Source organism: Fundulus heteroclitus, unplaced genomic scaffold (genome assembly GCF_011125445.2).
Source record: "Fundulus heteroclitus isolate FHET01 unplaced genomic scaffold, MU-UCD_Fhet_4.1 scaffold_294, whole genome shotgun sequence".
NCBI lineage: Eukaryota > Metazoa > Chordata > Actinopteri > Cyprinodontiformes > Fundulidae > Fundulus > Fundulus heteroclitus.
In genome coordinates, this window is record NW_023396704.1 from 92,555 (window position 1) to 164,643 (window position 72,089).

Consider the following 72,089-nt stretch of genomic DNA (forward strand, 5'->3'; position numbering starts at 1 on the left):
GTCATTGTTCTACTTAAATAGCGGCGGAGGGGAGTGGCGATCGCTACACGGGCCGGAGGAGCGGCTGCTGCTCCAGACAGCGGCTCCATTACGCCCCCATTCACGGGCGCTAGTACGTCTGTGTTTACGCTGCAATATCACCGACACCTCCACCCATTTTAACAAGACAAAAACACCAAAATAATCCGTAGTAAACAATGTTTTTTTAACCTACCGGGCGGGTCTTCCTCTCTGCTGAGACGCGGTCTGTGTCCGACGCCGTTTTCTGCTGTTAAACAAACATGTCTGAACATCCATCCATCCATTTTCTGACCGCTTAATCCCTCATGGCGTCGCGGGGGTTGCCGAAGCCTTTTTCCCGATATAAAATAATTGTAGCCGTCCAGTGGTTTCATGGCTTTCATGCTCTTTCGTCAGTACTGGCCTGGCGTGTTTATAAGGCAGCTGTATATGTCGCGGTACGGAACCCTTGGCCAGCATTTCACAGACTCGCTCCGTCCCTTCAGGCTTTTGCTGTGGGATCTGGCAATCTGATACCATCAACCATCAACTTACTCTTAAAACGATCTTGTGATACGTTATCTAAAGAAGAAAAATACGTGGAGAACTCGTCAGTTTCTCTGTTTGCGTCCGCCATTGTGTTCGTCTTTTGCCTACCAGTCGGAAAAACCCGGATGAAAACAATAGCAGTGAACTACCCTATACATTTTTAGATGGGATGATTTATCGCTTTCTCATTGGAGAATGATGCTGCTGCCATAGACTACTGTGCATTTGAAAAAATAGCTATTGAATAATTTAATTTTATTTATATATATTATTTTACATGTTTGATCATCAAAAGTAGGTAGGGCCACGGCCCTACCGGTTCCGCGGTCCTTGGTGCCGGGTCAGAGTCCATCTGGTTCTAACAACCAATCAGTTTGCTGCTGACTCGACAGATTACAGCTCCTTAGATCACTCAGGAGGTCCAACAGTCAAAGGTCCGGTTTATTAATAGTCACAATAAAACCAGTAAAAGTGGGTCAGAGTCCTCTAGAGTTTAACCAAGCAAGGAAACCAATTATTCCACGTAATAAATTAAAATAAATAAGAATAAATCAATAAATAAAAACGTATGAATATGTCAGATGTGTCAACATAATCTGATTAAGAAAAAACGTAAATGTTTATCATTGATCTGAATGTTTCTACGTCTGAGTGGAGCAAATATTGAGATCTAAGCTTTTCTAGAGATTTGGAGCAGGAATCAAACTCTGGTCTCCCATTAAAGTCAGACACAATAGCTTCCTGCTGCTTCCTGGGTGTGCTTTCAAAATAAAATGACATCAATGTTAAAATGTGTTTGATTCAGTCAGATTATTAAATAGTTCAGCTTTGATGCAGCAGATAATCCACTTGTAGAGTTTGATGATTGTGAAATAAAATAGTTGCTGATGTTCAGTCAGAGAGAATCAGTGTCAGTGGATGAAATGTTGCTCTATGGCTCCATCTAGTGGACTGATAGTAGAAGTACAGCAGCTGATGGCAGCTTCCTCTGCCTCTCACTGCTGTCTGACTGCATTCAACTGACACTGATATGAAGCAGAGAAGAAGAGCCAATCAGAGGAGGAGCAGCTGATCTTTTTCCAGCACTAATGATGTAAAGGATGATCAGAGTTGATGTGCAGATGAATGATTTGTGTTTCCTCTGCAGGTGAAGGTAGAAAGTGTGTGTGAGCTGATGTGGATGTGAATTCAGCAGCATGGATCAGTGTGAGGACAGAGAGGAGGGAGTCCCTCCCTCTAAAACCACTCTGTGTGGGGAAGCTGAGAGCCAGAGCCACGCTCAGAGGTGAGATCAGCATCTCTAAGTGTCCAGAGCCCTTTTCACACAGCGTTCTCACTATATCAGGCCAGAAGAGACCAAGTGGTCCTGAAGCTGCTGCTGTTCCTCTTTGCTGCTTCATCCAGACTGAACAGAGCAGCTCAGCATGGTACCAGTGGGTTCTGACAAACAGCAAGTCAGTGTTGCAGAACCAGCTGAGTGACACCAGCCTGTTGCTTAGAGCTCTGGGTTCCAGCAGGACACATCTGGAAAAACTCACCAACTTCCAGAACATTTCCTGGATCTTGATGACCAACATGTGTTCAACATTATTCATCCTAGAAAGAAGGACGGCTGATCAGACATTTATGGAAGAACCTTTACATTTAGTTTCTGTCTAAATACGACTCAGATCAACAGAACCAGCTGGTCCCTCTATGAAGGTATTAAAATACATTTTCTTTTGATAAGGGTTACTAATAGACTGAAAGAAACACCAGAACCAGAACCCAGCTGTGTGTCCTTTAAGAGTGATTTGTCAAAGGATCACTACATTGACTTCAAATCTTCAGGACCTGCATCCTCAGAGAGGTGAGCTGTATCTGAGGACTTTTTCTGTAAATCCAGAAAAAGTCCCACCCTCTGCAGGAGTTTGTTTCCAGAACCCAAGCTGTCCATGGAGGTGAGTCCAAACATCTAGCTGGTACCAGTTAACCTCCTACACTAGCTCTGGTTCCTGACCCACCAGTGAGATGAACCTCCTGGTCTCTAGATCCAGAATATGATCCCAGTAATTATACGCCTAGCTCCTCGTACTTACCTGTTACCCAACTCCTATAGAACCTGACCTCGCTGCAGATGGTGACCCACATGGAGGGGGTTCTGTAGCTTTTGGAACGGTGTCTATCCAAGCTCAAGGAGTCAGAGCTAGAACATTAGATGCCCACTCCTGAACCCCTCCTGACCCCCACCCTGCAGGCCTGGATCCAGGGAGGTGTTGGATCTCTCTTTGTCTGATCCTCTCCTGAGGTCAACATGCCATGGAGACCCAACCAGCCCAGAACACCATGGTACCAGGATCTCAGGAACCAACAGAACCCTCCACCACATTGAAGTGGTAATTCTGCTAAAAGTGTCTGGATGTAAGAAACTCACCAACTTCCAACACATTTCCTGCATTTTCCCCCAGCTGACCTCTGGACTCATGGAGGAAACAGCCACCTACCTGCAGTCTGGATCAGTTAGACTGAAGCGGTTCTGGAAACACAGAACACATTTAGAACAGTAGATACTGGGAAGATCAGGAGATGATTAGTGGAAAAACGTCTGCTTCTCATTAGAAATGATAATCCATCCAACATGATGGAGCCAATATGGTTGTAGGTTGTAGCTACTAGAGCAGCTTTGGTTCACATCAGTTTATTTCTAAAGCTCTGATTCACAACAGATGTCGACTAGAGACACTTTACAAATCATCCAGTTTAGACACAGAAATTTACAGTCAGTCCAGTTTCATTATTTAAACTCCATTTAATTTTAATCCAAGTTAGAAAACATGGCAATTAAGACCAGTTTTCATTCAAATTCAGATGAATATCTGTTGTGTGAATATATGAAGCTGACAATTCATCACACCATGATTTTAATCAGTGATTCTGGTTAAAATGGAGAAAACTGTCAGTTCTGACTGGTGGGCATCCAGCTGCTTCACTTCATTATTGATCAGGCGTCTAGAACAACCTCTATTCTGGACTCAGCAGTGGATCAGCTTTGGTTCCACCTCAGTACGTTACAAACACAACACCAAGACTTAATGAAGCTCCATCAGAACCTCCTTGATGGTCCAAGTGAAAAGGACTCAGGATTCTTCTCCATGTCAGAGCTCAACACTAATATCACCAAACTGTCCTCTCAGTCATTTCTAACCAACATGTTTGTATCAGAAACAGCTCTTTCTGCTCTGGAAACAAGGCTGGACTTTATTCATGAGGATCAATGATCAGGAACATGATGGAGGATTGGACCGTTTTTTTTCTCACAGGAATCCTTACACATGGACTCATAGATGTCAACCAGAACCAGAACCCAGCTGTGTGTCCTTCAAGAGCGACTGGTCAAAGGATCCTCCTCTTCACTTCAGATCTTCTGGTCCTCCATCTTCAGAGAGGTGAGCTGTATCTAACTGCTGTAACTGTGGAAACTGAGTCAGTCTGAAATGTTTTTATTCCAACATGTGTTTAACGTGAGCTCAGCTCTTTTCCCCACATTTCTATGTTCATATGTGAAGCGGTGTGTGTTGGATGTTCTCCAGAACCACAGCAGTGAAAGTGGAAAGAATGGATGTTGTTGGAGGCGTCCTGGATGCTGCTACATCATGTTTAACAGCTCTGATCTGTTTGCTTTTGGGCCTCATTGATTAGTCGCCATCATTAAACACTTTTCTCTGCTTAAAGTCAAAGATTTACTTTGGACTGGAGCTCACTCTGATTGTGTTATGGTTGAGTTTTGGTTTGGCTTTGTTTTTCTGTTATTTTCATTTTTTCATCTCTTTTGGGTTAGGTTTGACTTTATTTATTGTTAGTTTTCAGTCATCAGTTATTTTCTGTCAATTTTCACTTCACCTCTTCAGCAGTCAGTCACACCTGAGAATCATTTACCAGTCAATTAGCCAGACCCTTGTTCCACCTGTGAAGTGCTCTATTTAAACCTCCCTCTGCCTTCAGTTCAGGACTGGGCCGTCATCATTCCACACCTCTCCATGCCAGTCCCTGTTTTAGCCTTGGAAGATTTGTTTTTCTTGTTTAAGGTTAGTCCTGCCAGTTTTCTATAGACTCTTACTTTGCTGTTTGTCCCTGGAGAAGTTCTGCTCTGTGCTCTGGTGTCTCCTAAGTTCTGCTAACCTGACTAGCCGCCCTGGAGAAGCTCAGCTCTGTGCCCTGGTGTCTCCAACGAACTGCTAACCTGTTGTGGCTACGGGGCCTGCTAGCCGAGCAGTACTAAGCTTTCGCTGCTGCCTGGATAGTCGTGACTCTCTCTCACTCCAGGCCGTCAGCTCCTGCCATCACATTCATCCCTGACCTTCTGCAGTCCTGAACCTCCGGTCTTCATCACTCACCACCCAGCATACTTCCTTCAATAAAGACTCAAACTTTTAGTCCCGTGTGTGCGTCCTAAATTCATCGGTAAACAAAACCCTGACAGTACGGCCCAGTCAAAAGGTGAACTCAGGCGCCATGCGGGGCTTACCTGCAGGAGTTGACGACCCGGACATCCTCGCATATGTGGAGATGTGCGAACGCCAGATGAGGGAGAGGTACGCCAAGATGGCTTCTGCCTGGGACCCTGCGCCACCGATCCGGGTCGACTCCACTTCCCCTGTGGTTCACGTGGGCGTTGTTACAGCTACCCCGGAGCCCAGGGAGAGAAGCCGCTCAGCCTCTCGTCGTCTCGGTCATCACCTCCATGACTCGCAGCTGGCCCCTCGAGTGAGGCTCATCGTTCCACCTAGCAGAGCCCCACGCATCAAGGAGAGCCAGCTGTGGGAGTTCTACTACGGTGACCGAGACGACCTTCTGCCCTGCTGGCCAGCTGCCACCCCCGAGATTGCCCCAGATTCCTCATCTGTCCCCTCCCGGCGAAGACAGCAGAACCACCGGCGCGGAGGGTCCGTCAAGGCTCAAGAGGAGGATCCGCCTCCAACCTCGGCGTCCGCTGAAGCCTGTAGCCCGGTGCCGCTCTCTGAAGCCTGTAGCCCGGCGCCGCCGCCCTCCGAAGCGTGTTGCCCGTCAATGCCTGAAGTAGCCGAGGAGATGGTTCCGCCTCCACCCGAAAACTCCGCTCTGCCGGCCACCGTAAGCTCCGCTCTGCCGGCCGCTGAAGGATCCGCTCTGCCGGCCGCTGAAGGATCCGCTCTGCCGACCGCTGAAGGCTCCGCTCTGCCGGCCGGCAAGAAAATAGATCCGCCGGCCGACGAGGATGAGCCCGAGGCCTCCGAGGGAGCCGCTTTGCCTCAGCCCGAGGCCTCCGAGGAAGCCGCTTTGCCTCAGCCCCAGGCCTCCGAGGGAGCCGCTTTGCCTCAGCCCGAGGCCTCCGAGGGAGCCGCTTTGCCTCAGCCAACGTCCCACGAGCGGGTCCAGGAGGATCCGTCTCCAATCTCGGTTTCCGCTGAAGCCTGTTTCCCGGCAGCACTCTCTGAAGCCGTCGAAGGATTTATTTCGCCGCCGTCCGAAACTGCCGACGGAGGTGCTCCGCGTCAGCTCGAAGTCGCCGAGGGAGTCGCTTCGCACCAGTCCGGGTCCTCAGGTGATGTAACTCCCGCTCCTTGTCTGTCTGGCCAGGGTCAACCGCCTCTGGCTTTCCTGTTCGGCCGAAGCCGCAGGTTGCGGACTCCGAGCCGCTCGACTTTGCCTCGTTGGGGCCGTCCACCACGGCGCCCGCCTTTGACTTTCCTGTTCGGCCGGAGCCGCAGATTGCGGACTCCAAGCCGCTTGACTTTGCCTCGTCGGGGCCGCCCTCCTCAAGGGTTTAATCGGGCGATGCTGCTCCGCCGCCTGCCTCGTCCAGGACGACCTCCACGAAGACTTTTTCTTTTTTGGCTTAGCAGCCGTCTTGCCTGAGCCCTTAAGGCCAATGCCTTCTGTTATTTTTTTGGGCTCGATTTCAGTTTTGGTTTACTTAGGATTATTGGGGTTTTAGAGTTATTTAGGGGGTTCTTTGTTTTTCTTAGAGTACTTGAGTTTCTATTTTCTTGTGTTTTTCCACCTCTGTTCTGGTGTTCCAGGGTTTGCCTTTAGTCTTCCGGTTTTTGCTTTTGTTATTTCTTTAGAATCCTAGTTTTTTGCCTTGTTCTCTCAGTTTTTGTTCTAGCTTTAGTTATCTAGTGTTACATTAGTTTACCCGTTCCTGCCCTAGTTTCTTTGTTTTGGTTTTTGCATTAGTTTTATAGTTTTTTCTTGAATGTCTTGATCTTTTTTTTTCCCTAGTTTTTTATTTTGATTTTCTAGTTTTTGCTTCGGTTTTTCTTTTGTTATCCCTGCCCTAGTTTTCTTGTTTTGTTCTATAGGTTAGTTTATGCCTGGTTTTCTAGTTTTTGGTTTAGATCTTTAGTTTCCCAGCGCTCCTTAGGTCCTAGCGCTCATTTAGACTTCTGTCCCCTGGTTCTGAGCTGTTTCATGCTCATTAGCTTTGGCTAGTTCGAGCCTCCTTAGTTGTTGTGGCCTCCTAGTTCCTCTGTCTCCTAGTATTTAGGTTTCTCGATTCCCCGGCGTGTTAGGACGCCCTCTGTTCTCGGTTCCCCGGCGTGTTAGGACGCCCTCTGTTCTCGGTTCCCCGGCGTGTTAGGACGCCCTCTGTTCTCAGTTCCCCGGCGTGTTAGGGCGCCCTCTGTTCTCGGTTCCCCGGCATGTAAGTACGCCCTCCGTTCTTGTTCCTAGGCGTTTTAGATGTTCCTGCTTCCCTCACATCCCAACGTTCTCTTCCCCAAGCCCCGGCGTTTTCCTCACGCCCCGGCGGGTTTCCCTTTGGCGCTAAGTACGCCCGTTCCTTCCCTTTGGCGTTAAGTACGCCCGTTCCTTCCCTTTGGCGCTGTGGTGCGCCCGTTCCTTCCCTTTGGCGCTGTGGTGCGCCCGTTCCTCCCTCTGGCGTTGTCGTACGCCCGTTCCTCCCTCTGGCGTTGTCGTACGCCCGTTCTTCCCTCTGGCGTTGTCGTACGCCCGTTCTTCCCTCTGGCGTTGTCGTACGCCCGTTCTTCCCTCTGGCGTTGTCGTACGCCTGTTCTTCCCTCTGGCGTTGTCGTACGCCTGTTCTTCCCTCTGGCGTTGTCGTACGCCTGTTCTTCCCTCTGGCGTTGTCGTACGCCTGTTCTTCCCTCTGGCGTTGTCGTACGCCTGTTCTTCCCTCTGGCGTTGTCGTACGCCTGTTCTGCCTTGTGGCGTTGTCGTACGCCTGTCATGCCCGTTTTTGCCTTGTGGCGATGTTCGCCTGCCAACATCTGTTAGATGCCCTTTGTTTGGTTTACCAGGGGTTGTTAGAAACCCCCTTTTAGTTCGCCCCAGTGGGTAGTTTTGGTTTGATTTTAGCCCACCATCCTACCTTCCCTCCACCCACCCTGGTTCGGTCACTTTGTAGTTTGTTTTGTTTGATTTTAGGCCGTCCGGAGTCCGGCCTTGGGGGGGGGAGGTAATGTTATGGTTGAGTTTTGGTTTGGCTTTGTTTTTTTGTTATTTTCATTTTTTCATCTCTTTTGGGTTAGGTTTGACTTTATTTATTGTTAGTTTTCAGTCATCAGTTATTTTCTGTCAATTTTCACTTCACCTCCTCAGCAGTCAGTCACACCTGATAATCATTTACCAGTCAATTAGCCAGACCCTTGTTCCACCTGTGAAGTGCTCTATTTAAACCTCCCTCTGCCTTCAGTTCGGCACTGGGCCGTCATCATTCCACACCTTTCCATGCCAGTCCCTGTTTTAGCCTTGGAAGATTTGTTTTTCTTGTTTAAGGTTAGTCCTGCCAGTTTTCTATAGACTCTTACTTTGCTGTTTGTCCCTGGAGAAGTTCTGCTCTGTGCTCTGGTGTCTCCTAAGTTCTGCTAACCTGACTAGCCGCCCTGGAGAAGCTCAGCTCTGTGCCCTGGTGTCTCTCAAGTTCTGCTAACCTGACTAGCCGCCCTGGAGAAGCTCAGCTCTGTGCCCTGGTGTCTCCAACGAACTGCTAACCTGTTGTGGCTACGGGGCCTGCTAGCCGAGCAGTACTAAGCTTTCGCTGCTGCCTGGATAGTCGTGACTCTCTCTTACTCCGGGCCGTCAGCTCCTGCCATCACATTCATCCCTGACCTTCTGCAGTCCTGAACCTCCGGTCTTCATCACTCACCACCCAGCATACTTCCTTCAATAAAGACTCAAACTTTTAGTCCTGTGTGTGCGTCCTGAGTTCATCGGTAAACAAAACCCTTACAGATTGGTTGTGTGAAAATTTAGAACCCGGTCATATAGCTGTTCACCAGTAAAAGTCCCAACACCAAAAGCTTCTTCATTATGATAGGAAAATTTAATCAAGATTGTTTTGCTTCATATTAACATAAATTGTATTTAAATAATATTTTATTACTACTAGAGCAGCTTTGGTTCACATCAGTTTATTTCTAAAGCTCTGATTCACAACAGATGTCGACTAGAGACACTTTACAAAGCATCCAGTTTAGACACAGAAATTTACAGTCAGTCCAGTTTCATTATTTAAACTCCATTTAATTTTAATCCCAGTTAGAAAACATGGCAATTAAGACCAGTTTTCATTCAAATTCAGATGAATTTCTGTTGTGTGAATATATGAAGCTGACAATTCATCACACCATGATTTTAATCAGTGATTCTGGTTAAAATGGAGAAAACTGTCAGTTCTGACTAGTGGGCATCCAGCTGCTTCACTTCATTATTGATCAGGCGTCTAGAACAACCTCTATTCTGGACTCAGCAGTGGATCAGCTTTGGTTCCACCTCAGTACGTTACAAACACAACACCAAGACTTAATGAAGCTCCATCAGAACCTCCTTGATGGTCCGAGTGAAAAGGACTCAGGATTCTTCTCCATGTCAGAGCTCAACACTAATATCACCAAACTGTCCTCTCAGTCATTTCTAACCAACGTGTTTGTCTCAGAAACAGCTCTTTCTGCTTTAGAAACAAGGCTGGACTTTATTCAGGAGGATCAATGATCAGGAACATGATGGAGGATTGGACCGTTTTTTTTTTTCTCACAGGAATCCTTACACATGGACTCATAGATATCAACCAGAACCAGAACCCAGCTGTGTGTCCTTCAAGAGCGACTGGTCAAAGGATCCTCCTCTTCACTTCAGATCTTCTGGTCCTCCATCTTCAGAGAGGTGAGCTGTATCTAACTACTGTAACTGTGGAAACTGAGTCAGTCTGAAATGTTTTTATTCCAACATGTGTTTAACGTGAGCTCAGCTCTTTTCCCCACATTTCTATGTTCATATGTGAAGCGGTGTGTGTTGGATGTTCTCCAGAACCACAGCAGTGAAAGTGGAAAGAATGGATGTTGTTGGAGGCGTCCTGGATGCTGCTACATCATGTTTAACAGCTCTGATCTGTTTGCTTTTGGGCCTCATTGATTAGTCGCCATCATTAAACACTTTTCTCTGCTTAAAGTCAAAGATTTACTTTGGACTGGAGCTCACTCTGATTGGTTGTGTGAAAATTTAGAACCCGGTCACATAGCTGTTCACCAGTAAAAGTCCCAACACCAAAAGCTTCTTCATTATGATAGGAACATTTAATCAAGATTGTTTTGCTTCATATTAACATAAATTGTATTTAAATAATATTTTATTGAGTCTGTAAAATAAACCATTTATCACACTTAGAGTTTGGTGAATTGACGTGAAGATGAACCTTTCCCTGAAACCTTTATTGTTGAGCCTTCCGTTAAAGTAACTGACAAAGGTTTTATTCAGATAAAAACAAAGATACACACAAAAAATACATTAATTCTCCTTTAATATTGTGGATAAAAAAATCTCTAAACTGGACATAAAGAAAGGAGGTGTCCCGACCAAAAGACCTCCACAGGGTCCACAGCCTTCAGCATCTCAGGATGAATCTCCTTGACTCCTGTTTCCATGCCAACAGGGAGCTTTTTACCTCCTTCACTGACCTCAGAGAAAGCGATGGACTCACTTTCCTCCTAGGACTCAGACTCTGTCCCCTCCATGGAAGACATGGTACAAGTCTGAGGAGATCCTTGTAACACTTCTTCCACCACACAAACAGAATTCTAAATACAGGCATGCAGTTCCCCAAACCAGAGAAAGCCGGGGATGGACCGTCCTCTTGGACCCAACAGTTTGACAGAACTTTTTCAGGGCAAACTCAAGCCCCCTGAGTTCCCCCATATCTACCAGAATTATCTCTGAGTAAATCCAGAAAAAGTCCCACCCTCTGCAGGAGTTTGTTTCCAGAACCCAAGCTGTCCATGGAGGTGAGTCCAAACATCTAGCTGGTACCAGTTAACCTCCTACACCAGCTCTGGTTCCTGACCCACCAGTGAGATGAACCTCCTGGTCTCTAGATCCAGATTATGATCCCAGCATTTATACACCTAACTCCTCATACTCACCTTTACCAAACTCCTATAGAACCCGACCTACCTGCAGATGGTGGCCCACATGGAGAGGGTTCTGTAGCTTTTGGACCTGGATCCATCCAAGCTCAAGGAGTGAGAGCTAGAACATTAGATGCCCACTCCTGAACCCCTCCTGACCCCCACCCTGCAGGCCTGGCTCCAGGGAGGTGTTGGATCGCTCTTTGTCTGATCCTCTCCTGAGGTCAACATGCCATGAAGACCCAACCAGCCCAGAACACCATGGTACCAGGATCTCAGGAACCAACAGAACCCTCCACCACATTGAAGTGGTAATTCTGCTAAAAGTGTCTGGATGTGAGAAACTCACCAACTTCCAACACATGTCCTGCATTTTCCCCCAGCTGACCTCTGGACTCATGGTAGAAACAGCCACCTACCTGCAGTCTGGATCAGTTAGACTGAGACGGTTCTGGAGACCCAGAACACATTTAGAACAGTAGATACTGGGAAGATCAGGAGATGATTAGTGGAAGAACGTCTGCTTCTCATTAGAAATGATAATCCATCCAACATGATGGAGCCAATATGGTTGTAGGTTGTAGCTACTAGAGCAGCTTTGGTTCACATCAGTTTATTTCTAAAGCTCTGATTCACAACAGATGTCGACTAGAGACACTTTACAAAACATCCAGTTTAGACACAGAAATTTACAGTCAGTCCAGTTTCATTATTTAAACCCCATTTAAGTTTAATCCCAGTTAGAAAACATGGCAATTAAGATCAGTTTTCATTCAAATTCAGATGAATTTCTGTTGTGTAAATATATGAAGCTGACAAGTCATCGCATCATGATTTTAATCAGTGATTTTGGTTAAAATGGAGAAAACTGTCAGTTCTGACTAGTGGGCATCCAGCTGCTTCACTTCATTATTGATCAGGCGTCTAGAACAACCTCTATTCTGGACTCAGCAGTGGATCAGCTTTGGTTCCACCTCAGTACGTTACAAACACAACACCAAGACTTAATGAAGCTCCATCAGAACCTCCTTGACGGTCCGAGTGAAAAGGACTCAGGATTCTTCTCCATGTCAGAGCTCAACACTAATATCACCAAACTGTCCTCTCAGTCATTTCTAACCAACGTGTTTGTCTCAGAAACAGCTCTTTCTGCTTTAGAAACAAGGCTGGACTTTATTCAGGACGATCAATGATCAGGAACATGATGGAGGATTGGACCGGTTCTGATGGGAACCATTTAGAACATCAAGTTTATGATCTGTCTGGTTCTGTTGTGTCTCACAGCTCTGTATTTTAGAATCCGTCAAATAAAAAAAAATCTCTATAAAGGTGTTTAAATAAGTTTTTTTCTCACAGGATTCCTAACATGTGGACACATAGATATCATCCAGAACCAGAACCCAGCTGTGTGTCCTTCAAGAGTGACTGGTCAAAGGATCCTCCTCTTCACTTCAGACCTTCGGGACCTCCATCCTCAGAGAGGTGAGCTGTATCTAACTGCTGTAACTGTGGAAACTGAGTCAGTCTGAAATGTTTTTATTCCAACATGTGTTTAACATGAGCTCAGCTCTTTTTCCCACATTTCTATGTTCATATGTGAAGCGGTGTGTGTTGGATGTTCTCCAGAACCACAGCAGTGAAAGTGGAAAGAATGGATGTTGTTGGAGGCGTCCTGGATGCTGCTACATCATGTTTAACAGCTCTGATCTGTTTGCTTTTGGGCCTCATTGATTAGTCGCCATCATTAAACACTTTTCTCTGCTTAAAGTCAAAGATTTAGTTTGGACTGGAGCTCACTCTGATTGGTTCTGTTCCATGTTAATGAGCTAACTGGACTCTTTAGTCCCTCTCCCATATTCATAGTGATTGAATCAAATCCAACATGGAACCAACTGGACTTTCTTTCTTTGTTCCTGAACCGTTTTGTCATCGTATCTGAAAGTCTTCCTCAGTTTTAGTGACTGAAGAGTTTCAGTTCTTCTCAGCTGGAGCTGGAACAATCACTGGGATCAGAACCAGAGACTTGGTGTTGTTCCCTCACAGGAGTTTAGAGCTGCAGCTGTTCTTCAGCTCTTAAATATCTCAATGGATTTATTACATTTCAGTTGAGCTTCAGACAAGTTAGCAGAACTGCAGCAACTCATTAAAATGTGTCCAGAAATGCTCTGGTCTAAATGCTTCTCTAGATTTTTCTTCAACAGCTTTATTGTTACTTTGGGAAACTAATAAAATCCTGATTTCACTGCAAGGAATCATGTTGTGATATTTTAGCCAATCACCACCCCTAGTATGGACCGGTCTCCTCAGTCGGGGTCTGAGGTTCTGGAAATGACCCGTTACATTTCTTTAAGAGCCAAGAACAGAAACCCAGTTCCTCCCAGTGAGCTCTCAGATGTTCCAGTTCTATTTGCAGACAGAGGTTTGATCCGTTATCTCCAGAAATCAGCTGCCCTGTTCTGATGAAAACACCTTCATGTCTTCATGTCTGGAGTGTTGATGCTGATCAGGAGGTTCTGCTGCTTCCTGGCTCCATGTCAGACTAACAGTGGATCACATTTCCACGACCCGCTGGGAAATAGCTGGTAGAGCCAGTCTGACCCATCAAGACTTGGTTCCTGTGTGCGTTGTGAGAGCAGTTCAGCAGGGAAGGAAAGCTTCATCATGTGGTTGGTGGAACCAAGCTGAGCTGAAGTGGACCATCAGAGGTTCTGCTAGTTCTTAGTGGATCAGCAGGAACATTAAACATCTCCAACTACCTGGATCCTCTGGTTCTCTGCTCACATCCAGATGTCCTTCATGGACCTTTACCTTCTGATTGTCTCTGTGTGGACAGATATAATGTGAGCTCACTGGCTTCCAGGGACCTACAGGATCCATTTTAAAATACTCACCATCACATCCAGGACAGAACCTTACATGGACACACAGCCACATATCTCAGACCTCCTCCAGGTCCACACCACCTCAGATCTAGTCATCAGAACCTGCTGGATGTCCCACACACTGTCCTGAAGACCTGTGTGGACAGAACCTTCACCTCCACTGTCTCCAAGCTCTGGGTCACTGTCCCCACCAGCATCAGATCTGCTGACAGTGTGGACAGTTTGAAGTCCCAGTTCAAGACCCACTTTTTAAAATGTCTACTGGGTGGTTCTGGTCTTCATCCTTTTATTTCATCTTCCTCTTTTTAACTTCATTTGTATCGTGTTCATTTGATGCTCAGTTTTCTGTTTTAAGGACTTTTACTGTGAAGCTCTTGGTGATTTCATCTGTGAAAACTGCTGGATGAATATTTCCTTCCTTCCTAATTGTTCTGGTTCCTCCACAGAGTGGACCAGCAGAACTCAGAGGTTCCCAGAGGTCCGTCTGCCCGGCAGCATCAAACCCAGCTGGACTCCATATTTATGGTCTGTACATGTACAACAACTACTTTTCCAGTCGGTTCTGTTCAGTCGTCTCCATGCTTGACTTTGTGGACCAGTGGACCGTCAATCTGTCCAACATGGTTCTGATGTTTGGATCCATGATCTCAGTCTGATGTGTCCTTCATATATTATTCTGTTCCAGCTGCTGGAGGACAACATTGTCACTTTTGTGAAGAAGGAGCTGAAGAAGATCCAGAAGGTTCTGAGTCCAGATGACCCAGACTGCTCAGAGAGTCAGAGAGATGATGAGGAGGTGTTGGAAGGTGAGGATGAAGAGCTGAGGAGGAACAGCAGAGAGGCACTGATGAAGATCACTCTGAACTTCCTGAGGAGGATGAAGCAGGAGGAGCTGGCTGACCGTCTGCAGAGCAGTAAGAGGATTTCTACAAAGATTTAACCTGATGGATAAATCACACATTTACTGATGTCTGAAGAGATGGAATCACATTTATTCACATCATCTTCAGAAGATCATTTGGTTTCCTTCCTGATTTCACTTTTTCTGTTAATTTAGAACATCCTGCTGCAGTTTGTCAACCTAAACTTAAATCTGGTCTCAAGGAGAAGTTCCAGTGTGTGTTTGAGGGGGTCGCTAAAGCAGGAAGTCCAACCCTTCTGAACCAGATCTACACAGAGCTCTACATCACAGAGGGAGGGACTGGAGAGGTCAATGATGAACATGAGGTCAGACAGATTGAAACAGCATCCAGGAAACCACACAGACCAGAAACAACCATCAGACAAGAAGACATCTTTAAAGTCCCACCTGGAAGAGATCAACCAATCAGAACAGTGATGACAAAGGGAGTGGCTGGCATTGGGAAAACAGTCTTAACCCAGAAGTTCACTCTGGACTGGGCTGAAGACAAAGCCCACCAGAACATCCACTTCATATTTCCATTCACCTTCAGAGAGCTGAATGTGCTGAAAGAGAAAAAGTTCAGCTTGGTGGACCTTGTTCATCACTTCTTTACTGAAACCAAAGAAATCTGCAGCTTTGAACACTTCCAGGTTCTGTTCATCTTTGATGGTCTGGATGAGAGTCGACTTCCTCTGGACTTCCAGAACCAGGAGATCCTGACTGATGCTACAGAGTCCACCTCAGTGGATGTTCTGCTGACAAACCTCATCAGGGGGAAACTGCTTCCCTCTGCTCGCCTCTGGATAACCACACGACCTGCAGCAGCCAATCAGATCCCTCCTGAGTGTGTTGGCATGGTGACAGAGGTCAGAGGGTTCACTGACCCACAGAAGGAGGAGTACTTCAGGAAGAGATTCAGAGATAAGAAGCAGGCCAGGAGGATCATCTCCCACATGAAGACATCAAGAAGCCTCCACATCATGTGCCACATCCCAGTCTTCTGCTGGATCACTGCTACGGTTCTGGAGGACGTGTTGGAGACCAGAGAGGGAGGAAAGCTGCCCAGCACCCTGACTGAGATGTACATCCACTTCCTGGTGGTTCAGACCAAAGTGAAGAAGGTCAAGTATGATGGAGGAGCTGAAACAGATCCACACTGGAGTCCACAGAGCAGGAAGATGATTGAGTCTCTGGGAAAACTGGCTTTTGATCAGCTGCAGAAAGGAAACCTGATCTTCTATGAATCAGACCTGACAGAGTGTGGCATCGATATCAGAGCAGCCTCAGTGTACTCAGGAGTGTTCACTCAGATCTTTAGAGAGGAGAGAGGGCTGTACCAGGACAAGGTGTTCTGCTTCGTCCATCTGAGTGTTCAGGAGTTTCTGGCTGCTCTTCATGTTCATCGGACCTTCATTAACTCTGGTGTCAACCTGATGGAAGAAACACAAACATCTAAGAAGTCTTTATTTTCTAAGAAACCTAAACTAAAGTTTCTTCACCAGAGAGCTGCTGATCAAGCCTTACAGAGTCCAAATGGACACCTGGACTTGTTCCTCCGGTTCCTCCTGGGACTTTCACTGCAGACCAATCAGAGACTCCTAAAAGGTCTGGTGACACAGACAGGAAGTAGCTCACAGACCAATCGGGAAACAGTTCAGTACATCAAGGAGAAGATCAGTGAGAATGTGTCTGCAGAGAAAAGCATCAATCTGTTCCACTGTCTGAATGAACTGAAGGATCGTTCTCTACTGGAGGAGATCCAACAGTCTCTGAGTTCAGGAAGTCTCTCCATAAATAAACTGTCTCCTGCTCAGTGGTCAGCTCTGATCTTCATCTTAGTGTCATCAGCAGAAGATCTGGATGTGTTTGACCTGAAGAAATACTATGCTTCAGAGGAGGTTCTTCTGAGGCTGCTGCCAGTGGTTAAAGCCTCCACCAAAGCTCTGTAAGGACACAGATTGTTGCTGCTTTTATTTCTGATAGTGAGAAATCTGCTAATGAGGAAAATATTGATTCACGTTGCTTCAGTTTATTTATAATGAAGCAGTTCACAACAAAAGGCAACATAAAGACATGTAAAATCAGACAGATCCATCAGTCTTTCCAAGGAGAACATTGGTCACTGTAAAGAAATCAACAATATTTCTGATGAATTGTTTAATAGCAGATTTTTCTCCCTGTCTCCTCAGACTGAGTGGCTGTAAGCTCTCAGAGAGAAGCTGTGAAGCTCTGTCCTCAGTTCTCAGCTACCAGTCATCCAGTCTCAGAGAACTGGACCTGAGTAACAACAACCTGCAGGATTCAGGAGTGAAGCTTCTCTCTGCTGGACTGGAGAGTCCAAACTGCAGACTGGAAACTCTCAGGTACAAAGTTCTCCATCCAGTTGAAACTAGATTTCTGTCCATAACCTGTTAAAACACGATGGAAATGTTAATCCAGTGATAGATTTGTTAACTTTTGTCTGACCTTTAATCTCTATGAATATAAAAAAGGCACATACTTCCTTACTTCCTTATTTAAACAAGAGAGAGGGTGAAGGACACTGCTCCTCTCACTCCGAGTAAGACTCAGACAGGAAAAAAACAAAGCCAGATAAAACAAGCAAATCTCCTGTTTCAAAAAAGGCCATTCTTCAAGCCATTTTAAAGTTTAAAAAGAGAGTGGAGAATCATCTTGTGGATCTGACGGCGCAAATGAGGCAGAGTGGCACAATGCTTGCTAACTTAGCAAAAGCGGTCCAGTTTAACGCAGAAGTAGTTCAGGAGTGTACAAAAATGGTAAAAATACTAGGAACAAAATGTTTCCTCGAAGAAAGAAGTTTCTGAGTTGACAGAGCGAGTTCGAGAGCAAGAAAGATATAGAATGAGGTGGTGTTTCCGAATGAAATGTTTGGAGGAAAGAGAGGGAGAAGACATTCGCACAAGAGTGGTCCACATTCTTCAGAAAATTGTCCCCGACCTAAAGGGGAAAATTGGAAGGAAGACCAATATCAGAACACGACATGTCAACTAAAAATAATTCAACTTGTCTTGAAATGACTGTCCTTGATTTGAGCACGTAAATAAGATGATCTGCCAATGGAAGGAGTATTGTTACGCCTAAAATAAGATAATTAGATATTCTGCCCTCTAAATAAGGAGATGGAGATGAGTTGTTCCTATTTTTAATTGCAAAAATCTCATTCTGTTGGCAAATAATGTTATTTATGTGCTCAAATCAAGGACAAATACACTAATTTCAAGAAAATTTGAAGGACATTGGATAATTGTGGTTTAAAAAGCAGAGAATAGGTTGTTTTTTAATTACAAATGTCTACGGATACAAAAACAAAATGCAAAATAAAAGGATACTGGACAAAATAATCAATGTCATAATGGAGCTTAAAATCCTTTATCCCACGAGCAATTTAGTGTTTAGGGGGGGGGGGGGGGGGGGACTGGAATGCTATACAGCATTCTCACTTATTGTGTTCCTTCAGGTCTTGATTATTATTCTGTACATTTTTCAGCATCTAACTACTCCTTCAACCGATTTAAACAAAACGTTCAACTCGTTCATGACATTACTGCGGTGTCTTTGGGTAATTATAACTTTTTTATTATTTAAAGGCATACTATGCAACATTTTTCAGTTAATTAATGTGTTCCATACCGTTTTGGATGATTAAATGAGTCATTTCAGGTCGAACAAAGGTTTTCTCGGCCGCCCTGGGGGTCTGTGGGGGAAATACCGTACTTGCAATTGCAAGAGCTCTCGGCCCGCACACACAGAAGTCTCGCTTTACGGCGAGAACTCCATGTGTTTTTGCCCTGCCATTCACTATATGCGAAAGCAACAACAAAGAACCGCGTGTTAACGTCAAATTAACATGCAAGCATATCGAGTTTTATTATTATTATTATTTATTTATTTATTTATTTATTTTATGTTGGCGAGACGCTACCGCCGCGGCGGCGGCTGCGGCTTGGCGAGGCGGTGGCGGTAGCATCTCGCCAACATAAAAAATAAAAAATAAAAAAAAAATAATAATAATAATAATAATAAAACTGACGAGGCGGCCGTGCTCGCCAAGATAGCGCTGCGGTAAGCTTGATGTTCATACCTTCACTGTGTTAGTCATTGTTTGTACTGCTGTTTTTTTCCACTTTTCGTTGCGTTCCCCTGTCTGCTAAGCTCAAAACAACCGCGCCTTACGACAGTGCACTTTTACTTTCGCCCTCTGGGGGGAGCCTCGCTGGAAAATCAACCCCGGTTGCATAGTATACCTTTAAAATATTTAACTTTTTGTGAGTTTTTTGCTCTCATTGAAATTGAAAGGAGAATTCTTCAAATATGTCAGCTTTTTGACAGCTTACTGCTGTTCGGGAGTAGCATTTTGGAAAAATGATGAAACAGGATCAAACTTCCATCCCCCCAAATGAGGCACTTTTCTACATCGTCGCTACTCCTAAACCGTTTGATGTACAGGCATGACACTTTCACACAATCATGATCAGACCCTTCTGGCACTCACAAAAAAAGAATTTTCTTGATAACTGATACGGTTTTGCCACAGGAACATTTTGTTCTGGAGTAACAAATGTGCAAAATCCTGAAAACGCTTTGGGCCTGCATCCTTCCACATGATGCACTTTTTTACATCGTCGCCATGCCTACACCAATTTTTGTACAAATATAAAATAAGCACCACAGTCCTCAAAGCCTGCTGATACTCACGGTGAAATAATTGGTTTGATATCTCTTATACTTTTTCAGCTATAGCGATTTGTTCGGGATCCTTTTTAGAGCATTTTTGCATTACCACAAAAAAAACCTTTATATCATAATTCTTTGCGCCTTTATAAAAATATTTCCAGCAAAAACCGATAGCTTGTCTTGTTCCCCTATCCGTTACAAAATAAACGCAGAAAAAAATACGTCTCTAGCCTTTATGGTTTTGCCGCAGGAACAATTTGTTCGGGAGTAGCGAATGTGCAAAATCCTGAAAACGCTTTGGACCTGCATCCTTCCACATGATCCACTTTTTGACATTGTCGCCATGCCTACACCGATTAATGTACAAACATAAAAATAAGCACAGTTGTCCTCCAAAGCCTGCTGATACTCATGGTGAAAGAATTATTTTGATTTCTCATATAGTTTCTCAACTAAACAATTTGTTCGGGACAATGTTTCAAGCATTTTTGCATTTTCGTCAATATTCCCCTTTATTTCATGATTTTTTGCGCCTACATTGAAATATTTCAAGCAAGAACCGATAGTTTATGTTGTTCCCCTATCCGTTCCAAAATAAACGCAGAAAAAGTTACGTCTCTAGCCCTTACGGTTGACGAAAAATCCAGAGTTGTTCGAGGCAAAGTGATGCCATTTTATTCCAACTCTAGCTCTTCTGACCCAAAGGCCGTTTCTCAATTCACTCAAGCCCGGTCTTGGCAAGAACACAGGAAGATCGGACTTGACGAGAACGCGAGCACGCAGCATGTATTGTGCATTGGAACAGAAGTATACTCGTGTACTCGTGACGTCATCACACCCATAGTTCTTGAGCATTTTTTTAACATTCAAAACTACTACACCATCATATCCTTTTTTTTTAATTTCTAAAAAGTCTAAAAAATATCTAAAAATATAATACAGAACTGTGGGTATAAAACCAGCAATAGCGGGAATTTATTTGTTGGGAGTTGTAATTGTTGTAGTTGTAGAGGCGATTGAATCTTTTTAAAAGATCAGCACTTTGTAGAAGCAATACGAGCAATATTGCTGTTGCTTCGGTCGTTGGTGAGCTTTACCAGCAGGCTGACGAAGAGGTGATGCAGTTGAGGAGGCAAATCCGAACCAGGAGAAGATTGATGCAGCAGAGGAGGCTCAGAAGGCAGGCTTTGCTCACCCATCTATTGCCAACTGGTAGGCATTTTAAGATTGACAGCCTATTTCCTACTTTTATCTTTAAAATTACGTCTCTAGTCCTTACGGTTGACGAAAAATCCAGAGTTGTTCGAGGCAAAGTGATGCCATTTTATTCCAGTTAGAGCTCTTCTGACCCACTTCAGATGTATCGCGTCACATTTATCTCATAAGTTACGCAAGCAAAATAAACATATTTGCATGTATGTTAAACTATTTTTGGGCATGGTTTATCTGCCGTCGCGCGAGAAACTGCCGCTTCGAGAGGAGAAAATCGCTCTCCACGCGTGCCAGCACCTCCCACGCACATTCGGGATCTCAACGTGTGCCTGATCAGTCGTCCACCAGCGTGGCCGCTGGATAGATAGACGGCCACGCTGGTGGACGGCTGCGCGCTCTAAAGTGTCTCTGCGCTCGGACTATTTTCTCCTCGCCGTCCGTCCGTCCGTCCGTCTTCTTCCGCTTATCCGGGGTCGGGTCGCGGGGGCAGCAGCTTCAGTAGGGAGGCCCAGACGTCCCTCTCCTCAGCCACTTGGGCCAGCTCCTCAGGAGGAATCCCAAGGCGTTCCCAGGCCAGCCGGGAGACATAGTCCCTCCAGCGTGTCCTGGGTCTTCCCCTGGGCCTCCTCCCGGTGGGACGTGCCCGGAACACCTCACCAGGGAGGCGTCCAGGAGGCATCCTGACCAGATGCCCGAGCCACCTCAACTGGCTCCTCTCGACGTGGAGGAGCAGCGGCTCTACTCTGAGTCCTCCCCGGATGACTGAGCTCCTCACCCTATCTCTAAGGGAGAGCCCAGACACACTACGGAGAAAACTCATTTCAGCCGCTTGTATCCGGGATCTCGTTCTTTCGGTCACGACCCAAAGCTCGTGACCATAGATGAGGGTAGGAACGTAGATCGACCGGTAAATCGAGAGCTTCGCCTTTTGGCTCAGCTCTCTCTTCACCACAACGGATCGGTACAGCGCCCGCTTCACAGCAGACGCTGCACCAATCCGCCTGTCGATCTCCCGCTCCATCTTCCCCTCATTCGTGAACAAGACCCCAAGATACTTGAACTCCTCCACTAGGGGCAGGATAGACCTTACCAGGGAGGCTTAAGAGTGTGATTCCCCTGTAGTTGGAACACACTCTCCGGTCCCCCTTTTTAAATAGGGGGACCACCACCCCAGTCTGCCAATCCAGGGGAACTGCCCCCGATGTCCACGCAATGTTGCAGAGCCGCGTTAACCAACACAGCCCCACAACATCCAGAGCCTTAAGGTACTCAGGGCGAATCTCATCCACCCCCGGGGCCTTGCCACCGAGGAGCTTTTTAACAACCTCGGCAACCTCAGCCCCAGAGATGGGACAACCCGACCCAGAGTCCTCAGGCTCTGCTTCCTCAATGGAAGACGTGTTGGTGGGATTAAGGAGGTCTTCGAAGTATTCCGCCCACCGACGCACGACGTCCCGAGTCGAGGTCAGCAGCACACCACCCCCACTGTAAACAGTGTTGGTACTGCACTGCTTCCCCCTCCTGAGACGCCGGATAGTGGACCAGAATCGCTTCGAAGCCGTACGGAAGTCTTTCTCCATGGCCTCTCCGAACTCTTCCCACGCCCGAGTTTTTGCCTCGGCGACCAGCCGAGCCGCCTGCCGCTTCGACTGCCGGTACACATCAGCTGCTTCCGGAGTCCCACAGGCCAAAAAAGCCCGGTAGGACTCCTTCTTCAGCTTGACGGCTTCCCTCACCGCTGGTGTCCACCAGCGGGTTCGAGGGTTGCCGCCGCGACATGCACCGACAACCTTGCGACCGCAGCTCCGACTAGCCGCCTCAACAATAGAGGCGTGGAACATGGTCCATTCAGACTCAATGTCCCCCGCCTCCCTCGGGACGTGTTTTCTCCTTGCGCAAAGGAAAATGTGTTTTTACAGGTTAAGCGGAGACAAACCTCGTGTGTAAGCCACCTCCTGATTGGGCCTTGCAGAAACGATCACACAGGAAGTAGTGTCAGGAAGCCTTTGACTGACAGCTTGTCATCCATAAATGTTAACACTTTGTTTTTACTTTATATTACATATACAGGAAGATAAAACAGCTAACTAAATAATGGTACATTTGTGATTGCTTGTGATATTTTTTTCTTATTATCAGTGCATATTTAAAAAAACTCAGAGCTGCATGTTAAATATAAAAAAACAAACTTTTACACTCACTAGTACTACATATTATCGACATCCGTTTGTTATATTTTGCAACACTTTCTGTCTACATTTAGAATTAAGCCGGCTGTAAGAATTTGAAACAATGTTTTGGTCTGAAGGAACTTTTAAGTAGTTCACCTAAATTTAATTTAATTCAATAAACTGATCGAACTCTATAACTCTATCTTATTTCTATAATGTGGAGTTAAGGACAAGATTATTTTCTCATCTTGATGCAAACCAGGTGGAAGCTCCCATAGAGGGTTCGGACATAACGCTAGTCCGCTCTGCTTTTCTGTTTTTTACATGTTGTGCTGTCTTCTGGGTCCTGCTGATTTGCAAAGTAAGATGGACTGATCCAATGTAGTGGAAACTCAAGGGTGGATCCCAGGACACATATTTTAATAACCAACTCTTAAGATACTTAGACTTAGACAACTTTATTTGTCATTTTGTATACACAGACTGCGTACAGAATGAAATTTAGTTGCATACAGCTTGTAAAATTGCAGTAAAAATTAAATTGCCGTATCAGGGGCACCAGTGATTTAAAAGTGATCAATTTAAATGTAGACAATGCAGGAGAAGTCACAGTGTACAGGTGAGTATTTTTAAAACCATTTGTATGTGCAGAAGTGATTGTGCAAGGGAATTTGTGCAAGAATACAACTTGTAATTTACCGTAGATTTAAAATACAGTATAAGGTGCAGCACTGATTTAAAAGTAAAACAATTGAAATGTAAACAATGCAGGAGAAAGTCACAGTGTATAGGTGAGTATTTAAAAAAAAATTTGCATGTACAGAATTTGATTGTGCAAAGGGCATTTGTGCAAGAATGCATTTAAAAACTAAGAGTTCGGCAGCCTTTGTAATGCTAGATGGAGATGCAATGATGCAAAATGTGCAAATATGCAAATGTTGTGCATTGAGTTTATGGGTTATAGTTCAGTAGTTCAGCAGCAGTTCAACAGTCTGATGGCAGCAGGGAAAAAGCTTTTGCAAAACCTGGTGGACCTGCAGCGGATGCTGCGGAACCTCTTCCCAGAGGGCAGCAGGGAGAATAGTCCATGGTGGGGGTGTGAGGGGTCCCTGATGATGTTTCGGGCTCAGGACACGCAGCGCTGAGATGAAATGTCTTTTATGGAGGGAAGAGGAGCCCCGATGATCCCTTCTGCTGTCCTCACTACGCTCTTCACGTTCTTCCAGTCGGAGGCACCGCACCCTCCACACCACACAGAGAGACAGCTGGTCAGAATGCTCTCTATGGTGCTTCTGTAGAAGGTTGTGAGGATGGGCGGGGGCAGGTGGGTTCTCCTCATCCTCCTCAGGAAGTACAATTGCATCTGTGCCCTCTTCACCAGTGACGTGGTGTTCACAGACCAGGTGAGGTTGTCCGTGATGTGCACCCCCAGGAACTTGGTGCTGCTGACCACCTCCACAGCTGAGCTGTTGATGAGCAGTGCAGCGTGGTGAGGCCGGTTCTTCCTGAAGTCGACGATGATCTCCTTCGTCTTCTCCACGTTCAGGATCAGGCTGTTTTCTCTGCACCAGCCCACCAGCTGCTCCACCTCCTCTCTGTAGTCCTGGTCATTGTCGTCTCTGATCAGGCCCACCACCGTTGTCGTCAGCGAACTTTACGATGTGATTGGTGGTGAACCTGGGGACGCAGTCGTGTGTCATCAGGGTGAGCAGCAGGGCGCTCAGGACGCAGCCCTGAGGGGAGCCCGTGCTGAGGGTGATGACATCAGAGGTGTTCTGACCGACCCGGACTGACTGTGGTCTGTTGGTGAGGAAGTCTAGTAGCCAGTTGCGAAGGGGTGTGCTGAAGCCCAGATGTTCCAGTTTTCCCACCAGATGCGGTTGGATGATGGTGTTAAACGCCAAACTGAAGTCAAGGAACAGCATCCGCACATGGGTGTTCTTTTCCTGCAGGTGTGCCAGGCTCAGTTGAAGAGCAGAGGAGATGGCGTCCTCAGTGGAGTGGTTCCGTCGGTAGGCAAACTGGAACGGGTCGAGTGTTGGGGAGACTGGAGACGATGTGATCTTTCACCAGCCTTTCAAAGCACTTTATCGTGATGGGAGTCAGTGCAACAGGCCGGTAGTCGTTGAAACGGTGACCTGAGGTTTCTTCGGCAGCGGAATGATGGAGGCAGACTTAAAGCATGCTGGCACTGTGGCTTGGTCCAGCGAGGAGTGTAAAATGTCTGTGAGGACACCAGCCAGCTGACCTGCACACTCCTTGAGCACCCGCCCAGGTATGTTGTTGGGACCTGAGGCCTTCCGCGGGTTGACTCTCCTTAGAGTCTTCCACACGTCGGCAGTGTCAAGGTGGAGGACCTCCTCTTCCTGATGGGGAACAGCCTTCACTGCTGGAGTGCTGTTTAGTGCCTCAAACCTCCCAAAGAAGTTATTCAGTCCGTTTAGAAAGTCAGCATCAACTTCACCCACCGGGGGGAGGGCGTGTTGTGTTCAGTGATTGCCCGTATGCCTTTCCACATGCTCCTGGTGTTGCTGCCATCATGGAAAAGCTCCTGGATTTTCCGGCTGTGGTTCCGCTTTGCTAACCTGATGGCACGGTTCAAGTTGGCTTTCAATGTCCTCAGTGCCTCCTTGTCACCAGACTTGAAGGCTGAGTCCCGTGCTTTTAGTGCTTGACGAACCTCCTCAGTGATCCAGGGTTGTTGATTCGCTCAGGTGATAATGGTCTTTGTGGTGCTGACGTCCTCAATGCATTTGTTGATGTAGGCTGACACAGTCATGACGTACTCATCAATGTCAATCTTGTCCTCATAAGTTGCTGCAGCTTTGAACATGTCCCAGTCAGAGCACTCAAAACAGTCCTGGAGCGCCTCCATGGCTCCCTCAGTCCACACCCTCACCTGCCTCACTACAGGTTTAGCTCTGATCGGCAGGGGCCTGTATGCAGGAATTAGCATAACAGAGAGATGGTCTGAAGAGCCCATATTGGGGGCGGGGAGCTGCCTTGAATGTCCCTTTAATATTTGTATAAGTATTAAAGGGACATTCTAGTCCCTTTAATAGAAGTCCCTTTAATAGAAGTCTAGAGTGTTCTCTCCCCGAGTTGCAAAATCCACATGTTGGCAGAAATGAGGGAGAACAGTTTTCATATTTGCCTGGTTAAAATCCCCAGCAATGATGAAAACGCCCTCCGTATGTGTAGATTGCAGCTCAGAGATAGTCCGGTATAGAACACTCATGGCCTCTTTTGTATTAGTGCTCAGAGGAACATACACCGCTGTTAAAATAACCACAGTGAACTCTCTAGGCAGACAAAAAGGTCTGCTGCTAATAATTAGGGTCTCAATGTCCGGAGAGCAAAAACTTTTTGTTTTTCTAGCATTTTTACACCAGGTGTTATTGATGTAAACGCAGAGTCCGCCTCCTCGGGTCTTACCGCTGAGCTCTTTGTTCCTGTCGGCGCGGAAGGTGGCTAGCCCCTCCAGGCTAATGCCGTAGTCTGGGATTGTTGAGTTGAGCCATGTTTCGGTCAGAATCAGAGCGCAGCATTCGCTACTAGGGATTTTAAGGGATTTTAGCAAAAGGAATTTTCTTAAAAACATAATATGTGCTAAAATAATATCTATATTGAACACATTTATATAAAAGGAGTTTTATGCAGTCCCCAGGAACTTGGGGCCCTTAGGCAACCACCTAGTTTTACTGAGTGGTAAATCGTTCTCTGAAATGAGCATCCAGATCCGTTATGTTAACAATTAAATAGTCAATAAGACTATAAGGTCTCCACACAAGTCTCCACTCCTTCAGCAATAAGCATAATTCAAATAGGAGCCTGAATCAAAATTATTTAAATACAGAATCAGTAAAGCTTTTGGTGCACTTTATCATGGATTCAACTGAAAGTGCATCCAAACCTTGAGTGATTGCAGTATGAATAAGGCAGTGTATGAACTGGGCTTTATAAATAATTTTGTGTGCCAGTCTACTGTGTATTTGTTTTTATTAATTTACAAAAAAACTGTGACAATACTGTGATCCCCACTCTACCCAAGTTAAAAATAAAATAAAATTAACTAATATGAAGACACATTAATAGTTCATAAGGGTTAGATTTAAATCATTACATTAACTCGTAAGTTTAAAAAGAACAACTTTATCAACCTGTTACATGTTCAATTTATTTTAGCACAATGGGGAGCAACGTTGTGAACTGTGAGCCATACACAAAACTACTATTGCTTATTTTCCACGGTAATTCAAATAACATTCCATCTATCTTTAAAAATCTGAATTTCTAATTAAATCTGATGCACAAGGTAGGATACACAAAAAGGGCCTATCATAAGCTCCTGTGGAAATGTTTAGGGACCTTCTTTAAAGCATTAGCTTTGCCTCTGATTTTCCTGGAACCCAAGCAATCCTGCAAGTTTAATATTTTCTATGGTCTTGCATAACTGGGATGATAATCAATTAAAATGTCCAAATAAATCCAGGGATGTCCAAATAAATCCAGGGCTGCTAATGTCTGAATCAGACATTAGCAGCCAGAAAATAGTGCATTACTTATGCATCATCTCCCCTTCACCCACCAAAAAAGAAAAGTTACTGTATTAATCTGTTTAGGTTGCTCTGAGTCTATCAACAGGCTACGGGCAAGAAGCTCACACTCTGGATGGATCATCAATTCATCACAGTTTGAAGTACTTACCTTTGAGCATAATTATTTCAGTTGGGTCCAAATATGTCATTGTTCATTTATAGGCTACTCAGCACCTGACAAAGCTGAAGTCACATATTCACGACATAGTAGAAAAAGTTCTGTAGTATCACTCTCAGCCTCATTTTCAAGCAGCAACTGCACCTCAGCCTGTTGCTGTTCATGGAGTGGACATGGAAATTCAGGGACCACTATTGCACCATCCACATGTCCATCATACTCAGCAGCAACGTCCCAGTCAAGGTCAGGCTCTTGGATGTCCTTATTAAAACAAAAACAAAAACAAGAAAATTCAGCAGTTACTGCACAAGTAAATATTACAATAAGTCTTGTGTTGAGGTATGTGACCTAAAATGATACACATTCTACACAAAGGTTTTTGTTTAAGGAAAGTCCCCTGACATGTCGGTCACATTATACCCTGGAAGAGTTACAGTAAGATTGGAGCAAGGGACATGAACATTAGTTTGGAACACGCATTTTTTTTATGATGAGGTTACTAGCAGATCAAAGCAGATCAAAGCTGCAATCAGGAATAAGGTTTTAAGCATTTCACAGAGTGAAATCACATCTCACCTTCCCTGCTAGGAATATTTTTTAAAACACAATGAAATTAACATGCATGCATTTGGACAGTAGAAGGAAAATAAAGGGCATCGTGTAACCTAACAATTTAAACTCCCAGCTGAGGCTGAAACTATAAATCTCCCATATAATTTGTTAGCTTTTATAACTTTGTAGCTTGAGATACTAATCTAACAAGTAGAAATAAATGAGGCCTCAGTGATTCCCACAGCTATCACAGTATTCATTTGTGTACTGTGATACAGTCACTATCATTTCTATGATGATATATCTTAATATTACAGTTGCCATTTATGAATTTATATTACAGTTGTATAGGCAATTTTTTTTTAATTTTTGGTCTGCAATGGGGCAGACCAAAAATGAGACAAAAACCTCAAGATTCTTTGGCTGATCCATCGGGTAAACCATCATTCCGGTATGCCAAAGCTGCTTCGGAGTTAGATTACCCCCCGTTCTAATTGGATAGTTGTTCCAGCCTTCCACAAAAGCCTCCAGGTCTGCCTTCAATTTAGCAAGGATGCTCACGTGAACTGCAAAAATGTCCTCTGCAAAGGAGAGGAAATGTTAATTATTTGTTGTTGTTTTTTTTTTTTTTTTGGGGGGGGGGGGGGGTTCATACACTTTTCATTAGTCTTTGATGCTTTTCCAAGTGTGATACTCCAGTCAAGTACTGTTGAATAATATTCTACGTAAGATGTTTGCACAGCATTATAACTTAAGCAAAACAAACCAGAAAAGATAAAGGGCAAATCCGTCCCTTATTCCTAATCATGAAACTAACCCCTGGAGGAAATATCAAGAAGGTGATGAGTCTCTAGGTTGTGTAGTGGGCTGTAGTATTTTGAGGTCACACAAGTTCTGACATCACGCCACAGCCATTCATTCCTACACACTCAGAAAATAACAATTATATTTAACTTCAAAGACTTGTCAGATAATAAAATATCAGTATGGTTACAGTCAACATTTTTCTGTAATTGTATCTGAAAGACATGCAGAAGCTTGAAACCTTTGATTGTGGACACTTTTTCCAGGGATCAAACTTCCTTGATCTGTTTTTCACACACTGTGAACATGTATTGGGCTATTTCAACATTCTCTATTCCTTGGTCAGCTCTGACCCTGCAGCGCATTCACTGAAGATCCAATAGCATGATTAGGAAATTATACAGCATAAAACTCAGGCAAATTATTTACATCATGTATGTCTGTGTAACTTAAGGTGAAGATTCTAAATATGATAGATCTTGACCAGAACACACATAACCAAGTTAGATTCTTCTCCTATTTTTAGCATCAAAACCTGAGAATATCCCATGATTGATTAAATAAACAATTTACTACATTTGTCTACAGGTAGAAACTGCAAAAGATAAAATGTCACACTGATGTATGTCCACTTAATAAAACATTCAGATTTTTTTAAAGAGATAAAATTAATGTTTTATTAGTTTATGCAGATATGTCAGCTAGGCTACCATCTGTACTGGGATAAGTGGATGGTGGTGTGTCTAACCCGAGTTTACAAGTTTATCTACGACTTCTTTAGCATTCTTTTTGAATGGGAACTGGGTAAATACAATTTCTGACCATTACAGTACATTGAATTAGCAGATTACCTTAACACTGAAAGTTTGAGTGCCATCTCTAAATGTGAATATCTTTAGTTTAATAAAACCAATACGTTTGCTGTCACTTACATGCAAATCCTCGAATGTTGCTGACGTATCTCTATCCATTACTTATCGTCGAGGGGTGAATGTCAATACTGCAATGCCAAAATGAACCACACACATGCACAAACAATCAGAGAAAGAGAGAATAATTTAAGCTGTGAAAAGCACAACAAACATCGAAATACAAATTAACATTAGAGTTAGTGTAACTGGTTCACCCTGCGTGCCTGTTTGAAGAAGACAGACTGCGATGAGTCATTGTACAATTTGGTCCAAAACACCTTCCTGAACAAGAAAGTAACGTGCAAAATAAAGAATAATTAATACAAAAAGTCTGCTAACCTAACCGTATCTCCACTATGAAACAACAATGCAGGTTAGCTTATTGTACATTCAAACAACACACTGACTTCGACTCACATCTGCCATTTAACACTCAGTAGATAATCAAAATGCATTCTCGTTCAATAAGAGGTGAGAATATATCATATCACCTATGAACTGTAAATTAAACAAGAAAAAATGTTTTTTATATCAGGACCCAAAGTTGAACACGTCTTACCGCTAACAGCCGAAAGCAGCTTAAACCGGCCCTTGTGAGCATGGGGCTACGTGCCTGCCTGCTAGAGCTGTGTCAAGTGCAGTAGGACATACTCATTGCTCTGATCTAACAGCTATTAACACAATAAAACCTGCTCACGTAACATTAATAATTTATTTGGTGGAATTTGAAGCTTAATCTAAGTCATATTATTAACCTGTTACATTAGCATCGGTTAGCATCATCACTGAAGCGCCGGAGTAGCTAACGCAGCAGACAGCAGTCAACATTTTTCTCTCGTGCCGAAATATTGTAACTGCTAACTATATATCCCTGAACAATTCGACCAAATAGAATGATGTAATTCTATGGATGTTTATATGAAGATAGCACTACTCCATGAGGAATAATTGTGCTTTTTTGGGGGCAAGAAAGGTTGTGAATTTCACTTACCCCACGTAACATAAACGTTGGAAAAGCCTCCGCCATTGTCCCGCCTCCAGGCGTCGGTCCTCCCTTATGGATGGCGAGCTGTCAGTCAAAGGCTTCCTGACACTACTTCCTGTGTGATCGTGCCTGCAAGGCCCAATCAGGAGGAGGCTTACACAAGAGGTTTGTCTCCGCCCAACCTGTCATTTTTCTTCGCGCGAGGAGAAAATCAGTCCGAGCGCAGAGACGCTTTTGAGCGCGCAGCCATCCACCAGCGTGGCCGCTGGATAGAAAATCATACGCACGGTTAGATCCCAAGCGTGCGTAGGAGGAGCTGGCGCGCACGGAGAGCGATTTTCTCCTCTCGAAGCGGCAGTTTCTCGCGCGACGGCAGATAAACCATGCGCAGAAGTAGTTTACATACATGCAAATATGTTTATTTTGCTCCCGGGAATTATAACATAAATGTGACGCGATACAGATACTGCTCCTACTGTTTCGTTGATCCTAGTATTAATTATGCAGGAGCCACCGTGGAGCATCTGATTAAAATGCAGACATGATGAACCGGTCCAGAGTTTTATTGAAGTTGTAACATTGAAGTTATGAAATTGTGGTTTCTATAAGTAAACAGAATATAACAGTGCCTCTTAGAAACATATGCATTGTGACTGCAACATTAACTGCAATCTATGGCTAATCATATATGAACACACATGGCAATGGCTAAATAGACACTACTACAAATATATATACTACGCCGTAAAGTAAACATATTATCCACTTAGAAGCCTCATCTCCATTTTTACCTGGCATGAAAGGGTTAACACTTCACTGTTTACTACTCTTTTACTGTAATTAATTTACAAACATAACTTTACTCCACACAACACTCTGCCATTGGAAAAATTTATTTTCAAATTTATTTATATTTTAAGTCTCTGAGACTAACTAAATTCAAACCTGCTGTCAAATGATCGTCCTTATTGGAACACTTTGATTTAATGTAAGATTGTCCTTTGTTATTTATTTTATTATTTTACTTTAGTACTGCTTTGTTATTATTTTATTTCAGATACATTTCCACTGTGTAAGCTGTGTGACGTTTATTGTGTCTTGTTTTTTAATTATTTTAGGGTCTTTATTATTTATTTTGCATCATCCACACTCCATGAGCACCCACCCCGGTATGTTGTCGGGACCTGGGGCCTTCCGCAGGTTTACTCTCCTTAGAGTTTTCCATACGTCAGCTGTGTCAAGGCAGAGCACCTCCTCTTCCTGATGGGAAACAGCCTTCACTGCTGGAGTACTGTTTAGTGCCTCGAGCCTCCCAAAGAAGTTATTTAATCTGTTAATTAACCTGTATCCTGTTCCTGTTGGTGCCTCCAGCTGTCTGTGTCAACTGCCTGCAACTCCCTGCAGATGACTGAGTCACCCCAACATGCTGCTGGCTGGCTAAGCTGCAGCTGTTCCTCCACCAACCTCTCCCTTCGGTCACAGTAACTGCATCCCCCTGCAGCACAAGGGTGACGGGAGAGGGCATCGGCATTAGCGTGCTTAGCTCCAGCCCAATGGACAACCAAGAAGTTGTACGACTGCAGCTCTTCCAGCCACCGGGCTACCTGACCTTCAGGTTCTTTAAAAGACACCAGCCATTGGAGAGCAGAGTGGTCAGTCCTTATAGTGAAAGGCAGGCCACAGAGGTAGTACTCCGACGGAGTGAGGCCAGGGCCGTTGCAAAGGAGGCGCCATGGACCATTATGTCATCCAGATACACCAGACACTCTTGGTGAGGGATGTCAGCCAGCACCCGGTGCATCAGCCTGGAAAAGGTGCCGGGTGCATTGCACAGCCCAAATGAGAGCAGTTTAAACTGCCAAAGTCCCCGTCCTGTGCAAAAAGCAGTCTTTGGCCTGGCACTTGTTAATAGGGGAACCTGGTAATAACCACTGCGAAGATCCAGGGACAAGAACCAGTTAGAGTCTGACACCAGGCCAGTGACTCATCAACCCTGGGCAGTGGATATGAATCCTTTTCTGTCACCCCATTCAGCAGCCTGTAATCAGCACACACGCACCACTCTCTCCATTCTTTTTGGGCACCATGACAACGGGGCAGCTGCTCAGGGACTGTCTGAAGGCTCAATACTGCCAGCTTGCAACATGTCTGACACTGCCCTGTCGCATGCTTCCTGACGGGCCAGGGGGAGCCAGTGTGGCCGCATTTTATCGGGAATGCATCTCTTGTCAGAATGTCATGCTCCAACAACCGAGTCCGCCCCACCTGGTCTTCACTCAGTGCAAAGCTGTCCTTAAAGTCCACGAGCAGTTTCCACAGTTGTTCTCGCTACTGGGTGTCTAAACCCCTTCAGTTCTCTGCCCAGATCTCCCGCACCAAGATCACAGATGCATCTTCTGCCACATGAGGTGCCCAAACTGGGGTTATAGGGTATGTAGATGCGGGGGCTGTTGTGGCGGCCATCTGTTTGGTCTTAGGTAAGATGTGCTCAACAGCTTCAAACTGAGGTTCAGTGAGACAGACCACAGGCCCCAACAGAACTGGATTAGAAACTGTGGGCAGCAATGGAATGAGAGGACTTTCCTTAAAACTTCATGTCCCCCCTCCCAAATCCAACTGGCACCTCACAGCCCTTAAAAAGTCCAATCCCAATATGCACATGTCCTGCACCTCTGCTATCCACACAGGGTGAGTGATAGACCGACCACCTACATTAACAGTCATTGTCCCCCTCCCCTTCATAGGTGCCATGTCCTCTGTGACCGTGTGCAGCTGCACTGAAGTGGGCTGAATCTGAGTGAAGTCTGACATCACATTAGGTCTCACAAGTGTTACTGTGGCACCAGTGTCAATCAGGGGATGTAACAAAAATCCCCAAGAGTTCATTTCTGGGGAAGACTGGGACAGGGCCCCCTGTCGATGTTGCGGGACCCGACTGCTGTCGAAGAAGGGGTGGAGGCTCAGCAAGGGCCTGCACTGCCTCCTCCATGCAGGCCCCATCTCGTTTCCCTAATTCTTGGCTGCTGTAGGACACCCCCTGAGAAGATGCCCTGGTTGGCCACAGCCCTAACAAAGGACAGGGGATGCGGAGGACTCCCGCGTCTACTGCAGTGATGCTGCTCAAACCATATACGCCAACTCTGAGACCCAAGCAGGTTTCTGCTGGTTCAACTCCACCCCCTCCGCAGATCCACATGCCGACGGTTGTCCTCTCTGATCATCTCCAGCTGCTACTCCAACCAAACACTCCCTCTCCATTGCTAAATCCAAAGCATCCTGAAGGTATTTAAGCTGGACCTGCAGACACAACTCCTGGGGTGATAAAGCTCTGATGAACTGATCTTTCGCTAATTCATTCTGCACACCTGACTGCATGTGTGCATACGCTCTGCATGTGAGGCTCTTATGCAGCGGTTCACCTGGCAACCTGCTCCTGAGTTTATTTTTAAAGATGTCAGGCTGCACAAATTGTCCAAACAGCCTGTTTAGTGCTCTGACTAAGGCATCATAGTCTTTTCTGTCCTCTCGACCGAGCAGCAACAGGCAGTCCAATGCATCATCTGGTAGGCAAAGAGCTAGCGGCAGGGCGTTATGCTCCACTGTCCATCTTTCAGCCTGTGCCAGCAGCTCAAACTGTGCATGGAATGCCTCCCAGCTTGACCTCCCGGAGTACTTGTGCGTCTTTAACGTAACAGCGATGTTATGGGTGCAGCCAACGTTGCAATAGTCCTGGGCGGCACCATATTTGTCGACCAGATCTCGCGGCGCTCCCTGGGACAACGGGGTTGGCGAGCGCAGCTGCGCGCCGGCACCCAGACCTGCTTCAGTAGCCATTCTCGCCACGGAGCCGTGCAGGGAAGCCTTCGCCCGATCCATTTTATTAAGCTCCACACTCCACGCCTCACTGTCCTCTCTTTCCAACTTAACACTCTCGCGGGGAAACGTGCCGTCCATGACGCTGGTACAGGCGGTGGTGGCGACATGCTAACAGCGCTCACCCGGCTCCGCTCATAGTGGTTTACTTCCAACACCAATGTAATGATGCCCACACTGCAGCTGTAGACCCGTCAACAGGGGTTTATTAGAATTAATACTAGCTGCAATTTCCTGAGGCTCCAGCTCACGCCTCTAACAGAACTAGTGTATTGTACTTCTAGCCTTGCTGCTAACACCAACACACTCACCCCCCGCTTCCTGGTCCTTGTCCCGCCGCTCCTGATCCCCCCTCCACATGACATGACAGACCTATCACATGTGTGCAACAGCCAGCAGTGTCAGACAGGGGAAGCCCACAACACTCATACACAACAATAAGGGTTACAATGCAACTCATGACAAAGACATAACAACAAGGAACCCTAGCAGAACCAAAACACAAAATCGTTACTATATATATATATATATATATATATATATATATATATATATATATATATATATATATATATATACAGGGGTAGGACAATGAAACTGAAACACCTCTCATTTTAGTGTGGGAGGTTTCATGGCTAAATTGGACCAGCCTGGTGGCCAATCTTCATTAATTGCACATTGAACCAATAAAAGCAGAGTGTGAAGGTCCAATTAGCAGGGTAAGAGCACAGTTTTGCTCAAAATATTGCAATGCACACAACATTATGGGTGACATACCAGAGTTCAAAAGAGGACAAATTGTTGGTGCACGTCTTGCTGGCACATCTGTGACCAAGACAGCAAGTCTTTGTGATGTATCAAGAGCCACGGTATCCAGGGTAATGTCAGCATACCACCAAGAAGGACGAACCACATCCAACAGGATTAACTGTGGACGCAAGAGGAAGCTGTCTGGAAGGGATGTTTGGGTGCTAACCCGGATTGTATCCAAAAAACATAAAACCACGGCTCCCCAAATCACGGCAGAATTAAATGTGCACCTCAACTCTCCTGTTTCCACCAAAACTGTCCGTTGGGAGCTCCACAGGGTCAATATCCACGGCCGGGCTGCTATGGCCAAACCTTTGGTCACTCATGCCAATGCCAAACATCGGTTTCAATAGTGCAAGGAGCGCAAATCTTGGGCTGTGGACAATTTGAAACATGTATTGTTCTCTGATGAGTCCACCTTTACTGTTTTCCCCACATCCGAGAGAGTTACGGTGTGGAGAAGCCCCAAAGAAGCGTACCACCCAGACTGTTGCATGCCCAGAGTGAAGCATGGGGGTGGATCAGTGATGGTTTGGGCTGCCATATCATGGCATTCCCTTGGCCCCATACTTGTGCTAGATGGGCGCGTCACTGCCAAGGACTACCGAACCATTCTGGAGGACCGTGAGCATCCAATGGTTCAAACATTGTATCCTGAAGAAGGTGCCGTGTATCAGGATGACAATGCATCAATACACACAGCAAGACTGATGAAAGATTGGTTTGATGAACATGAAAGTGAAGTTGAACATCTCCCATGGCCTGCTCAGTCCCCAGATCTAAATAGTATTGAGCCACTTTGGGGTGTTTTGGAGGAGCGAGTCAGGAAACATTTTCCTCCACCAGCATCACATTGTGACCTGGCCACTATCCTGCAAGAACAATGGCTTAAAATCCCTCTGACCACTGTGCAGGACTTGTATATGTCATTCCCAAGACAAATTGACGCTGTATTGGCCACCATACTAATAACTTATTGTGGTCTAAAACCAGGTGTTTCAGTTTCATTGTCCAACCCCATATATATATATATATATATATATATATATATAAATATATATATATATATATATATATATATATATATATATATATATATATATATATATATATATATATATAGATAGATAGATAGATAGATAGATAGATAGTGTCATGGTTTAAGTTGTCTGGCTTCTTTCTTGTTTTGTAGTTCACCCAGCTCTCCCTCCCACAGCCATTAGTCACACCTGTTGGTAATTATTCAGTCAGATGCATTTCACCTCCTAGTCTCCCTATTTAAGCCTCCCTCTGTCTCACTCTTGTGCCGGTCCGACTTCAGTCACCACCTCTCCATGCCAGTCCTCGTTTTGCCCTTGAAGATTTGTTCCTCTCGTTAAGGTTAGTCTAGCCGGTCACTCTAAGGACTGTTCCCTCTGTGTTTCCCTGGAGAAGTTTCTGCTCTGTGTCCTGGTGTCTCTAGAGAGCTGCTCACCTGACTAGCCGCCCAGGAGATACGCTGCTCTGTGTCAGTGTCTACTGAGAACCGCTACTGGTACCACTGTGCTTCCTGGCCACTGTGGTCGTTATGGACTCTAGCTCCGGGCCGTCAGCTCCTATCGTCACCTACACCTCTGATCCTCTGCAACCCTGACCCTCCGGACTTTATCATCCACCATCCAGCACCTCTTGTTAATAAACTCTTTAAAAACCTTCAGTCCCGTGTGCGCGTCCTGAGTACACCGGTAAACAATCATGACAGAGATAGATAGATAGATAGATAGATAGATAGATAGATAGATAGATAGATAGAGTGCGATTTGCAAAAAAACCAGAGGGGGGATAATTTCAAAAGTTGTATTAATGAAACAAATTTGTATTAATAATGGTTAGCTAGCAGGTGCTCTTTCAGGTTGCTAGCTAGATCCAGTAGGTTAGACTTTTGTTTTTAAACTTGCGCCATCTACTGTCGGGACTCAGGAGTGGGTATTAATTTACTTTAACCGCTTTGAGCAGAAAATGTAATAATACTCTTTAAATACAAACAACAAAATTAATTTACAAATGTGAAGGACACAAGACATGTATTAATATCAATTTTGAAAAATCCATCATATTCAGGGGTTAAAGCAAAAACAATCAATTTGACTGAAAACATTTTCTAGTCAGCCCATATATTCCCGGGCCGTGGATGTCATGCCACCTTAGTAACCTCATTTGCTTATTGTAACAAGTCCACTTAAACCAAATCTGACAGTTCCATTGACAATTCCTGTATCTCTCCCACCTTCCAGCTTCAGAGCCTTTGCCCCATCAAGGACAGCCCTCTGCATAATCTCCTTCACTTTCCACATCCACAAGATCACCTGGTTAACTTTCATATTTGCAGCATCAAGCAAGTTCTTCCTTCGCACTTTTGCCAAACATGTCCACTGTCCACTCACCTTTCCACTTTACAATTTCAAAACCCTTCATAAACTGCAGCTAGTTCAAAAGACAGCAGCTTGCATCATTACATCATCTTCTTCACACCTGTACATTAACTCTACTGTAACATTCAATATAAATCAATCCTATATACTCTGTGTCCCCACCTCTCGCTCATTGACTGCTGGAGATGGTCAACAGCCCCTCCACGACCTTCTTTGTTACAGAAAAGCGCAGGTGGAATAATATTTATGATTTTTTTTTTTACTTTTTCCGAATCAGACCCAGTCAAACCGGGACATCGTTTCCCATTCCGACCCTCCTTCTTCTTAAAAAAAAAGCACATCATGCTAAATTAGCCGAGCTACAGCGTTACTCTTTCAGTTTTAAATAAAACATAACAGCAACAGACACACTTACCGAGGGAAGTTGTTGCCAGCTGTTTTATGCACTGAACTTTCTGACCTGCTGGTTTACATAAAATCCAAAGAAAACCTTTTACTACCGCTACTTTCATTCATGCATCTGTGGTCAGTTTGAGATTTTCTTTTAAAAGTTAAAATGATTGAACACCAATCAACCTCAGACGGGTAGATTTCCGCTTTGCAAAGACCCGCTCTACTCTCCTTCTGATTGGCTAATGTCCTAGCTTTGCCAGATTTCATTGGTTAAGCGCAGCTTCTGTTTAAAATCTTGAATAAAAAGTCTACACGGAACATTTTGCGCTCATTTTCCAAATGACGAATGTCCTTCACAGCGACGGAGAACATTAAACCCCTGATAATATTACTTATTCAGATAAGAAGGGGGAGGAATGTATCCCCCCCAGGGATAAAACACGAATGACCAGAGGGGGGGACGTCACAACCAGAGGGGGGGAAAATCCCCCCCATCCCCCCCAGCAAATCGCACCCTGGATAGATAGATACAAACTCCGTATTATAATGTTCTACATTACTATAAAATTATGTAATTAACTTGAACACAAAATGTGTGTTTTTACTAAAAATGTGTTTTATTGCACAGTTAAAATTATCAATTGAGATTTTAGCGCCCTCTGGTGGACATATCATAAACAACAGAAGACCTCGTCATTGTAGTAGCATTATAGTTGTATGTGTTTTACAAAAACCAAACAGGGAATAGAACAAAGAACATTTAACAAAGCCAAGGCATACATTATTATAATACATTTATTAACTACATACAGATCGAAGATGTGTATTTCTCTTCCCTTATGAAAACAGAAAGAATGATGTAAAGCATTTTGATTGGTTCATAGGGCTTAAAACCGAAGATCTAGGCAATTTAATTACACATCTTTTTGCCATTTCCCCCACTATTTTCGGGTAAGCATTTACAATCTGAAAGACATTGAAATCAGCCAGTGAGTAGACAGTTAGATATTACAGGTTTTATGAGACACATTAATACTTACATTGGATTCCATGCACTGATTTAACCCAAAGAAGCAGAAATCCTCCTGTGTTGGGCACACACTTCCCTCCTTCACAATCAGTTCAACAGATGAACGATTTTGGTTAAATTGTGGTTTTTGTGAGGTTGAAAGTGAATGTCTGGGAGACCTTTTTAATTGATTGCACTATAGTCCAAAGCTTTTAGCTTTATACACTTTCTGTGAATGCTGCTTATGCAGTTCTGTAGTGATACCTGATGTAATGTACAGGGGTTAAATAAAGTTTTTTTGGAAGAAAAAAAAGATGAATGATCCTCACTGCATGAAAAGTGAGATTTTCGTCCCCGTAAACTACCACAGATCTCCCTCATTTTTGGCAGTTAACGACAATTTGCAACCCGTGCTTGTCGCCGTTTGTCAGTGCCACAAATTGTCGGAACCGGACTATGACGTATGTGGAGAGCGATCAGCTGTACTAATGGCCCTAATTAGCATATGAATGCAGCGAACCCGCGCGGCTGGCCAGGTCTGTCTTGAATAACCTACTCAGTATTGGCTGAAACCACTATTTTCAAACAATTAAAATCGCTCGTGATTGGCAGCAAAACCACACGTGGCCAGGCCAGGCTTGAATGTTCTTACTCGTGATTGGTTGGCATATATATTCATATATATTTATTAATATATATATATATATATATATATATATATATATATATATATATATATATTCATATTATGCTGTATATTCATGTGTTATCCTACACTACTACACTAGTATTAGGCTACCATCAAAGACATGAATGAATTTATACAGGAAATGAACATTTGCCAGGAAGATGTTTATGCAAAGAAAGAGCTTTATTAAAACAAACACAACTATATACAACGCGAGGATCTGCCCACACATGTGTATCCAAAAACTACAACTCCGTGAACTGTCCGTTTGCCTCCTCGGGATTGTAGGTAAATGCTGGCAGCATTTTCTCCGAGGCAGGTCCGATGTGCAGACGCCTACTGTGCGTGGCTCTGTACTTCGGTGTCGCCTCTAACCGGGACTGCAGCTTCACACAGAGTTCAGAGAGATCCGGTGTTGTGCGCAATTCTGTTCCCCCGTGAAAATCTGTTTCCCCCGTGTCGGGAGCGCGCTTTGCAGCAGGTTTTCCCGGCGCTTCTAGTTGATTTCTCGGTAAAAGAAGTCCTATAATCATGTCGAGGTTGTAACATTCAGTTTAATCGGCAACTGTTTACAAAATTGTAAAATAAAACAAAACAGCGTAAGAAGACCTCGTTTATTTATTTTTATTTTACAATTTTGTAAACAGCTGCCGATTAAACTGACTGTTACAACCTTGACATGATTATATGAATTGTTTTACCGAGAAATCAATTAGAAGCGCCGGGAAAATGGCTGCAAAGCGCATTCCCGACAAGGGGGAAACAGATTTTCATGGGGGAACAGAATTGCGCACAACCCTACGAAATGACGGCGGCCGTACAATCCATCCAGAGACTCCGCCAACGACGCCATCTTCTTCGCCAGACATGAGGTTGATGGTGGCGGACTTCCAGAGTTCCACTTCCTCATCCGCCTGCACACTCTGCCTCGATTCCAGCAGCTGTAAAAAAAACAAAAAAAACCAAAAAAAACAATGAATCAGTACTATGCGATGGGATGCACTGCGTATGGACACAACACATATCAATGCACCTGGAAAATAGTCACCAAATAAAGTCTTACCCTCTTTCTTCTAGCTCGACTCCGAGCTGAACTCTTGGCAGCTTCAGCTCCTGCGTACCGTCTCATAATACGTCTTACAAGCGGCTGGAAAACAATTAAATGAGAGTGGTATGAATAAAAATCAAACGCAAGTCACAGTAACAAGGAAGGAGAAAACAGTAAAACAAGTCACTTACACACAATGTCGTCTTTATCAACATCGTGTAAATCTGGACTTGCATATATTGCTCAGAGCAAATAGGAGGTCACCGCCTCATTATGAGGCGAGATTAGTCTGTGAAAACAAAATGTACAGTTATGATCGGTATCTATCCGTATCTATTTCCTTTTACCGCAGAATGAAAGCATAGTCTTTAAATCTTACCCTTGCTCCAGTTCATAGCGCCTGCAATTTGTCTCCGAGTTGTGAAGACGGCGTCCTGCTTACTGTGAATCACAAAAAATACACTTTAATAAAGCTTGTTCTTGCAAGTTGAAGGCAAGTTGAACGCGAGACGTCGTCCAGCCATTGATCACTTACCAGCAGTTGTGGTTTTATTTCATCTTCAGGCTCAGAAGAGGACATGAACACACAGTAGCGGAGCGCTCAGCACGTTTTTTTTTTCTTCTTCTTCTTCGTCTTCTATCATGGCGGATCGCAAGCAACTTTAAGGTGCATACCGCCACCTACTGTTAATGAGTGTGTAGCAACACTGTTTTACATCTATTAAATTCTATTTGTTAATTTTGTATTCTGAAGATAATAAATAATAAATAAATAATGCTTTCCTTAATCTATAAATATCCTTTATATTTCCTTTATTTCCCAATTATCCTTTAAGACACCATTCTTGGCCTGTCCTTTTATTCCCAACAAGTTTGTAAAATTGTTGAAGTTACATTTTCATCCATACTACTTTTAATTTTCATCCAATATACTAAACCTAATTTCATTCTTCTGAATTCCAGTGGAGTTTCTCCAGTCTCTACTAAAAAGAGCGTTGATAGGTGTTGTTTTCACTGCTCCTGTGCATATACGTAAAGCCCTACTTTGTAATCTATCTATTCTTTGTAATGTTGTTTTAGCTGCTGCTCCATAATAAAACTGCCATAATGTATTATTGATCTCATGAGAGCCTTATATATGTTTAATAATGATTGTCTATCTGCACCCCAATTATTTCCAGCCACAGCCTTCAGTAAATTTATAACATCTAACTAAATAACACATTTTACGAAGTGATCAGTCCACAAGTGAAAAACCAGGAGACTTGTTGATGAAACTTCTGGCCATGATGCTTTTGTCATGGCAATCAACCTTCAAGATTTCTGACAATGCCATCACATCACTTCTTCTGTGCATCAAGTCTGTGAAATGTGGCTCTGTCTTGCTAAAGGCGAAACCTCCCCCTGCAACACTGATTTGCGTTTGTATAGCTCATTTACATGTTAAAGCCTCCCCTAGAATTAGGAGGAGGGGGGTCATGGGGGGACAACTGCCACGTCAATTTCTGACAATTCATGGCAGTTTTCGGTGTTGACTGCAAATTACCGTGAACAGCCGTTAACCTGAACTTCAACGACAATCTACAGTGCCGCATAGTGACGAAAATCACACTTTTCATGCAGTGCCTGGTCCAACATGTAACTTAGCTAAACAGAAGAAAATTACATTATTTCAGTAGAATATTTACACAAATACAAAGATATACAAAAAGAATAAAAAAGTCAGAAAAACAAAATATTGTCTACCGGAAGTTATTCTGTCCGCGCATGCGCAAAGGAGCTGATGGAACGGATCGTGCTACCGGTACGGATTGGAAAGTGACATGTGCTTCTGGGTCACCTGGACCTTCTGCGCTCTGCTCACAACCCAGAAGGCTACCTGACGCCCTGCGCCCGCCAGCTCCTGTTTCCCTGAATCTGCCAGCTCTTGCCATCATCTCCACCGCTCCAGTCTGTAACTATTCAATGGTCTCCACCTCCACTATCAATCTCCTTCAATAAACTGCTGAAAACGATGCTCTGTGTGTGGCTGAATTCGGGTTCCACAAATCAGTTCCTTGACATAAATTTATTAATTTATTTTTATTAATTTATATTTAATTAAAAAAATAAAAGATCCTGAATTCCATGAGCTTAACAGGAAACGGGCACTATACAGAATACACTTCCAGTGGATGAGGCCAGATATAGACTCTGTGTCTCTGTCTCTACTTTAGCTAAATTCATCTGCATTTACAATTGTTGATATTAATAGGGGCCTGCTCTTGCTTATTTCTGAAGGCCTGCCTTACCCCGGTTTAAGATTTTGTAGTAAAGGAGAAACAGATTATCCTAGGCAAACATTTAAAATATGCATATTTAATTCATTTGGATTTCCAAGAGACAAAAAACTTACAAGCTAGTTTGTTACCCATGTCCTTCTCCCAGGCATTGCAGCTTCTTGTCTAACATCTTCTTTGCAAACCCATCTTTTTATCATAGTGACTAACCCCTCCCGATTAGTTTGGGGGCTTTAGGCCCAGACACCGTGGCTCCAGGCTCAATCTGCTCTCAAAACAAGGAAGCTATTCTTCTCAAGGTTTTCATCCAGTAAAACTGATTTAGTACCCAACATGTCCTATCAGGGGTCAAGCCAAATGATCTCCACAACCATAAAATAGCTTTCATATCATCCTGTGAGTTGTGTGCTTTCTGCCTCTGAGGGAAGACACAGTTTAGAGGCCAGGAGTACCTTATTACTTTCCATACAAATGCCTGATTGATATAACAATTAATGATATTTTCCACAACCCAATGCAGACTAACTTGGCCCTACATTAGCTAAGATTACTATATTGACGTATCAGTTTCTCAGATTTACCAAGTTGTTGGGTTGCTTTAACCTGCTCATTACACAGCCTTGTGTTCTGAAAGCAGTCCAGCTTAGCACAGGTTCTGCAACATGTTGCTGCCACTGAGAAACCTCAGGTCACCGCCACCGTCGTCATCATCAGCCTTGGCAGCTGTTGACGGCCCTGCCACAGACATTTCTGTTATTTTTGCACATTTGGCAACAAGTGCTTGAAAAGCAAGTTGTTGTTTTTATTCGCAAAGTTTCTCTGAACCTTTTCACTTTTTCTCCATCTCAGCATCATAAATTACACGTAAGTGTAGTTTATTTATAATGAACCAGTTCACAACAAAGGGCAACATAAAGACGTGTAAAATCAGACAGATCCATCAATCTTTCCAAGGAGAACATTGGTGACTGTAAAGAAATCAATAATATTTCTGATGAATTGTTTAATAGCAGATTTTTCTCCCTGTCTCTTCAGACTGAGTGTCTGTGACCTCTCAAAGAGAAGCTGTGAAGCTCTGTCCTCAGTTCTCAGCTCCCAGTCCTCCAGTCTCAGAGAACTGGACCTGAGTTACAACAATCTGTGGGATTCAGGAGTGACGCTTCTCTCTGCTGGACTGGAGAGTCCAAACTGTAAACTGGAAACTCTCAGGTACAAAGTTCTCCATCCTGTTGAAACCATATTTCTGTCCATTACTTGCCAAAAACATGATGGAAATATTAGTTCAGATAGATTTGTTAAGTTTTGACTGACCTTTATTCCCTATGAATAGAAACCAGGCACAGACTTACAATATAGGAGTGATTGTAAAAGGTTTTCTTTTGTGTCCACCTTGAAGAATTAAATATATTCAGGAGCCCCTTCCCAACAAAATTTGTCAGAATTTTTACTTTTATAGTTTTCTGTTTTAATAAATTAAATAACCATTTTAATTAAATTAATAATAATTGTTATTATTATTACTACATGTAGACAGAAAATATATCATCTGCTGGAGCAAGTAAGACTCAGTAACTGTAAAAGGTAGCCTCCCTCCTCTCTGCCTTATTTTCTATGCTGATTCTAAACATTCAGCGCTGGGTTGCTAAAAGGTGCAGCATCAGAAAGAAATGAATCATTGCAGTTAATCACTAATGTACCATTAATTAATTCATTGCTATTTTCCTGAGTGATATGTATATTATTTAATATTTTATAAGCTAAGCCAATTAAACAAGGATACATTGTTACTGACAGTAAAATATACGTACATAATAAACAAAGTAAAATTATTGTAAACCATTTGTGTTTGATTGAAGTATATATGACTGAGACAAAATGTAGTAAGATGGTTATTTTTCTAAATCAAAATATTAAAGGTATAATTCATGTCTTTTTTTAATGAGGGGAGATAAAGGGATATTTTAACCACTTTAGCTCCCCTCCTTGAAGGAGCAAAAAACCACGCCTCCTATCAGAGCATCAGCATTGCTGATTCAGGAGCATCACTCATTTAGTATTGAGCTCAATGGAGCACATGGTCGTTGATTGGCAGCTCCCTCCAGACCAGGATGCTAATCTGTTATTCAGCGCTGTAGGCTCATCTCTCTGATTCTGTATCAGTAAAGGCCAGGGGAGGGACTACAGGAAGGTGTTGCTCTACTGGCTGGTTCTCAGTAATGCAGAATGAAAGTCGTAGCAGCCCTACAGAACCTTTAACACTCAGGGCAGACCTGGAGGAGGGTCCCTTCCCAGAAGTCTGACTGGGGCCCCAAAACAGCAAAGACCCCCACTGACACAAACCACTGCTTTATTCTTTCTATCAGCTTAATTTCTTCTCTCCATCAATGAGATCTTAACATCAGAACCAAGGTTCTACTGGTATTATCTGTTCATCTATGGTATTATAGGTCCAGTTTGAAGTTCGCTTAAAGCAAAAACCTTCTGCAGAGTTTGTCAGTTTGCTGATTTTTTGTGGCAGTACTTCCAAAAAGTGTAATTTGTTAAAACTTTAAAAACCACTCCATAACAGGAATTAATCCAAAGCAGCATTCTTCCTATTGGGTGTCCCCAGTCAAACAGAAAAAAATAGAGCTAAACTCCTGAATGAATATTTGACTCAAGGAAAAGGAATGCGAGTAGTTTTACCTTAAAGAACTCCCCCAGAAGAGGGAAATCATCATCCAGTCAGTAAACATAATGTTTTAGAAACAGCAGCTTGTGGTAAGGCCATAGACATAGACTTGGTGTCTCTGTATATGTTAAGGACGTTAGCTAAAATCATCTGCATTTACAATGCAGACCAACTTTGTCATGGTCTTGACGTTTTTGACCTACATGCAGATCTCGCTCGGGAGGCATAGAATGGTTTAAGGCGTTTATAATGACATAGATTAAACAGGGCCGAATGTGTAGATAACCACGACAAAGCAGCGCCAGAGAGAGACGCAACACCGGAGCTCACTCGATCTGCGGACGAGAGGTTGAGCGTTAGGTATTGTTCAGAGAACGGAAGGTTTGAGAGTGAGAGGGAGCTTACCGCCAATTCCGGGAACCTAGCCGGGGGGAGCGGAGCGGAGAGACGGATTCAGCGGGTGACTCCCTGTGATGGCAGCTGGTGACTGAGCGGCTGGAAGGCGGGCAGGTGGAGTTGAGCGGAGTCCAAGCAGCATGGATGGTGGGAGCAGTGGTCTGTGGGCAGCTGGAGAAACCAGGGGTGTTTCGGTGAGGTCATCAGCACAGCTTGGTAAGACCAATGGAGCAGAAAGAGAGAGAGAGGAGACTTGACTAGGGATGTCTTAGGTACGAGGTAGCGCTTTGGAGTGGAATCCAGAGCGTGAGGCAACCTGAGAGACAGGAGACAGAGGATTACATAGGGAATGAAAGAGCTGTAAGAAGACAGTGGCCAACTGAGGCGTACCACACTAAGTTAACACTAGACCGCTGCTTAAATGCTCCCGAACCACACTGCCGAACGAGCCGCAGGTGCGCGCCACACCCACCAGCCAAACTACAGTCACTTGCGGAGAAGGGAGAAAGCAGAGAAGGCAGGGCCAGCAGGGATCTGCTCAGCACTGCCTGCTGAGTCCTGACAAACTTGGCCTTAGAACATTAGCTAAGTTTACTGTATTGACGTTGTATCATTTTCTCAGATTTACCAAGTGGTTGGGTAGCTTTAACCTGCTCATTACACAGCCTTGTGTTCTGAAAGCAGCCCAGCTTAGCGCAGGTTCTGCAACATGTTGCTGCCACTGAGAAACCTCAGGTCACCGCCACCGTCGTCATCATCAGCCTTGGCAGCTGTTGACGGCCCTGCCACAGACATTTCTGTTATTTTTGCACATTTGGCAACAAGTGCTTGAAAAGCAAGTTGTTGTTTTTATTCGCAAAGTTTCTCTGAACCTTTTCACTTTTTCTCCATCTCAGCATCATAAATTACACGTAAGTGTAGTTTATTTATAATGAACCAGTTCACAACAAAGGGCAACATAAAGACGTGTAAAATCAGACAGATCCATCAATCTTTCCAAGGAGAACATTGGCGACTGTAAATAAATCAACAACATTTCTGATGAATTGTTTAATAGCAGATTTTTCTCCCTGTCTTCTTAGACTGAGTGCCTGTGACCTCTCAGTGAGGAGCTGTGAAGCTCTGTCCTCAGTTCTCAGCTCCCAGTCCTCCAGTCTCAGAGAACTGGACTTGAGTAACAACAACCTGCAGGATTCAGGAGTGAAGCTTCTCTCTGCTGGACTGGAGAGTCCAAACTGCAGACTGGAAAATCTCAGGTACAAAGTTCTCCATCCTGTTGAAACCACATCTCTGTCCATTACCTGTTAAAAAGTTAATGGAAATATAAGTTTATTGACTGCAATTTTGACGCTGTACAATATTTACAGTTTCTGTCCTACAATGTGAAATATTTACATACATATTTAACAATCTATACGGCAATATATATATAATTTCTGCAATGTACATAACACTACTGTATATTGTATATATGTTTGATTATCTGACATTTCAATATTAGTGCACTAGTTGGAGCTGGCTTTAATTCTCGTTGTGCATGCGTGGAATAATATGTAGAATGACAAAAAACATTTTGATTCTGATATATTATTTATCTACAGACAACTATATGTTACATCAATGCAGAGAAGCTGAAGGCAACCGCCTGGGTACCCGTCAGTAATGGGACCTATTGGTTACCCAGCCATTAACAGTACCCCTGAATTATGTGTGTTTGAAATAAAAATTAAGATTTACAATGAAAAAGTAACAAAAAAGTAACATTATGCATCATCTACTTCTGCTCCCCTTTCCATTTACTAAAATTGATTATTCTGTCTCAGCACATAAAACATCCTAAAAATGCAGTGTGCTGATTGAGCAAGCAGTAGGAGAGATGAGAACAGAGAAAGATGAAGCAGAGCTATTATAGCAGAGCTAGAAGCTGAAAAAGGGAGAGAAAAGAAAAAGTTGTCGTGTTTCTATCAAAATGGTCTGAAGCACTGGATGTTTTCTAAACATCCCTGCATCTCATTAAGGAAGATATTTAGATGTTTGTTCAAAACATACATTAAGCCCCAAAATGACATTTGAATTAAGTATTTAATTTAAAAACAAGCAGATTCGTTTTTATTGTATTAGATATAGTCTAGTTCCCCTGTCACTCTGGGCTCTAGCCTGCGTGTGTTTGTGATGTGCTGAATCAACTCTGGTGGGTGTGACGACCAGGAAACTGGGACATGGAAAGAACAAACTATCTACCACTTTATTGTTGGAAACTGGGATATAATTAAAGGGTTTCACTCAGAAAGCAAGCAAGCAAGAAAGCAAGCAAGCAAGCAAGGCCCCAAAAGGCAACTTCATGTTTAAAAGCACTGGGTCCTGTTTGTGGGAGTAGTTGAGCAGTCGTGGCGTTTCCTGTACACAAATAATAATTTCTGTCTTCTTTTTCTTTTGACTCATTGTCAGGTTATGCTGGAGCAGGTAGTGAGACAGCAAGAGAAGAGATGCAGTAAGCAAAAGTTTAATAAAGAGTGGAAGAAAGATGGGGCACTGAAAAACATCTCATCAGATGGGAGATTTCTCAAAGGCATTCTGCTGATTCTGCAAGAGTGAAATATGTGCTAACCATACGCTGCCAACGCCACTGATCTAAACCACTGCTTTATTCTTTATCTCAGCTTCAATTCTTGACTCCATCACTGAGATTAAAGCGATCTAAACACCAGAACAATGGTTCTACTGGGACCACCAGTTCATGTTTGGTATTTTAGGTCCAGTTTGAAGTTGGCTTAAAGCCAGAACCTTCTGCAGAGATTGTGTCTGTTTGCAGAGTTTCCATACCAGTTGAGCTCTAGTCAGGATTCATCTGTTTAAATGTGTCAGACTTTGTATTACCTACATAACAAAATATAGTTTAATTTCTATTTTATATTCATTAAAACCAACTGAGCAGCAGCTTCTTGAGCACTACTTTATTATGTTAACATCATGTGTTGAATTGTGTGTCTACAGCTTGTCAGGCTGTCTGGTCTCAGGGGAAGGCTGTGCTTCTCTGGTCTCTGCTCTGAGTTCCAACCCCTCCCATCTGAAAGAGTTGGACCTGAGCTACAATCATCCAGAAGATTCAGGAGTGAAGCTGCTGTCGGCTGAACTGAAGGATCCACGCTGGAGACTGGAAGCTCCCAGGTATGGAGTAATAAAGGTATAGAGGTACTTTAAGACAAAATTTTGACTGATTTATGACCCGTATCATAAATCAACACCTCCTCATTTAAATCCAATCCCTCTCCTACCCCTCTTATCGCTTGCAGTCAGAATAATTGCAGAATTTATTTAAATAAGTTTAAAGGTTAATTAGGAATAGTTTAATGCAGTGTCTCGTGGTAGGAAGATTCAAGGTGATAGTGCAAATCCTGGCAGGCTCAACATGATGGTTTTATAGTGGATATTAATAGTTATTAGGGCTGTCAGTTTTAACATGTTATTGACGCGTTAACTTTGTTAGACCAAAACGGCAAAAAAAATTTTAATGCGCGTTGATCACGTTAATGTTTTTTTTCCAACACCGCTCCCCGGACTGTGTTTTTCTTTTTTTTTTACCGTCGCCGCTTTCCGTAGTTCCAACAAGACTAGCAAAACAGACCCACGCTTACTGTTGCCAAGCACGTTTATTTCATATAACTCTGGGGTTCTTTTTCTAAAGTCGCTTGTAAATTTCATAAGTTGCGGGGGGTTTTGGGCTTGTTTCTGTGTGTGAAGTCGCTTATTTGGGCTCTGAGATAAGTGACGCTGTCGCACTACAGACACAGAGTATAACCAGCTGAAATATAACGCGTATCCTCCTAGACTAACATAAGTGCAGAGGGAGTAGAGGCAGGAAGAGCAACTCTGCCCATATTTTCTGCAGTTTACTGTTGCAATAACTGCTGAAAGTAGGTTTGGCAGTGCAGATCACCATTTGGAGCAGAGATTGATTCTCAAGATGATCCACGCTGATAACATTGCAGAAATCCAACCCATAAATACTATACCTTAATGCTTATTAATTGGTATTTTTCTGTCTCTAAAATGTAAAATTAGTATAACATTATATGTAAATATTTAATACCATGTCTATATTTTTTAGGAGTGAGAAAATATTTCAGCGTGATATTTTTATTTATTTACACATTTGTTTTTGTATTGTGTAAACATCCGACCGTTAGGATTAGTGATTTAACCATTATGGGCCAGAGTTTAACATTTTATGGCACCAGAATGTTTTCAATCCAATTCTGAAAAGTGCTAGAAGATAAAGAAATTGAAATATTTTTTGTACAAGCATGTTTTTCACTAGTGTCATTTACTGCAAAATTGCATATTAAAGGCATACTATGCAACATTTTTCAGTTAATTAATGTGTTCCATACAGTTTTGGATGATTAAATGAGTCATTTCAGGTCGAACAAAGGTTTTCTCGGCCGCCCTGGTGGTCTGCGGGGGAAATACCGTACTTGCAATTGCAGGAGCCCTCGGCCCGCACCCACAAGCTCAGAAGTCTCGTGCAAGACCGCGAGAGTCGGTCTTGCTTTACGGCGAGAACTCCATGTGTTTTTGCCCTGCCATTCACTATATGCACGCGCGAAAGCAACAACAAAGAACCGCGTGTTAACATGCAAGCATATCAAGTTTTTTATTATTATTATTATTATTAATAATTTGTTTTTTTTAATGATGGCGAGGCGGTAGCGAGTTTTTGGCGAAGCGGCCACCTCGCCAAGATAGCGCTGTGGGAAACCCTGATGTTCATACTTTCACTGTGTTAGTCATTGTTTGTACTGCCGTTTTTTTCCGACTTTTCGTTGCGTTCGCCTGTCTGCTAAGCTCAAAACAACCGCGCCAGGCTTGACGGAGAAACCAGAACAGCTGAGCATCTTTATGACAGTGCACTTTTACTTTTGCCATCTGGGGGGAGCCTCGCTGGAAAATCAACCCCGGTTGCATAGTATACCTTTAAAATACCCAAATAGGCTTTTACACTTTCAGAAATAAAACATAATTTGTGATTAAATTGTGAAAAAAGATAAAATATGCTATATATTTGCGATTAATCGCGAGTTAACTTTTGAAATTATGCGATTATTCGCAATTACAATTTTTAATCATTTGACAGCTTTAATAATTAAATAATTATCAATTGGGTAAGAACACCACTAATTTTTAATCAAGAGAAAAAATGCATCTTTGTCTTTGTAAGTTATTTAATTCAAAGCCTAGAAGCGTTTGAATGTCTCTGTCCCCTAACACAGTCAGGAAACAGAGCAAAGAGAAAAAGAACACACTAAACTTTTTTACATTCTGGGTCACCAAAGTGGGAGTGGTGTGTGGTTGGCTCACGGTCCCCACTGCCTGTCCCTGGCCCCGGGTGGTGCGGCTGGCGGAGCCACCCTCTCCAGGTGGGCTTTCGGGTAACGGAATTAGCAGGGAAGCTGGCTCCCTGAGAGAGCATGAGGCTCCACAATTCTTCCCTCCCCATCCCCGAATTCCTCCCTCTGCCTGCTGGAGGGGGGCATTGTTGGAGGCTATAACTTCCAGTTGACATCCCACACCGCAATTTTATTATGCATCATAGACATTTTAATTTACAACATTTTCACAACACACATATATGTAGGGATCTGTTTGGGGGGAGGGAGGTAAAGACATCTTGGGGGGGGGGGGGGTAGTCCTTGTAAGTCCTGGACGGCGGAGAGAGGCAGTGTCCAATCTCATGGGCGGCTCTTGGCCTTGTTGATAAGACCGGTAGCAGATGGGGAAAAAACTGTTCTTGTGGCAGGAGGTTTTGGTCCTGATGGACCGCAGCCTCCTGCCAGAGGGAAGTGACTTAAATAGTTTGTGACTGGGGTGGGAGGGATAAGCCACAATCTTCCCTGCACGCCTCAGAGTCCTGGAGGCATACAGGTGCTGGAGAGATGCAAGATTGCAGCCAATCACCTTCTCTGCAGACCGGATGACACGCTGCAGTCTGCTCTTGTCCTTGGCGGTTGCAGCAGTGTACCAGATGGTGATGGAGGAGGTGAGGATAGACTCAATGATGGAGGAGTAGAAATGCACCATCATTGTCCTTGGCAGGGCTTTCTTGGTGAGGGAGTTGATGTTCAGCTCCCACTTAAGGTCCTGGGAGATGGTAGTTCCCAGGAAGCAGAAAGACTCCACAGTGTCAATTGTGGAGTCACAGAGGGTGATGGGGGTAGCTGGGGCTGAGTTCTTGCTGAAGTCCACAACCATATCCACTGGAGCGTTAAGCTCCAGGTTGTTCTCCCTGCACCAGGTCAGAGATAAGTCAGATGAGAGTGGTGTCGTCCGCAAACTTCAGAAGCTTAACAGACTGATGACTGGAGGTGCATCTGTTGGTGTTATTGTGTAGGCCTCACCCCTGATGGCTCCCTCTGTCCCCATTCACATTTAGACATTGAGGGTTCTGGGTAGGTTGCTTGGAGGGTGTGAGCTGGCACCAGCAACCTTCGGGGGGGGGGGATGTGTTGGGCACCTCCTTTAGTGCTCTCGACTTTAAACACACTCAAGAACACACAACATTTGAGCAGGCTGAGGGAGGATTGTCTTTCTCACAACTCTGTTTTCCGATTACCGCATGGAGTCTGGGGCCTGAAGGACGTATATATCACCTGGTGGGGGGGTTTTGCTGGTGGCTGTTGTTGAGCCTGACACCACTGTCGGGCCCAACAACAGGTGGGGTTGGGGTGGAGTCCCCCCCCCCCTCCTCATCTTGACTTTAGGGTTCACGTACCGGGTCCGGGTGCCTGGTCTTCCTTTGGGGTGCCAGCACCTACACCTAGACCTTCTCATTTCTCTCTCCTCTTCTACTTTTTCAACATAGTGTCCACATAACATGAATTATTTCCTCCATAACAAAACTATTTACATATATATATCAAGCAGAGCACTATGACCAAAGCGATAATGCTCCACTTGTGAGAATAAATTCTATTGGGCTATTTCTGGCATTAAGGCAACAATTCTTATTGCCACATTGCCAGACAACACACAAAAAAGAAAGTGGGAGTAATCTTGAGACGAGTGCAGATACTGGTATGATTCCTTTCTAACTCCACTACTCTCTGCGTCCTTGGATGTGGAAACACTAAGTAAATCTGTAATCTGTAAGCATTTTCCACATCAGTCTGTTCCCCCAGAAATAGTGGAAAGCTGTGGGCTAAATATGTGCAAGACTGGAGCAGAATCTGAAGGATATATAAAAAATTAAAATAGCTGCTATAAACGAGTAAATCTGTTTATGAAAGAAAGCAAAAAACATCACTTGGCCTGGTCACTGGATCTGGGGTCATCCAGGCATTTAACCAGAGCCATTTTTAAACTTCTTATACATTGTTATATTTTGAAAGTTACCTGCCTCATTTCCTTCCTACTTCTTGATTGAATGAAAATCTCTTTAAATCTAGATCTGCCAGAGTTAATAATCATTTTGGTCGTAACTTTATTAAATTTTTATTTTATCACATTTGTTGAGCACAATTTTGAGCTGCTAGGATTTGGTTCTCTTCTTTCCCTTTGACTCCAGACTAGATGACCCAGGTATAGTGCTGGAACCAGCAGCTCAGAGTTCATGTGTGATTATGGAGAAAATGTCACATCATTCATGTCACATCATTCATCATTCATGGAGGCTCGGGGTGGTGGGCTAGAGTTCAACAAAAAACTACCCACCCAGGGTGGGCGGAGGGAGGCCCAGGACGGCGGGCCAGAGTCCAAACAAAAGTAATTTCTGGTGGCCGACCAGGGGTTTGACAGCCCCGAAAGAGTTCTGGAAGCAACAGCGGAGAGCCAGAGATCATGAGCCACGACTTAAGATCGCTGGGGAGCTTAGGAGGGCTGGGCGGCAGCTTAGGTATGGTGGAGGCCTCGGGCGGTGACTGATGACCAGATGGGACCGGTAGTGGTCGACCCGGCCATGGCAGGCAGTGGAGCACGAACTCATCGGCCGAGCAGCAGTCTCAGGCGGTCGTCACGGAGGGCGACCCCGGTGAGGCAGAGTCAGCCAGCGGCAGAGCAGCTGGATCTCAGGCGGTGGGCGTTGCGAAGGGCAACCCCGACGTCGAGGCAGCTGGATCTCAGGCAGTGGGCATCGCGGAGGGCAACCCCGACGGCAAAGCAGCAGAGTCCGGTGCGGGCGTCTCAGAGGGCAACCCCGACTGTGAAGCAGCAGGATCTGGTGAGGGCGTCGCGCAGGGCGACCCCGTCGTGGCTGAATCAGAGGCAGGCATCGCGGAGGTCTGGGTGGAGGTGACTTGCGGAGGATTTGAGCGTAGGCAGCCTGATAGTTCCATTCCTGCTCCTCAATCAAACCAGCGAGTCCGAGGGCAGTCAGTAGCCTAGCCTGGTCTCTGAAGCTGTCCCGAGCATGATTAACTGCATTCATCCGTCTCCAAGGCGGGCTGATGGTGGCAATTGAGTCCAGCAGATTTCTCAGCTCGAGAAATGAGGGTTCCGTCACAGAACTCAGGAGGGAGGTGGCTGTGGTCGCTGGGCGACGAGTTAATTTGGCCGGATCGTTCTGTCATGTTTTGTGGATTGAACCCCAATTGAGCCATACACAGAGCCACGTTTAGGAGTCTTAATTGAAGAGGTTGAATAGTGGATGAAGAACCGAAGACTGTACCAGGTTGCAGCAGAGGAATTGTGGAGATGGCTGGAGCTGGACGGCAGACCTGGGGCTGGCAGATGAAGGGGCAGGCAGGCAGGCGAGACGTGAGGCAAGGTAAGGATGACGAGAGGACAACTGCATACGATCTGGCTGTGAGGAGCTAACCGGAGTGAGTTTATATAAGGAGGCTTGCAGGTGGAAACAGTCCAGGATGATTAGAGCTGACAGGTGTGGGTGATTAGGAGAGTGGAATCAGGGCTGCATGTGAGGTGGAAGGTGCTGGAACTGTCGAGGGTGAAGTGGGTATAACTGAACCCTGACACTTTAAACTTCATTTTATTGACTTTTCATTTTCTAAACAACAAAAAGAGAAAACAACAACAACCAAAGAATCAATCAAATCAACAACAATGAATCAGTCTTGGATCAGAGCTGTGTTGTCACAAAGTCTCAGATCCACCCTCCAATGATCCAATTACTAATTGGATTATTGGATCCAATACTACCTTTAGTTTTATTGCATCAGTAACATTACTACAGGTTCCCAACGCCTATCGAACACATTCATTTAAAGTCTGGTCAGGTTGGTTCTTCTTTCCATTTGGTACCAGGCTCAAACCTTGAGCACCACCAGTTGTAGAATGGAGGGTCTGCCTTCAACCAACTAGTTGTTCTGCATTTCAAGGCTGCAGTGAGCAGCAGATTGAAGAAGTAGAACTTCAATCCAGAACTGAGTTCTGGTGATATGTTGGCTTTAAAAGCTGCTTTGAAGTAGAGGTGGGCGGATTGATACTATCGATACCAACGCTGGTATTGATATTGAACAATATTCGTTTAACAAGATCGTTACTTTTTACTCTATCCCGCACACGCTGACTGCAGCAGCTTCACCAAAGTCTCCCCGTCTGTGTCACGGCACTATGCTGCTCCCCCTCCCCTCTCGTACATGACTCCACGGCGGCAGCCAATCAGCACGCAGGCTGAGCCTGACCCGCCGACTCAGCTCTCTCTCCACTCAACACACAAACAACGGCACTGCTGCTGCTCAGACTCAGAGAGAGAAAGAGAGAGAGAGAGAGAGAGACCGCAGGAGCGGAAAAACATGAAGAGGGAAAGAAGCGCCATTTGGCTATATTTTAATACCGTAAATGAAATCAAGCCGTATGGTTTGTAAAAAGCCGGTTAAATTCAGTGGAAATACAACAAATTTATATAAGCACGTGAAAAACTATTAGCAAGAAAACATTGAGCGACAAAAAAAGAGAGAGGAGACAAAACTTATCTCATTGCCCTGACAGACCCAGATCCACAGACTGACGTCACTGACCGAGGCATTTCAGTCCTCCAGAGAACATCCAGGTAGATAAGAGGGGAGGTCCTGAGCAGCAGTTCATGTTAACTTTCAAAGTAGATATTATCTATGATATGTCACTGGAGCCCACACAGAAAATGTAATTAAGGCCTTGAAAGAACCCAGTACATATATCCTATTAAAAAGTGTTATTTAAAGTTCAAATAGAAAACCACATACTTATAGTTTCTCATTTGATAGTTTGTACAAAATTAAATGTATCACAAGTGATAAAAAAACAAATTTGTTGTTTATAGCACAAAGTAATTCACTTAAATAGCAGACTACGCAAAATTCCTCATTCAGTCACGTGACCCGCTGTCTTAGTTACGGGGAGGCGCTGTAGGATGCCGTGACGTCAGTGTAGTCAGGAAGCAGTCAGGAAGCGGTCTTTTTACAAGGCGAGTCGATATTCATTCAACGTTGTGAAGGAGTTTTTAACCTTAAACGAGGAATACGAAGCTAGCCAATTGGATGTTAAAAGCCAATGATCTGATCGGACTCTGACCGATAAGTTTATTCGGCAACGTTGATAACTCAACTTATAACTGCAATTAGACTTTAAACTGTTACCCTTTTATCACCAATCCAATGACAATGTCTCTGTGTTAATATCAGATGTTAATTCTGAGAAGGAAGTAGCTCTGAATTCTGAATAACCATGCAACTCTGAATTGGAATGAACACAAACAATTATTATTCCACAGTTGTTGTTTTATTAAACCAAAGGCGATTCCCTGTTACAGTAATTCTCTGATTCAACAACCTTGGAACTCTACTCACTACTAAAACTAATATGCAATACATATGTGGAAATAAAAATCAAAAAGGGATTAAAATGAGAGATAGCCAATCTTAGTTCAACTCACGGTTGTTTAAACACCACATTCAAGACATCGGCATTTGACGTAGCAGCAATGACAGACAGAACAGCTTTGAGAATCCCACTGGACGCTTTAATGTTTTCCAACAAGCTATTTCAGCTGAGCTAGCTACAGTTCAGCTACACGACACCCTCCCAAGATGGTGACTATGATGACGTAGGATCTACAACCTTGCGTGATGCATGAGGGGAGGTCCTAATGATGTCACCACGCTTACGCTAATGTGAGGTGGTATCTCGCTCCGAGAAGGAGTGCTTGCTGAGGAGTTTAAACGAATACCGCAAACTGAGTTTCAAACAAAGCGATTGAGCTGATAAGAAGGAAGCGAAGAGAGAGGGAAAAAGATGGAAGAAGATGGAACAAGAGTTGAAGAATCGACCCGTGGAGGAGTCCTTCTGAGCCACAAATCAACACTACCAAAAATCACCTTCAAATGCATGCACATACAAACAGAAAGATATTCAACAGTTAAAAACAGTCCGCCTTGGAGTAAACACAATTAAACTAAATTCTAACACCTGCCCAGGCACATCTAAACCACCCTGTGGGTGAAAAAGAAATAAAAGAAATAAAAGGGGGAAAAACCTGTTTACTTGACGTTTTCCCGGCTGGGTTCGGGAGCACTCCGAGTCCGCGGATCTGGTCCAGCTCAGCGAGCCGGTGCGCCGGATGGTGGGGACACGGGAGGGGAAGTTCCTTCGCCTCTCTGGGCGTTAGACGCTTTGTTCGGCAAAACAAAAGCTGGGTCCTCTCTCGATCACCTGGAGATAACGGCTCTCAGTCTTTGATCAGAGGAAATTCAAAAGTACTTCTTTTTAAGTCGACCTCCTGCATCGGCAGAGCAGGGAATGGAGTTTGCTTCGGTAATCTTAGGTCCAGCAAAGAGTTATCCATCCTGCTGTAATCCACTGATTAAAGCAGTAATCTCAGAGACATGTGCTACTCCAGAGGTTCCCAAGGTTTGTTCCTGGAAGCTCCTACTTGGACCTCCAATCCAGGCTCCGCCCCCTTTAGAGAAGATCTTTCCATAGATGAAGCTAAGAATCACCTTGATGCTGCAGACCTTTGTTCAGGGAGGAGATGTCAGGATGTTTGTGACAGTCTGTTCCAGGCTTTAGTTGTTCTCCTCATGAGGAGCTGAAGTCTCTGACAGGAATGTAGAGCTGAACAGGAGAACTTGAAGCTTTCTTCTTGGCCTGTCTGCTTTCAGCAGCGTGACAATCCAACATTTTAGTCTGAATTCATCTGGAAATATTTCTCTGAGCCTGAATCAGTTTGAAGGCAGGCAAGCTCCTCATCAGAGCTGAGATCTTCTATGTCCTCCATGCTGGAAATGTAGAAGTCCAGCAGCTCCTGATCTGTGATATTAGAGCCTGTCATCATCAGTAGAACGGGACTTCATTTCCCTCTCAAAGCAGGTTGGAAATCTGTGTGGAAAGATGCAAACAAAGACTCTCTGGACTGTTTTATCTGCTGGGGGCCTTGTTCCAGAGGCTCCTTGGACACTTTCACAGGCCATTACTGCAGCTGCTGGATTCAGGAAGCTGCATCTTCTTCTTGGTCTCATTGTAAATATGTGCAGCGCCACCTGGTGGTGCTGATTGGTAGAGGAAGAGCTGAAAGGTTGGAGGTGTTTGTCAGAGGTCTGTGATGATGGAAGCCTCTCCCTGGTTTGTGAGTCTGAGCTCAGAGATCAGATCTTTGATTCTTGTTGAACTCTTTGTTGAATGTGATGCAGCTTCTCCTTTTTAATGTTTGAATTTCTGGATCTTCCAGTGTGGCCACAGCAGATTTCCACAGGGCTCTTTAGTCTTTCATTCTTCCATCTTTGTGTGGGAGTGTGGATGGAACAGGGATCCAGAGTTGGTGTTAGTGTTTAGATTGATTGTATTTTAATGCTGATTATTAAATCAGTTGGAGCTTTCAGAAATGTTGACTTAGTTTCCTGATGTCCTTTTAGGCTTCAGGCTGTTTCTTTAGGTTGTTACTGAGGGATTTCCTTTCTCCTCTCTGTTGGAGCTTTTCCTCTGTTTGGACAAATGAGTTATGCTACAGCCCCACCAGCTGTCCCCACTACATCCACTGCAGGTTGTAATGTTTCATCATCATCATCATCATCATCATCATCATCATCATCATCATCAGAGCCCAGGTGTCTGTCTGCTCTCTCTTCTTTCTTTCTCTGGATTTTTACAACAAGTGGACGTGTCCAAATGTTGGACTGGTCCTTTCTCAGTGGAGGACAATGTGTGTCTGAGAGACATGTAATGTCCATGTTTGCTGCTGAAAGAGACTGATGGTCTGACCCCCCTCCTCCTTTCAGGGTGGAGCCTGCTGGAGTCCAATGGTTGACACCAGGTCTGAGGAAATGTAAGTGTGTTTTTCATTTGATTCATGACAACAAAGCAGCTCACATTCAACCATCTTCAAACTGTCCATCACTCATTCAGGAGTCATCATCAAAGTGTCAATAAATGATCAATAACTGCAGCTGGATTGTCTTTGTTCTCTCCATCAGATTCCTGTCAACTCACAATCGACACAAACACAGTGGGCAGAAAACTCAAACTGTCTGAAGACAACAGGAAGGTGACATGGATGATGGAGCTTCAGTCATATCCTGATCATCCAGACAGATTTGATGATCTTCCTCAGCTGCTGTGTAGAACTGGTCTGACTGGTCGCTGTTACTGGGAGGTCAAGTGGAGAGGAGATGTTTATATATCAGTGAGTTACAGAACAATCAGAAGAAAAGGAAACAGTAAATACTGTTTGTTTGGAGAGAATGAGCAGTCCTGGAGTCTGAGATGCTCTGATCATCATGGTTACTCTGCCTGGCACAATTACATAAAAACACATATCTCCTCCTCCTCCATCTCCCACAGAGTAGCAGTGTATGTGGACTGTCCTGCTGGTATTCTGTCCTTCTACAGAGTCTCCTCTGACTCACTGATCCACCTCCACACCTTCAACACCACATTCACTGGACCTCTGCTTCCTGGCTTTAGGTTCTTGTGGTCCAGCTCTGGTTCCTCAGTGTTTTTGTGCTGATTGAGTCTAAAGAGTCTCCTCCTGTCAGAGAAAGCCTCTCCCTGTTGAACAGATAGTTCAGTCTGTTCATGTCTGTCTCTTTCACTCAGAAACACGTTTTCACATTCATGGATTCAATCTATTTCTTTGTGAAACTCTTCTAAATGATTCCTTGGAAACTTCTTCCTCTTCCAGTCCTTTAAAGATGAAAGCTGGGATTATTCCAGGATCCACATGTTGTTTTTCTGCCTGTTTCCAGTCAAAGCTTCACTCTGAATATCAGCATGTTGACTTTCTCTCTTGGTTTTTTAATTTCATTCATCAGTCAGATTTCATTGAAATGTTGGCCAGTTTTTCTCAATCTCTGGACATTATCTGTTTCTGTCGGCTCCTATTTTCTAAACACTTTTTACATTCACATGTTAAATCTTCCTTTTGTACATTTGCTACAGTTCTACTTCATGCGTTTAATGTGAAATAAACAGATTTTCTTCTTCTGTGTTCGAATTTGTATCCCCTGCGTCGGGAGCGCATTCAGCTGGAAGAATGAATCCAGTCAACCCCGCCTCATTTCCAACCTATTAGGCGTGGAAATGAAGATTTTTTACTTTTAACAAAATATAGCAATGGTGTTGTTACATTATCGTTCAGTTAGTGTGAAAAAACTGAAAATGTAACACTTGTTTGTGCTATCATAAGGGATTGCTATGTCGGTTAAAACTTGATTGATCACTCAACAAAACACGTTATGAGAAAAAACGGCCCTGTGGTCATTTCCAGATGTGTATAAAGCGGATTTCACGTGTGATAAAATAAACACTGAATAAAGGTACAGCCAAAATTTTATTTAACCTTTATTTAACCAGGAAGTCCCTTGAGATTGAGATCTCTTTTTCGAGGGAGACCTGGCCAAGACGGCACACCAGTTAAAATACAAACAGAAGTACAACATAGATAAAATCTCACAGAGGAAAAGACAGGTCACATAGGGCAGTTACATTTTTCAATTACATGACATTTTAACATGGCTTTAAATTCATTCAATGGGATTAGATCATTTAAATGGAGCAAGTTTTGTAAATTATTCCAAGACCATGGAGCAAAGTAAGAGAAGGATTTCTTCCCCAGCTCAGTAAAAACCATTGGAACCTGGTAAGAGCGCCACCTGGTGGAACGGAGATGAAAGTGACTGGAATTTAGCTTGAGGAGATTACATAAATATGCCGGCAGTTTACCCAACATGGCCTTGTATAAAAAAATATACAAATTAAGTTGTCTACGTAGACTTAGTGATGGCCAGCCTACCAGTTCATACAGCGTACAATGAGTACGGGAATAAGAGCTAGTTAAGAAGCGCAGAGCACTATGGTACACAGAATCTAACAGGTGGAGAGTACTAGAGGCAGCATGCATGTAGACAACATCACCATAGTCTAAAACACTTAAAAAGGTAGCCTGCACAAGTGTTTTTCTGGCTGACATGTTAAAACAGGTTTTATTTCTAAAATAAAACCCCAGCTGTAGTTTCAGCTTTTTTACAAGTTTCTCAACATGAACTTTGAAAGTTTGTTGTCCAGCCAAAAACCTAAATACTTATATGAAGAGACATTTTCAATTAAATCTCCATTTAATGTGTTAATAGTTATATTATCTGGGGATTGGGAACGAGCCCTTGAAAACTTCATAAATTTGGTTTTCTTAGTATTTAGCACTAACTTAAGGCCATGTAGAGAAACTTGAAGCTGCTGAAAGGCCAACTGAAGGTCATGCATGGCTTGGTTCAGTGAAGAGGCAACTGAATAAATCACAGTGTCATCTGCATAAAGATGCAGTTTAGCAGTTTGCATGTCCTTTCCAATGTTATTTATGAATATTGAAAATAAGAGGGGGGCTAAAATCGAACCTTGAGGAACACCCATAGAAATTTCTAAAAAGTCTGATTTAAGACCATCTATAGAAACACGTTGCGTTCGCTCTGTAAGATAGTTTTTGAACCAAGTAATAGCTGGGTTTCCTATACCAATGTTTATTAATCTATCTAGTAATAGCTTATGGTCAACAGAGTCAAATGCTTTGGACAGATCCACAAATAGTGCAGCGCAGTGTTGATTCTGGTCCAAGGCATTTATAATGTCATTTAATAGTAGCAAAGTTGCTGTAACAGTGCTGTGTCCAGCTCTAAAACCCGACTGTACATCAGTTAGAATGTTGTGCTCTGCCAAGTAGTCTTTTAATTGACAGTTTACCTGAGCTTCCAAAATTTTTGCAAGAATAGAGAGCTTGGAAATTGGTCTATAATTGTGAAGATGTGAAGGGTCGCCACCCTTTAACAAAGGAAGCACATAGGCTGCTTTCCATATTTTAGGGATAGAATTGGTCTGCAGACTACAATTAAAAATGTATGCTACAGGTTTTGTCACGAATTCAGAGACAGAGGACCCAGTATTCAGGCCGGACAAGCAGATGAGTGAAAAAACAGGTTTAATGGAGGCGATCTTGACAATACAGGGAAAGGCAGGCTCAATGGTCAGTATGGCAGTCCAAAAATCGGTACACGAAAAGCAGTCCAAAAACAGGCAGGAGTACAGACAGGGATAAGGCAAGCTCAGATAATCCTAAGGCAGATTCGGGTCGGTAAAACGGGTAAGCAGTCAGACAGGGCAGGAAAATCAGGATCAGGATACAGGCTGGCTCAGATGTCAAAAAAGATGCAATTGGGTAACGTCGACAGAAAGACACAAAGGGACTGCTGGACAAAACTCACCAAGGGCTCGTAAAGACAATGATCTGGCAGAGTGCAGGAGACAGAGGCAGATATAAGTAGGGGAGTGAGCAGGTGAACAGACTGAAACTAATTACAAGAATGGGTGGAGCTGATCAGGGGAGACAAAATGGCTGGAACTAAACTGAAGCTGATTGGATGGTAACTGGTGAAGGGGAGTGAGAGGAAGACAAAAGAATGCTGGCAGGTGAACTGAATTAGGGCTGGTGACAGAAGTGAACAGAGCAGGCCAGAAGAAACTGATAACAGGAAACAAAGTACAAAATCAAACCACATTAAAACCCAAACTATTTCATTAACCAAAACTAGTACAGAACCTAAACCTAAGACAGAATTGATTACATAAAAGAATCACCAAACCAAAACAGAACTTAAACTAATCCAGAACCAAAATCACCATAAAGACCAAACGGAACATAAGCAAATAATAAAAACCCAAATCATGACAGGTTTAGCTATAAATTCAGCTGCAACTTTTAATAAGAAAGGTTCTAGGTTGTCTGGTCCTGCTGATTTTTTTGGATCAATAGCTTTAAGAGCAATACAGACATCCTTTTTAAGAATGGGTCTAAAAACAAAGGTTTTCAGTGGTGTTTCAGAGCTGGAGTTGGAGCACTGATAACTAGATTTGGAATCAGTGAAAACAGCCAGCTGATACAAAGTAATTGTTAAAATGACCAATTATGTCAATTTTGTTTTTAATTTCAACTGAATCTACAAAAATATGTTGGGGGGGGACCTGCAGACGAAGATTTGGAATTAGACAGAGACTTAATTTGTTTCCAGAATTTAGCGGGGTTATTGAGGTTTTCAGACACACTTTTAGATAGTAATCTGATTTAGTTTTTCTGGTCATGCTTGTGCAATTATTTCTTAAGGTTCTGAAAGCAGTCCAGTCAGCGGTAGAATTTGTGGCTTGAGCTTTTCCCCATGCCACATTTCTTTCTCTGATCCAACTCCTCAGTAAACCAAGGGTTGTTCCTCTCGCTGATCCTAAATTTCTTTACAGGAGCATGCTTATTACAGATAGCTGAAAAGGCATTATGAAAATATTCCCAGGCATGTTCCACATCAGGTATCTGACAGACATTTTCCAAATTACTATTGTACAAATCATGAATAAAATAAAAAATAAAATAAAAGCCTGTTCATTAAAAGTTTTTAAACACCTTTTAAAAACATAACGAGGTTTATGTTTAGGTAGTTTTGTGTTTCTTATACAAGCAATCGCACAGTGATCACTGACATCATTGCAAAAAACAGCAGACGATGTATATTTATGTGGCATGTTTGTAAGAATGACGTCCAACAGTGTTGATTTGCTATGATCTCTCGGGTTGACACATGTTGGGGTGTCAATAAGTTGTGTGAAATTTAGAGAGACAGATAGGTCTTTAATATTCTCAGAGGCAGGGGAAAGCCAATCCCAATTAAGGTCACCCATTAGAATTACTTCGGAGTCCTTAAAGTTTAGTAGTACATCATAAAGAGAAGAAATAGTTTCTTTTATAGCGGAGGGTGGCCTGTAACAGCCAACAACAGTCAGGTGTGTGTCCTTGTATAAATTTACTTTTAGTGCCAGTAGATCAAATTGTTTGGCTCTACTTACTGACAATTCCACTGAGCTTAAAAATTTTGATTTCACATACATAGCGACTCCGCCCCCTTTGCCTAGACCAGTTATTCCCAAACTATTGTTCGCGTACCCCTAGGGGGTACGCGACGTCATGACAGGGGGTACGGGAAAAGATTTTGGAAAAAAAATTAAAATGCAGGGAAAAAAAAAAAATCAAATGCCGTACAATAGTGGCCTCGTACGCGAAGCAGCAACCTTAAATTCAATGAATAGCACGAGCTCGAATAGGGCTCGGGCTTGACACTGATAAAGTTGGTTAGAGGCGAGCCATCCATCCATCCATCCATCCATCTTCTAACACGCTTATCCCCGTCGGGTTTGCGAGGTGCTGGTGCCGATCTCCAGCTGTCAATGGGCGAGACGCGTTGTATAAACTCGTTGTGCCAAACGAGTTATCCCCTTCGGTATTTGTAGAATTTTGTATTGTATTTTTGAAATCAATAAAAGTTTTAACCTTCAGCTTTGTGAAGTCTAAATATTTTAAATATCACATTCTAATAAAATGAAATAGATTTTTTAAACTCCTAATACATTGTTCTATTTTTAAAAGAGACATATCTCGTTTTCTTAATATGGTTAATATCTCTATATGGTTCTTGGTTGAATTAAAATCTTATTAAATCTGATCATTTTGGCTGTACCATTATTCAGTGTTCATTAGATCACACGTGAAATCCGCTCTATATGATCCATTCATGCGGGTCAAAAAGAAAAGAAAAAGAAAAAAGACGAACCAATAGACAGCTGTGATGAACTCAAGAAGGTGGATTTTTGGTTTAAGCAGACAGACATGCGACAATCTAATAACATAAAGCTAATATGTTTGTTTTTTTTTTTTTTTTTTTGGGGGGGGGGGGGGGGGGGGGTACGCGGATGGAGATGAAATGCTCCAAGGGGTACGCGATGCAAAAAGTTTGGGAAGCACTGGCCTAGACGATCTGCTCTGAAAATATTATAGCTATCGATAGCAATCATATTGTCTGTAATTGTAGATTTTAACCAGGTTTCTGATAGGATCATAATGTCCATATCAGTTGCATCTACCCACAGTCTTAGCATGTCCATTTTTGGAAGGAGACTTCTAATGTTAAAATGCATGATTCCAAGTCCGGATCTGTTTTTGAAGTCACATGGGGAATATATATTTTGTAGTGTATCAGGCCCAGGATTTGGCTGTACATTCCCAGATAACAGCAAAAGTAGTAAGACACTAGCTTTGGTATTCCCAGTGTGTTTTTCATCACAGTCATTGGCTGACGAGTGTGATGAGAGTCCATGTTGCACAGTAGAGTAGTTTTTTAAGGCATTCACTATTAGCAGCTGCAGCGAGGGGCTCATTTGTGTTAAATTGTTGTAGAGTGTTTGTTGCTGTGCAGGATGGATAGGCTCGTGATAGCTGCATGCATCCTTAGTTGGAGAATGAGATATTTGCAATGTACTCACCCATTTATGATCATCAATAAATGGGGATGGCCTTGACTTAAATCCATCATTAAATGCTGTGAGTATTAAAAATAGTAAAAAATGCATTGTGCTTTCATAAAAATAAAAACATAAAACATAGGCTGAGCAAACAAAAGGTTCCAAGGGCTCACTGTAGAGTTTAGGAAATCTTATAAAGTAATCTGAGATGATTCACTGGTCCAAATGTGCTGATCAACAAGCAGGCTTTTCACTGATCCGTGAAACTGGTTGTGATTTAATTTCATTTAATTAATCCTGAAACGCTTCACATGTGCAGCATGTTAACCAGCAGGTTAACCAGCAGGCAGCATCAGGGATCATCACCTCAAGTCCACATTGCTGTTTTGCAGGAAGAGCATGGCTAAGCTAATCCAGGCTATTGTTTCAAGCTACTACCCAGGTGCGGGGGTACGAACCAGGCCCCAACCCGATACAATGGCTCCAAAATGATCAGTTTTGGTCACCATACAAGCCATCCATCAGTAGTCAGGTGAAGCAGACCCCCCAGAAGACAAAGCGGACTTCAAGTTCCCCCAGTTCCTTCAGCAGGCCAGTGACAGTAATCTTTCTCCTTTTATGATAGATCCAAGTATAACGAAAATACTCAGCAAGCACAGGTCTCTGGGAAGAAATATCTTCCTTGGTTAGGATTTGTAGAAGCCAAGGACATAAAAAAACACATAAAAAGGACAAAAACATAAAAAGAGAGTAGCTCAGCTCAAGCCCACAAACAAAGACCCAGACTGGTGGCGGCCATCTTGGAGCAATTATCAGATTTAATAAGATTTTATGTCAAACAAGAACCATATAGAGATATTAACCATGTTAAGAAAAGGAGATATGTCACTTTTAAAAATAGAACAATGTATTAGGAGTTTAAAAAAAAAAAAATTTTTTTTTTTTAGAATGTGATGTTTAAAAATATTTAGACTTCACAAAGCTGGAGGTTAAAAGTTTTATTGATTTCAAACACTCTCCCGACGCAGGGGATACAAATTCTGCCGGGAATAAGTCGTTTGGCACGACACCTGTCACCTGTGCTATCCTAGCGCAGCAGGTCTTGGTGATATCACAATAAAATGGGCAAAACTCTGGGCTATTTCTGTCCTGTGATGGACTGGCGACCTGTCCAGTTTATACCCCGCCTCTCGCCCATTGACAGCTGGAGATCGGCACCGGCACTTCGCGAACCCAGCGGGGATAAGCGTGTTAGAAAATGAATGATAGATGGACTGGGCTATTTCCTTTTCCTTGCCATAAAGATCTCTGCCAACAGGCGCCAGAAAATGCTATTATTGGGCTCTCTTCGTCTGGAAACAAATGTTTACAACCCTTTACGCGCGCAGCAATGATGACGTGGTTGAACGCGCTCAGCTGACAATATAGCGATCTGATTGGCTGAGCAGCAAAAAAAAATCGAATCACGTGACCTCTTGGACCGGAGCGCCACAGTTTAGATTTTTTTATCGGCTATAACTTATTAATGTGCAAGTGAAAACGTGGGAACATTGGTGTTTTGAGATCACTGCTATGTGTAGCAACTTATCCCGGTGGAAGAAAGTTGCCCCCTGACAGTTCATACGAAAAGTCACCCTACAGATTCTGGCCCACGGCCTATTTCTGAAGTTTGAAGACATTTAGCTTCCCATCCAGGAAGCTTTTTCAATTTAAGTCTGGAGTGATGTGACGTTCAAAGGTTTATATTATTGCCCAAAAAAAAGGTCTCGTTATGGCTTAGATAACATGCAAACTGAACCAAAACTGGTCCACCACTTTTCAGTGGGGAGTCGTTAGGGTCATTGTGTTGTGCCCAACATTCTCAAATTTTAACTTATCTATGACAATTTTGCCGTAATTAAGAATAAAAAGTCTTCATTATTCAGATGTGCTGCTGCGTCAAATAATTGTTTCAGTTATGTGTCCAGATTAGGGTTTTGTTTTGGCTGTTTGTTAATTTTGATTTATTAGTTAACTCTCCGGCCTTTAAAATCAGTTTTGGTTTTGGGTTCTTTCTTGTTTGGTTTCTATTATAGCTTGTGTTTTGTTTAGTCTTAGGATTAGGTTCTGTTTTGGTTTATGGAGTAGTTTGTTATCAAGTCACTTGGCCTGCTCAGTTCACTTCTTTGTATCCAGCCTTTAAACAGTCACTCAGTTCACCTGCCAGCTCACCTCTTAGTCAACACCCTATCATTCCTCTTCTCCAGTCACCATCCAATCAGTTTCAGTTACTTCCAGTCACTTCCCTGTTCCTGATAAGCTTCACCCATGCAGTAATTAGTTTTTATCTCCATTCACCTGCTCACTCCCCTACTTATACCTGCCTCTTCCTTCTGCAATCGGCCAGATCAATTCGAGCCACTTGGTGAGTCTTATCCAGCGTTGTATTTCTGATAGCACTGTTGATACCGACCCGATTGCCTTTTTGATTCTGAGCTAGCCTGATCCCTGAAACTGATTTTCTTGCCCTGTACGATTGTTTACCTGTTTCTCTGACCTGGACATGCCTTGGGATATTTGGAGTTTTGCCTTGTCCTTGTCTGTACTTTTGCCTGTTTCGGACTGCCTTTCGTGTACCGGATTTTGGACTGCCTTTTTGACCATTGAGCCTTGCCTGTCCGTGTTTATTATTAAATCCTGTTTTTGTTGCTTATACCTCTCTTGTCTGGCTGAATACTGGGTCTTCAATCTCTCGTTCGTGACATTATGGGCCACACAAAATCAGTCCAGGGGCCAGAAATGGCCCCCGCGCCACCCTTTGGACCCCCCTGCTCTAAATGCTGGAGCAGATCCAGTTTGGCTGAATTCATCCACCTGCAGCTCGGACCCATCAGAACCTGACGGGTTCTGGGGAGAAGTCCATTTAGTGCTGATAACCGCTGACAGGAAACTGCAGTCAGATTAAAGCTGCTGATGAGGCTTTTTCTGAGGAATTACCTGCAGTCTGAATGAAAATCATGACAATAATGGTTTATCAGGAGAAAAACCGGGTTCTGACTTCTGGACCGTTAGACGGTCCGGAACAACGGTTCTCCTGAAGGAACCTCAGTCCTGAACGTTTTACGTGGAAAACATTCATCATGTCTGCAGTAAATGATTTAAAACCTTCAGTCACCGTCCTGACTGCCACCATCTGCTGCAGGTCCAGGTCTGAATCGTCTGGGCCTCCATCCCCGGTGTGTATCTGGACCGAACCGGGCCGGTCCTGCTCGGGGTTCTCAGAGGGTTGAGAATCCGCCAGCAGCGGATTCTCAACACTCTGATGAACTAAAGCAGCTCCTACGGGCCCGTTGGAGCGGATCAGAACATTTGGTACCAGCTGACACGGCATCAATAACCCAATCACACATCGTCTCCTGAAGCCTCATTAGGAGCCTCGCTGGTGTTTGATCAATAAAGCATTTAGCTGTGATGGATCCATCAGACAAACACGCCGTGTTCTGACCCGGTCTGACCCGGTCCAGATCTCACCCTCTGGGTCCGGTTCCCTGCAGAGCTGAGCAGTCTGGATGGATGGAGGAGTCTCTGTTTCATGCAGGGAACCGGTGGAGAGGCAGGAACTCTGACATGTTGCTGATGTTCTGCAGGCCCGTCTGACCCGGCTTGTTGAAACATGTCAGAAATAACCGGATCATAATGCCACCATGGATCACCTCTCAGCACCGGCTGCATGGACTGCATGTTTTTCTCCGACCAGAACCAGAACTGTTTGGTTCTTTCTCAGGCTGAGAGGCCAACGAGGCCGTCCTGGTACCAGAGCCGCTTCAAACGCACCCAGAGGTCCAGATAAGGGGGTAGTGCTGGCCGAGTGGTTAGAGCAATGCGCTTGCACTCATAGAAGGATGCAAGTACCCGGTTCGATCCCCAGCGCCGGCAGTCTGGGTCCCTGAGCAAGACCCTTAACCCCAGAACGCTTCCCGGGCGCCGCACATGGCAACCCACTGCTCCCCAAAAGGATGGGTTAAAAGCAGAGATACCACATTTCGTTGCTTGTACTTGTGACAGTGCAATGACAATAAAGTTGAATTCTATTCTATAAACCGGCCTGACCCTGACGGTCTGGAAGGAAATGAAACCATAAAAGTGAGAATGGACTTCAAGACCAGAGGTTCTGAGGAACAGATGGGTTCTGACTGCCGGCCCAGATAAAGGCATAATATTTTTCTTCGTTAGTAAACGGACCTTCTATTAAAACCGACCCACCCCTGAAATAAACGTCTGGCTCCACCAACGTGATTCTGGACCGAGCTTCAGACAGACGGACTCAGATCTGGTTCTGCTCAGTGACCCGGGTCCTGAGGCAGCTAAACAGGCCCAACCATGACCCGTCCTCCACCGTGCTCAGCAGCTGACACCGGCTCTGTTTTTAGGTTTCTACCATCTCGGTGCTGTAGTTGGTCCAAAGCACTTTGGTCCCCAACTCTTCCTTCAGACGCAGATTTAGGAACCAAAGCTGAGCTTCATCTTCTCTTTACTGACGATTTCAGACAATCTGTGAACCGTGTTGCTGCAGCAAAGTTAAACTGGGGTTAAGATCAATTAGTTTATTCCATTTGGGGGAATTAGGCGCTTCTGTAACTCAGCATCCTGTAACGGCCTTTAAAACCCAGAGAGACGACATGAAACCTGAACTAAAACCTTTAAACGTCTGAAAGCGGACCCGGCTGGACGAGTGAGACCCTGCTGACCCGTCTGGGTGGTTCATGGACCTCAGCGTTTAGTCTGGAGGAGGTTAGTAATGGATGCAGATGATGAAGAGGAAGGCAGAGCAGCTCAGACGGCACAAAGGGCCCAGATGTGAGGGAAGTGATGCTAAAACTGCATCATGGCAGCCTCTCCATCATTCACACCACACATCAGCACTTCCTGCTTCACCGTCGTTATCAAAGACTTCCTGAGCTCCCACATGGATGAGGCCCACTTTCACCGCCACCCTTCCTCTCCCTCATCTTCCTCATCCTGTGGTTCCGCTCGTCTCTCCTGCATTCATCCTCTGTTCCTGATCACGACGCCTCAGGACGACGGCCTGCGCTCTGCTGCAGAGATCCTCCAGCAGGTGGACGTCCAGCAGCGCCTCGTCCTGTTAGTCATCAGGATCGCTAACATGGTTCTGGTTCTGGAGGACCGTTTGGGACCCATCAGGTCAGACTGTGGGAGAAAAGCTGCTGAGGGACTCTGAAGGTGGTTTTCTGGACCGGTGGACAAAGCTGGACCGGCTCTGTAATTCACTGACCATCGATCCAAAGAAGTTATTGAGGTACTGGTTGGTGAAAGAAACTAGGTGTGGACAGCGTTCTAAAGATAAATTTAAGAACCTCATTAGCTCCACCCACAGGTGATGATGGGTAAAGTTCACTGTTGAAACTATTCCATGGTGATTCGTCTGCATGGTCGACATAGAAAGAAATACGCATCTATTAGCAAGACATTAGAGAAAGACTCAAGTATGGATTTGATTTTTGAAACATCTGTTGATGTCATTAAAGATATGTTTAATTTCAATATATATATTTGAACATTTATTTTTTTACAAGTGTAATTATTTATGTAATTTAGTAGATGTTGTCCATGGGTATTTTTGTCCTTTTAAGTCAGAAATGACAATTGTTGCATTCTAACTGGTATTTTTTTACAGGTGAATTCTGACAAATACAGGAGCATTGTGACATTTGTCAATGTTAACCAGAGTTACTAGAAGCTTCTGGTTAGTAAGCAAAAGTTCTACCTAAGAAACACATTGTGTCATTTCACAATGCTGTGATGTCAGGCACTAAATAGCTTCTTTCTATCAGTCCATAAATCAGGAGACAGAAACAGTTTGTCTGGTGGATCAAATCCGGCAGAAAAAGATGAAACTCAACTGGCTGCAGATAGATTTACGTCAGTATTTAATAGAAAGAGGACTAAAGTAGATCAAGTCAATATGTTTACAGAGCTTCACTGACAGCCAATCAGAACTGCTC

General features: G+C 43.9%; 1 protein-coding gene across 2 annotated transcripts; it reads left to right on the forward strand.

Annotated features, from left to right (window-relative positions):
- The first annotated feature begins 1,745 nt into the window (after window positions 1-1,745).
- Window positions 1,746-60,313, forward strand: LOC118559483 (NACHT, LRR and PYD domains-containing protein 4-like). 2 transcript variants are annotated; one of them, XM_036130191.1, is made up of 9 exons: window positions 1,746-1,834; window positions 2,279-2,398; window positions 14,257-14,335; window positions 14,496-14,721; window positions 14,868-16,659; window positions 16,904-17,077; window positions 49,333-49,506; window positions 59,541-59,587; window positions 59,736-60,313. In XM_036130191.1, exons 1-9 carry the CDS (start codon window positions 1,746-1,748, stop codon window positions 60,266-60,268), a joined length of 3,234 nt encoding a protein of 1,077 aa, XP_035986084.1. In that variant the 3' UTR covers window positions 60,269-60,313. The 2 variants fall into 2 exon arrangements, 1 of the variants encoding a protein (XP_035986084.1); XR_004928881.1 differs by lacking the exons at window positions 1,746-1,834; window positions 14,257-14,335; window positions 14,496-14,721; ... (3 more) ...; window positions 59,541-59,587; window positions 59,736-60,313 and adding an exon at window positions 3,849-3,947 and having other exon boundaries at window positions 2,362-2,398.
- The last annotated feature ends 11,776 nt before the right edge of the window (window positions 60,314-72,089 follow it).

Excerpts from the sequence above, each read along its gene's own strand:
- LOC118559483 (XM_036130191.1), top strand. The coding sequence starts at position 1,746 with ATGGATCAGTGTGAGGACAGAGAGGAGGGAGTCCCTCCCTCTAAAACC. Across the intron at positions 14,722-14,867 it reads GCTGGCTGACCGTCTGCAGA|AACATCCTGCTGCAGTTTGT; the intron begins GCAGTAAGAGGA and ends CTGTTAATTTAG. Across the intron at positions 16,660-16,903 it reads AAAGCCTCCACCAAAGCTCT|ACTGAGTGGCTGTAAGCTCT; the intron begins GTAAGGACACAG and ends CTGTCTCCTCAG.